Source organism: Zingiber officinale, chromosome 2B (assembly GCF_018446385.1).
Source record: "Zingiber officinale cultivar Zhangliang chromosome 2B, Zo_v1.1, whole genome shotgun sequence".
Classification (NCBI taxonomy): domain Eukaryota; kingdom Viridiplantae; phylum Streptophyta; class Magnoliopsida; order Zingiberales; family Zingiberaceae; genus Zingiber; species Zingiber officinale.
The window spans coordinates 149,645,513-149,717,270 of record NC_055989.1 but is presented as its reverse complement, the minus strand read 5'-3'; the positions used below and the strand labels follow the sequence as shown (position 1 = coordinate 149,717,270).

Here is a 71,758-nt window from a genome sequence, read left to right as displayed (position 1 = left end):
AATAATAATTACAAACTATATATATATTATAATCCAATCAAAAAATTTAATTGGTATAATTGGAGCTCAAAAATTAAAAAAATAAAAAATCTAAAGATACGCAGGTGCGCACAAGTATGCACAGTGTAGGCGCCCAGTATACATATATTGTCCACTCTTTGTATGCCTAGTATATATATATTTATAAAGTTCAGGGAGCGACAGAAATATACTAGATATACACTCTATCATGCTTATTAAATAAAAATCAATAAACTCGCAAAGAGAGTCATAAAAATTGAAAACTTGAGGAAGGCACAGTTCGATGAATTTAGAAGTTCGGGACTCATTTGTAACACGGTAATTTATAAACGCGTATTCAATTTTTTGAATTTACTAAAAGTGTTATTTTATTATTTATTTCTTAAAAGATGTACTCTTTTTTATCCTACTTTTCTCATTCTATCTTTTTGATTTTTTTTTTCATTTCTTTCTTATCTTTTCTTTCCTTATATATATATATATATATATATATATCAGGGGCCCATATAGGGAGGGGTGGGGGAGTCAAGGTCCCGGCTGAACGGGGGGAAGCCACCTGACCGACCGACAGGAGTAATTCCCGGGCCGACGTGTAGATAGCTCCACCTCGGGTCGAGCTTCCGACGCTCACAAGCTCCCTTATAGCGGAACCGTCTTGCCGAGCGGCCGATCCGCTCGGCCGAACTATAGGTCAACCAGATCGCACGCCCATCCAAGTGACCTCCTCGCCCGGCCCGATGCGCATGCGCACCCGAGCGCCCTGGAGGCCGAGCGGGCATCCCGCCCGACCCAGTAAGAGACAAAAGACTTAGAAGAGGACAAAAAGGGCAGCTAGTGATATCATTCTCGAGACACCTGCCGCCGACAATAAACATGGTCGGCGGCCGGGCTATACCGAGGATCGTACGGTGGAAGTTTTCGATGTCGTGGCAGAGATATGCTCGGACAGTTGCGGTATGACGTCAGACACGCTTTTCTTACATAACCATTCTGAGGTATGCTTTGAGGAGCGTGCACGCCTCAGGAAGTGTGCACGTGCCTCTCCGGGGTCTTATATAAAGACCTCCGGACTTCGATGGAGGTATGGTTTTCTCTCATCTACTGTAGCCACAGTCTCGTTATTTTGCCTCTGCTTCATCTCGCCGTTGCCTGACTTGAGCGTCGGAGGGTCGTCGCCGGGAACCCCTTCCCGGCCCGGCTTTGCTGCAGGTTCACCGGAGGTCCACGTCAGCGTGGAGATCACCCGAAGGCAGCAGAGAGCGCCACGTCCCCAGCTTTCATCGACTCAGCGCACGGACAGGATCAAATTGGCACCGTTTGTGGGAACGCACCTGAATCCGAGCCGAGAAGATGGAAGAAGCTGGACGCCAACTCATAGTAACACTCTCTCCCGAGAAGCTCGACGCACTCATCCAAGCGCGAGCCGCAAAGATGGTCGAGCAACAACAGAAGGCCCAAGCCGAGAGGATAGCACAGCAGGCCGCCTTGGTTTCTGGAGGCCGAGCGGTAATGGAGGACCGACCGAAACAATACTCTACCTGGGCTCACAACAAGGGGCAGACCGGCACACCAAGAGACGCGCCTCCCGCCCCTATTCCATTCCATTGGGCACTGTTCCAGACTCCGTCGGAGCTGGCCCTAGCCAACCAGGGATCATCCGATGAAGCACCCGTGCGGGACGCCAGAAAGGGGAAAGCGCCGCGTGCAGAGCCATCCCCCGAGCGGGTCAATCGTCAGTTCTCTGAGGCGATCTTGCAAGACCCTCTCCCAAAGCATTACGCTCCAATATCGATCAGAGAGTATAGTGGTGCAACCGATCCGGACGACCATCTCGGTAAGTTCGATAATGCTGCTACTCTTCATCAATACACCTACGGAGTCAAATGCAGAGTCTTCCTCACTACATTGTCCGGTTCGGCACAATGCTAGTTCCGGAGGTTGTCGGACGGATCAATTAAGAACTTCAGTGACTTCCAAACGGCATTCCTCCATCACTTTGCCAGCAGCCGACGCTATCAGAAGACTAGAGTCAGCCTCTTTTCCATGAAGCAAGGGCCAAGAGAAACTCTCCGAGCCTACATCCAGCGCTTCAACCAAGCAGCTATGGGCATCCTCGCGGTCTAGTCTGAGACAATGATGCATGCTTGTACACAAGGCTTAGTCGATGGGTACTTCTTTCTCTCGCTCATCAAGAAGCCGCCTCTCAATTACGACCACATGCTGAAAAAAGCAAGTGAGTATATTAACGTTGAGGAAGCGCAAGCGGCCCGAAAGAAGGAAGCGCCAAGCGAGCCCCCAACCCAAACTTAACGGAGAACACACACCAACCAGCAACCGCCGAGAGGACCATGTGCCGAGGGGATGAGGCCACCTCAAGATTCCAGGTCGCCCGTCGTTCAGCACATTGCGGCCGAGCGGTCTCGACAAAAAGGCAAGGTATGGACACCCATGTTTTGCAAAATCCATCAATCAACCACTCATAACACTCGGGACTGCCGAAGTCTCCCCCCGGTTAACCAACCTGAGCCAAGGAACTATCGCCGCCGATCACCTTCACTAGACAGACGAGCTCATCATCAGCACACCGAGCGACGAATAGTTAGGCGTTCACCCGAGCGGCACCACCATCAGCAGCAACATCACCAGCCAAGGGCCAACCCTCGAGTCTCCCATGAGCAGGCCAGACCGTCTGCTCGGGAGGAAAAAAATAGAAGTAATACCGCTCGGGGGGAAATCAATATCATCGCTGGTGGACCAACATGTGGTGACTCCAACCGAGCTTGCAAGTCGTACGCCTGACGATTGGAAATCCATGCTGTAGGATGCAGCCAAGAGAAGGCGAACGGACTGACGATCAGCTTTGGTCCTAGCGACCTCGAGGGAGTGGAAGTGTCGCACGATGACGCTCTCATCATCCGAGCGGTAATAGCAAACTATACTGTTCATCACATCTTTATTGACACAGGGAGTTCGGTCAACATCATCTTCAAGAAGGCGTTCGACCAGCTCCAGATCGACAGGGCGGAGCTGCTACCAATGACCACTCCCTTGTTCGAATTCACAGGTAACGAGGTTCAACCAGTCGGTCAAACGAAGTTGGCCATTTCGCTCGAGGAAGAGCCGCTCAGGAGGACACGGACTGCTAACTTCATCATTGTGGACGCTCCCTCGGCGTACAATGTCATTTTGGGTCGACCGACCCTCAACGAGTTCCGGGCTGTCGTCTCAACTTTCCATCAGAAGATCAGTTCCCCGTGGAAAACCAAGTGGGAGAAGTTAGAGGCGATCAGTTGGCAGCACGGCGTTGCTATGTGGAGATGGTGCGAGCCGAGTCGAGGTCCGCTCGGAAGGCCCCCTGTATCGAGGTAAATGCTATAATCGAAAAGCTGCCTACTTTTGTTTATGAAGAAAAGGAGGAGGTACAGATCCACCCGACCCGATCGGAGGCCACGACGTTCGTAGCCTCTGACCTGGAGGTAAGCCAGAAGGAGAAGTTGATCAGATGTCTCCAACAAAACCACGACGTCTTCGCGTGGTCAACACACGAGCTACCAGGAATCTCGCCAAGCGTCGCGCAACACGAGCTACACGTCCGGCCGGACGCTCGTCCTGTCAAGCAAAGGAAGCGGGACTATAGTGCCAAGCAGAACGTCATCATACGGCCGGAAGTCGAGAAGCTCCTGGAGACCGACCACATATGCGAGGTACAGTTCCCAAGCTGGCTCGCAAATGTGGTGCTAGTCTCCAAGCCCGGCAACAAATGGAGAGTCTGCATTGACTTCCGTGACTTGAACAAGGCGTGCCCAAAGGATTTTTACCCGCTGCCCCGAATTGACCAAATGGTGGACTCAACCGCCGGGTGTGAACTGATATGCATGCTGAATGCTTATCAGGGTTATCACCAAGTGCCGCTTGCCCAGGAAGACCAAGAGAAAGTCAGTTTTATCACGACGGACGACATCTACTGCTACAACATGATGCCATTCGGACTAAAGAATGCCGGAGCTATGTACCAACGGCTCATGAACAAGGTGTTCCGAATGCAGATCAGGCGGAACTTAGAGGTATACATAGATGGCATACTCATTAAATCACTTCGAGCGGCCGATCTGTGCGCAGATATAGAAGAAACCTTCCGGACGCTGAGAGCGTACGAAGTCAAGTTGAACCTCCAGAAGTGTATGTTCGGAGCCAAAGGTGGACGCTTCCTGGGATACATCGTTATCGAGCGTGGCATCGAGGCGAACCCTAGCAAGGTGAAGGCATTGCAAGATATGCCGCCACCCAGAAATCTTAAGGAAGTTCAGCGCCTTACCGGTCGGATAACAGCATTATCGCGATTCATCTCCCGGACGGTCGACCGAGCATTGCCCTTCTTCAAGATTTTGCGTCGAGCTACCAAGTTCTAGTGGGATGACGAATGTGACCGGGCGTTCAAAGCTTTGAAGGTTTATCTGAACTCTCTGCTTGTATTAGCCAAGCCAATTATCGGCGAGCCACTCCGCGTCTATTTATCATCAACCGAGCATGCTGTTGGCTCGGCATTGGTACGGTCGGACGGTGAAGAACAGCCGGTGTATTTTCTAAGTCACATTCTGAAGGATGTCGAATCCCGCTACACTGATCTTGAGAAGCTTGTATTCGCGTTAGTCCTTGCCGCTCGGAGGCTCCGACCTTACTTCTTGGCACATACAATAATCGTTATGACGAACAGTCCTCTAGGGAGAGTCCTCCTCAACCCAGAGGCGTCCGAACGACTTATCAAATGGACAACCGAGCTTAGTGAATTCGATATACAGTACCAGCCTCGAACGGCAATTAAGGCGCAGTCATTGGCAGACTTCGTCACGGAGGTAAAAAATCCCGAGCACGAAGCCACCTGGAAGGTGTACGTAGATGGATCGTCCACTCGGCAAGGAAGTGGGGTTGGCGTGTTGCTGGTTTCCCCCCACGGAGAACGAATGCACCTCTCCATACGGCTGAACTATCGGGCAACCAACAATGAAGCAGAGTATGAAGTGCTGATAGCAGGGTTGCAGGCCGCTCGGCATGTGGGAGCTAGCAATGTTTTGATTCATTCAGATTCACAGTTGGTTGCTCAACAACTTTCGGGAGCATTTGAGATAAGCAACGTCAGGCTCAAACTTTATGTGGAAGCCTTCGCCAAACTGAAGGTCGGTTTCCTAGAGGTGGTGATACAAAAGATCCCCCACGTGGAGAATCAGACCGCAGATGAACTGGCTAAGCTAGCCAGCTCGATATCACCGATCGTCATCGAGCAGCCAGTCGAGCAGGTGTCTCTGGTCGCCCACATCAACCGGATGGAGGGACTCACATTTCCAAATGACTGGCGGATGGCTATAACAGAGTTTCTGAAGTCAGGAGCAACGCCGTCCGATCAGTCGGAGGCGTATATGCTCAGAAGGAGAGCTGGTCGGTTCGTCCTCATCGGCGACCAACTCTACAAAAATGCGTTCTCTAGGCCTCTGCTTAAATGCGTTGGCCTGGAGGATGTGGACTATATTCTGCAAGAGGTACACCAAGGCTCATAAACCCCCCGACCCGAAGACCGTCGAGCGGCAACGTTAAATCCTAGAGTCGGACCGGCGACTATAAAAACCCCCGGCCCGAAGACCGTCAAGCGGCGACATTAAATCTCAGAATCGGACCTGCAACTATAAAAACCCCCGGCCTTAAGACCGTCGAGCGGCGACGTTAAATCCCAGAGTCGGACCGGCGACTATAAATCCCTCGGCCCGAAGACCGTCGAGCGGAGACGTTAAATCCCAGAGTCGGACTGGCGACTATAAACCCCCCGGCCCGAAGACCGTCGAGCGGCGATGTTAAATCCAGAATTGAACGGGCGGTTATTAAAAAGTTGGCTTGTCTCCGATCAGCCTCTGTAATGATTCGGCCAAGGCATCGCTTAAGCTTAACAAGACTCAAGTACTCGATTGCCGAGCGGCAGTTCGAAAATCGAAAGATGTTCCCACGAATTTGGTGAAGATCAAAGGAGCGAGTAACCCGCACAGATACACACAGCAGAAGAGCAATAAGGAAAGTTCATTAAGCCAAAAAAAGGCGAACGTACAAAACAAGATAGGTCGAACGGCCAATACATGAGCCACGACTTCACTCTAGATAATTAAAAACTTCATCCGGAATCGTGGTTAGAAGATCAGCGTGATCCCGGACGGGAATAGTGAAGTTCTCAGGAAGCCGACCCTTAGTCTTCAGGTAGTCGGCCGTGGCAGTAATGGCCAAATCAAATGCGTAGACGGGCCGATCGTAGGTTTTCTCCACAAACTTCTCTGAGCGGATATAGTTCTGCTGCATGATAGCAACCCGGCTCGGCTCAGAGTCTTGATATTCTTTAAAGGCAGCTCGGGAGGCCTCTAATGCGTCTTGAAGGGTCTTCAGATCACTCTGAAGAGTGGCCACCTCCGCCGAGCGTCCGTCCTTCTCAGTGGTCAGCAGTTCGGTCAATTCGTTGATTTTCACCTCAAGCGCCCGAGCCTCAGCATTCTTCGCCTCCAGGTCGGTGATGGCATGATTCTTCCTGTTGGTGGCCAATGTGATATTCTTGTCATATGTTTTGACTTGGGTCTCAAGTCGGTCCACCATGGTCTGCAAGCCCGAGGATCTGTGCCGCTCAGCCACCAGCAGTTTGTTGGTCTTCTCCAGATAGGCCTTCAGCTCGGCGTAGGAAGGGCCTTGAAGAGGAGTCCCCCCAAGAGACCTTGAGCTTTTAGAATTACTCCTCGAGGAAAGCTAAGCGGTGGCACACCGCTATACTCTCGACCCAATGCTGCGATTCGTTTAAAAACGTAAAATATCGAACGGGGGATAAAAAGAAAAGGCTTGTAAGAGTTACCCCAGTAGTTTGTTGCAGATAGCTGTTGCCGAGAAGCCCAGGTGGCATCATGCCCACGCGCGCTCGGGCGTCCTCCCAGACTTTTGCGAGGGGCCCTCGAATTGTTATCAAGTGCTCGGGGCTCGACGGCTGGTCAGCCTTCTGCAAATATTCCTCTGTTGGTAGGTGGAGCAAAACCTTGATCGTCCTGTGCCGGCCCGGAGTAGACTGAGTGGACGCGGATGGGGCAAAGGATTGTCCTGTCGGCTCAGAGTGAATAAGAGATTGCTTGATTATCCGACGGGCTGGAGGAAGCGAGGTAAGGGGCTGAGCTTCTATAGGGTCGGAAGGCCAGTCTCCTTGAGATAGGGTCCTGTCGGACGACAGCGCTTCCACAGACGGAGGAGCTGGAGGATCGTCCATTTGTTCGGACACGTGAACGGCAGAGGTGGCCGAGCGGGTGGGGGTGCCCGTTCGGCGGCGTTTACGCCCGACCAACGGAAGCTCATCGTCATCAGATCCGGCTTCCTCGGGCCAAGTGGCCATTTGCGCACTTGGTGGAGCGGTCTCCCCAGCTGCATCGGTGGTGACCGTCCGAGCGGCAGACGCCTCGCCCGCCGTCTGCGCCTCTTCACTCTCACCTTCGTGAGAGCCAATCGGGGTGAGGCCCAGTTTCTCCGCCTCCTGAGCGGCAGCCGCCTCTATCTCGGCGGCCTTGCGTTTCAGCTTGCTGAACACCACCGCTTTCATCATGGTCTCGGCTGCGAGAAAAAAAAAATCAGTTAGACTCAAAGAAAAGGAGAGAAGGTTGCTTCTTACCAGGGTCGCTCAGAAGTCGCGTTCGGATCGGACTTAACCCGAATAGATACATCATCCCCTTGGGCAACAGCTTATGGATGTCCAGCTTCAGCCCGGCCAATAGATTAGCCGCGTGTAGAAAGGCATGTTCGGTCCGGTACCTTTTCAGGTCGGGAGAAGTCGGCAGCGAAGTTTGCCATTGGGTTCGAAAGGGTGGCGGCTCGGGAAAACTCAAAAAGAAGAAATGATCTTTCCAATGCTTATTGGAAGTAGGCATTTTGTCGAAGAAGACCAAGCCGATCCGCGATTGAAATAGAAAGGTGCCGATCTCGGACTGCTTGGGGTAGTAAAAATAGTGAAAGATTTGAGGCTTGAGTGGGATGTCGTGCGTCCGGAAGAGCACTACTACCCCACACAGCAGCCTAAAAGAGTTGGGTACGAGCTGGCCGAGCGGAATACGAAAATAATTGTAAACTTATAAGATGAATGGGTGGATCGGAAACCTAATGCCACCTACAAATTGGTCGCGGAAGAAGGTAACAGTCCCGGCCGGCGGGTCATGTGGTCGGTCGGATGACTCGGCCAAAATGAGCTTATGGTCAGCAGGGATGTCATATGTATTAATCAGTCTAAAAGCATCCCCCGAATCAAATTGACTCTCCATAGTTTGATACCAAAGGCCGAGAGAGGGGGTAGAGGAACTGACCATTATCGCTGGAATGCGAAGCAAAGGAAAAATAGGAAGCGTTACGGAGGAGGTGAGCGGAACAGTGCCCACGAAGCACAGACACTACCGGAATGCGAAGAAAAACGCGAAGGGAACGAAAAAAGAACGAGCAGAGAGTTCCTACAAAAGAAAAGAGATGGTCGGAGAAGGGGGCAAATGGCCGGAAAGCGGAGAAATGGTTCGCCGGAGAACAGAGCAGGAGCCTTCGAAAACACGGGCGCGATAAAGTGGAAGCGGCGGAAGGAGAGGAGGCGACCTTATAAAGGTTCGGCTCGAACGGCCGGAACCGTCCGATCTAGGGCACAGGATCCAAGGAGCACATCCGACCGTTGAATTCAAAGCGCCAGGGGTCACCTCGAGCCTGACAGCTTGAGCAAGCGATGACGGCTGCCTGGCCACGTGGCGTCACCCCGTAAGGCGCATTTAATGACATCCATTACGCAGGCGCGGGCGCGGGCGCGTGCTCAGCCTTAATGGCTAGAATTTGCACAAATCCCGAGGAAATCCGAAGGACGTCAGCATCGACTGACGCTGGGTCGGCAAGACAGACGACTGTAAGACCAGTATCCGCCAAGTGTCGGCGGGTGATATGCCGAGTGACATAATTCATTGTACAATGCCCGATCGGATAAATATTTACGCCAGGGGGCAGAGCGGTCGTGATGTCACCAGGCCAGTGGTCCAGTCAGTCGGACTGGCAGCCTCCTTCGACTAGACTTAAAGGGAAGACACGTGATCCGGTGGTAAGAATCGGGGGCCCACATAGGGAGGGTTCAACGACATGGGGGAGTCAAGGTCTCGGCTGAGTGGGGGGAAGCCACCTGGCCGACCGACCGGAGTAATTCCCAAGCCGACGTGCAGATAGTTCGACCTCGGGTCGAGCTTCCAACGCTCACAAGCTCCCTTATAGCGGAACCGTCGTGCCGACCGGTCGATCCGCTCGGTCGAACTATAGGTCAACCAGATTGCACGCCCGTCTGAGTATTTGACCGAGCGGCCTCCTCGCTCGGCCCGATGTGCATGCGCACCCGAGCGCCCTGGAGGCCGAGCGGACATCCCGCCCGACCCAGTAAGAGACAAAGACTTAGAAGAGGACAAAAGGGCAGCTAGTGATATCATTCTCAAGACACCTGCCACCGACAATCAGCATGGTCGGCGGCCGGGCTGTACCGAGGATCGTACGGTGGAAGTTTCCGATGTCGTGGCAGAGATATGCTCGGACAGTTGCGGTATGGCATCAGACATGCTTTTCTGACACAATCATTCTGAGATATGCTTTGAGGAGCGTGCACACCTCAGGAAGTGTGCACGCGCCTCTCCGGGGGTCCTATATAAAGACCTCCGGACTTCGACGGAGGTATGGTTTTCTCTTATCTACTGTAGCCATAGTCTCATTATTTTGCCTCTGCTTCATCTCGTCGTTGCCTGTCTTGAGCGTCGGAAGGTCGTCGCCGGGAACCCCTTCCCGGCCCGATTTTGTTGCAGGTTCATCGGATGTCCACGTCAGCGCGGAGATCACCCGAAGACAGCAGAGAGCGCCACGTCCCCAGCTTTCATCGACTCAGTGCACGGACAGGATCAATATATATACAACGTTTCTTCTCTTTCCTTTCCTCTTTTTTCCTCTATTTTACATGTCGATTCTTCTAAAAATATTTTAACATTTTTGAGAAGCCGAAATAAACAATGGATAGCATATTTGAACTCCTTGCAACCCCAGAAATACACAGAAATTGAAATGGGTATAATTGAAACTCTCTTTGTCCATCAGTGGGGTTCTTGTGGATTTCGGGGGTTGCAAAGATTTCAAATATGCTATTCATTATTTATTTCGACTTATTAGAGGTGTTAAAATGTAATAAGAAAGAATCACCAAAATTCTCTATGTTGAACCTGATATGGAATAATATAAGACCTATGTTGGGCCTAATATGAAATCATATCAAACCAAATGTGGTGAATTTTGACGATTCTTCCTTATTACATTTATAACACATCTAAGAAGCCAAAATAAATAATAGATAGCATATTTGAACTCCTTGCAACCCTAGAAATCCACAGGAACTGAAATGGGTATAATCGAAACTCTCTAGGTCCATTAGTGGGTTTTGGTTGAAACCCACTGATAGACCTAGAGAACTTCGATTGCACCCATTTCAGTTCATGTGGATTTCTGGGGTTGCAAGGAGTTCAAATATGCTATCCATTGTTTATTTCGGCTTCTCAAAGGTGTTAAAATGTAATAAGGAAGTATAATCAAAATTCTCTACGTTGGGCCTGATATGGAATCATATCAGGCCTAATGTGTACCTGATATAGAATGATATCAGGCCCATGTTGGATCTGATCTGAAATCATATCAGGCCCAATGTGGGCTTGATATGGAATGATATCAGGCACACATTGGGCCTAATATGATTTCCTATCAGGCCCAACGTGGAAAATTTTGACGATTCTTTCTTATCACATTTTAACACCTCTGAGAAAATAAAATAAACAATAAATAACATATTTGAACTACTTGCAAGAAATCCACAGAAATTGAAATGAGTGCAATTGGAGGTCTCTAGGTCCATTAGTGTATTTCGACCAAAACCCACTGATAGACCTAGAGAGCTCCATTTGCACCCATTTCTGTTCCTGTGAATTTTTGAGGTTGAAAGGACTTCAAATATACTATCCATTGTTTAGTTCAACTTCTCAAAGGTGTTAAAATATTTTTAGAAGAATCAATATGCAAAAGAGAGGAAAAAAGAGGAGAGGAAATAAAAAAAATGTTGCATGCATAGGAGAAAGAGAAGAGAGAGAGAAATGACATAGAAAATAAAAAAAGAAAAGTAATCATAGGGTAGAATGGGACAAACATGTAAAAAGGTGCATCCTTCGGTAAATAACAAAGTAGCATACGCCTTTTGGTAAATTCGAAAACCTGGATACGTCTTTTAGTAAATTGTCGTTTGTAACAAGAAAAACAATAGGGAGTGAAATGAAAATTATTATAGGTACTTTGCTATGCTTTGTTCTGTTCTGTTCTGTTCTGTTCTGCCATGGAGAATGCATTCCGGAAGGAGGATTCTAGATTTTGGTGGCTGATCCTCCTCGCCTTCGCCATGGCCTCCACCAGAGCTCTCTCTCAATCTACCAATGCCCTCGGCTTCCTCTCCATCAACTGCGGCATCGAGTCTGATTCGTTGTACGTCAACCCCCTCACAAACATCTTCTATATTTCTGACATCGACTGCATCGACACCGACGTCAACCACAACATCTCCGGTGACGTTTTGTCCCCCAACTCCACACCCTCCATGTCTTCTCCAACGACACCCACTAATGATACATCATTCGGTCGGCGACAGTGGTAGGGGATCCAAGTTAGTGACGACTGATCCGGAGAATGATCAGTAGGCGCCATATGGAGAAGAGAAGATTGGTGAAAACTACTGAGATGGTTTCAACAGAGGAAAGTTTAGGGCCTTCCAACTCCTTAGCCTTTTGGTCTTTGACTTTCAGGCTTCCCAGCCTCTTGGACCTCTCGGCCCCTTACTCTTAGGCCTCTTGAGCCTCTTGGGCCTCTCGGCTCTTTAGCCTCCTGACCTCAGGCTCCTTAGCCTTTCGACCCTTGATTCTCAGGCCTTTCGGCCTCTCGGCCCCCATTCTCGGGCCTCTCAGCCTCTCGAGCCTCCCGACCCTGACTCTTAGGCCTCCTGGCTCCTTAGTCTCCTGACCCACAATTCTTGGCCCTCCTAGTCACAGACAGAGTTAAGTAGGAGTTTACTCGAGTTGTAACCTGAGGGGTCTGTAGTAAATTATGCTAATTTTAGCTATTAATCATATGGATTTTGAAATTTTCAATTAAAACAAAAGGGTTTTAGTCGGGGGCATTCAGGAGGTCATTTGTAGCCTGAGCAGGCTACAAATTTTGACTTTGCCCTTGCTCTTAGTTCCTTAGCCTCCCGATTCTCGAATCTTGTGTAAAATACCGGAAAAATGGTGAATAATGATAAGGGAAGTTTTGGAATTTTTGAAAAAATTTCTAGAATTTTTCGGAGTGCGTATGGACGAGTTTACGGGGATAAAAACGGGGTCCGGGAAAGCCTGTTTGGGTTTCCCCAATTAAAAGAGGAAATGTTTGATTTTCCTTTTTAATTTAGTTTTCTTTTTCTTTATTTCTTTTTCCTCCGATCCCCTACTGTGCCGTTTCCTCGCTTGAGCCTACCTCCGTGCGCCACTCTTCTTCCCCTGCCGAACCCGAGCCCTAATTGCTTCTTGCCGATTTCTTTTCTTCTTCCTGAGCCCGATCCTTTTTCCCTCCTCGCGTGCCCGAGCCGTCCTTGACGCCGGCGCTTCTTCTTCCTCTTCTCTGGCCGACGCAACGCCACTGCCTTCTTCTTCTTTACCTGGCACCGGCCGCGAGTTCCTCTGCCGACGATGACACCCGAGCCCTAGATTTTCCTCTCTCGGCGCCGATATTCTGATTCCTCTTCCTCCTCTCTTCTGCCCGACGCCGACGCCGACGCTGGCATTACCAGGAAGCTTATCACGCCGAGCCCTAGTTTCCCGACGCCGGCCTTAGGCCTTACTCCCATTCTGGTGAAGTTGTGCTTTAATTCCCGATTCCAGCCTTCACCGGTTTCACGCCTCAGAATGGTTGTTGATCATCGGAGAGGACCAAGCCGTGCCCTAGATTTCTTATTTCTGCCAGATTCAAACCAGACAGCAGTGAGGGATCAGTGATCAGCGGCTGAGGGAAAATGATTGCACCATTGTAGGTACGGCAGATTTGGTTCCGTTGATCCAGCTTTGGTGGTGAAGCCCTTGGGCTGTATCCCACCAGCGGTCACTTGGTTGTGAATTGAGGTAAGGAATTAGGTAATAAATTCTTGTTCACTTGTACCACGATGTCGAATTTGGTACTTTACTGTAAGAATGTCTGATTGATTGATTTTGGGATTATTCTCTTCTGGATAGCAGTAGACGATTGGTCCGAAGTTGTTGGATTCCAGCCACCACAGCACAGAATAACTGGTTATTTTCTTGATCACCATTTTGATTAGATCAGTGTAAGTGTTTTCGGCCAATGAATTTCGGTTATGTAGATTTGGATTTGTTAGTTGTGTTAGAAAGAGATGTTTATGTAGGTTGATTAGGATCTTGTCCTATTGGTCGTTGAGATTTTATTTAGCTATTCGTTGAGTTCTAGCTAAATAAATGTATGTATATCGGTTGACACAGGGCTTTGACGCGAGATGAGCATCTTGACATCGGATTGGACCGAATACGATCATCTTATCGAAGGCGGGTACCTCTTGACTTATCTTTTATGATATTGTCATTTGGATATGCATAGTATTTTATAACATCAAGCAATGAACATGTTTACCTTTGGTATGTCACTGTTTGATATCCATAGCATGTTAGGTTTGTCGCCTGTGATGTATCCGTGCTTATATCTCGTGATTTGTTGCCATGAGTATCTTATTGCCATGAGTATCTTAGTTTCTAGAGTGACATACCATGCTTTACTGAGGTTAGGATTAGACTCTGGATTTTTGTTTCTAGCATGTGTATCCAAATTATCTGATACTTAGGTTTTTATGTCATGCCTGGATTGTGTATTTCTATTAGTATATCATATATGATTCGTGTACCTAGACCTTGTGGCTTTGATTTGTGCATATTGTTGGTACATATGCTATGGAAGGGGAATAGATTTAGGATCTAGGTTGTTATACCATAGATGACCTGTATACCCTAAATCCGTGGATTTGACCTACTGATACTGTGGTACCCATATTATATATATATGGATTTTTCTATGCTGATCAGGATATACCATACTTGTTATGTTCAGGACATATGTTTTGATATTCTATCAGACCTGTGTACTCTAGATTTTGGTATGTGACCATCGCTTTTACAGTACCCATTTTGTATATATGGATATGGTTATGTTGATCAGTTTTTGCTATGCATAGTGACATGCATCATGATTGCATGCTGTGCGATTGATTGTCGCCCCACTATGGTTGAGCCCATCGCCATTTACATACCGCACACACCCCACTCATGGTTTAGTGGTATATCGTGCGTGTGTTGCGGTTTTGCTCCGTTGGTCATATGACTCAGTGTGGTAGCCTTCTGTCAATGCTTGATGTCATTGTGTAGCATGGTAGCCGTGAGATGGTGGACTCGTTGGCTCCGTTGGTCGGGTGACTCAGCGTGGTAGCCAGCAGATATCCTCCCGTCATCGTACTGGGAGATGAGAGCATTGAGCTCCCCATTTATGATTTGGGGTCAGAGGACAGCATTCCGTCCACTCGGTCACTGTTCAGGAGCAGTGATGTTAGAGTGCACGGTCATCACATGCATTGATTGTATTTATTTGCTTGTGTTTGCTGCACTTATATGATGCATTTTGGTGGATGCATTTGTTTGACATGCATACAGGAGACATACTGCGTATCGGTTTGATGACCCTTTAGTTCAGGATAGGAGTTCCTGGTGAGTACAGCTTCCTTGGTTACCTTTCAGTTTTGTATATTTCCTATATATTATTCGGAAGTTGTATTCCATGTTTATTGCTGTTAGATATATCTTACTAGGCATGTCTATTGGTATTCGCTGAGTTGTTGAACTCACCCCCGTGGACACTATATTTTTAGGTACTAGGTTATTTATGGAGACACTTGGAGTATCCTGGCTGTCGGTCCCCACGTCACATCAGAAGACCTGTCCCTACCTTTGTTTATTGTTATTTTTGGTATATGTATTTGTGTACTTAGCATTGTGTTCCGGTTTTGTGTTCAGAGTGTTGTTTTGGTTGTGTGGTGTAAGTCTAGCCGGCTAGCAGTGTTTTATTTGGTTTTGTATGAGCTTGTATTTTATGTTTATCCGCTGTATTGGTTTTGTTTCAGCCGTGTAGGCTAATGATATATATATATCTGCGTGGTTGTGTGTATATTCCAGCCGCCTGTGGCTGATGTATATTATGCCTGTAGAAATGCTTCAGATTGTCACCCGTACAGGGGAGGTTCTGCCGAAATTTCTTCGGACAGGGACTCCTCTGGGGCGTGACATCTTGGGTCACTATCCCTTGGTTTCTCGACCTCTTGGTGACGCGGGATGGAGGACTATTTTAGGAAAAGAATAAATCATCACACGAATCTTGGATAATTTCAGGAAAAGAATAAATCTTCGCATGACTCTCGGATTATTTCAAGAAAAGGATAATCATCACACAAATCTCAAATTATTTCAAGAAAAAATAATAGTGTGAACAAATCTTACATTATTTAAAGAATTAAATAATAGCAACATGGAAAAAGGGAGAGAATGAAAGAGGATGTGATCTCCTTATAAAAGTAATTCTTTCTAGTATCCAAGTACATTAGCACACCTATGTATATCCAAACACTAATACTCAACTTTTTCATCCTTTATCTTGAGCGTTGGAGTGGATGCGCCAAGAACCCCCTAGCTATCATTATTGTAGGTCCAGGTGAGACCGGCTAAAGGAGAGGGGGTGGGGTGAATAGATATATAGTTAATTTAAATAATTAAAAATAACAACATAAAAGAGTAAGAGACACCAGAGATTACTTGGTTACAACTTAGGTGATTATTAATTTAAGACAAATGAAACGCTACTAAAAACTCCTTCATTGAAGGTGGAGAAGTCTCTTAAAACTTGAAAGCTTGAAGAAAGAGTAAAGAAATGAAGTACAAGTTGTTGTGCTTAACTGCTAGCTGTAGTATGCTATTTATAGCATTATGGCCAGATGTTACCGTTGGTTTCGGTGGGTTGGAGGCACCTCAAATGACATCTAGGGTAGCTCTGGTGGATAAAGTTTTATCCATGCTCACAAAGGTCAGCTAATGGTAATTGATAGCTTAAGGTAGGGATGTAAATGAACCAAACGGTTCGCAAGCTATTCGGAGCTCGATTCGGTTAAAAGCTCGTTTGAGTTCGTTCGTTTAGCTTATCAAGCTGAGCTCGAGCTCGATTTCAAGCCCGACAGTTTTATCGAGCTGAGCTCGAGCTTAAGGATATTCGGCTCGTGAGCTCACAAACATGTTCATTTATAGGCTCGCAAGCTCGGGTTCGAGCTCGACTCGTTTAAAGGGCTCAAGAACATGTTCGTTTATAGGTTCGTGAACTCGAGCTTGAGCTTGGCTCATTTAAAGGGCTCGAGAACATATTCGTTTAGATACTCGTAAACTCGGGCTTGAGCTTGGCTCATTTAAAGGGCTCGAGAACATATTCGTTTAGATACTCGTAAACTCGGGCTTGAGCTCGGCTTGATTAAAGGGCTCGCGAACATATTCAATAGTGTGTTGAGTTTGGAAGTTTAGTGTAGTAGTTTGAGATGTTCAATAATGTGTTGAGTTTATATCATTTTAGTTGTTAGGTTTGTTGAATATTTACTCAAATGAGTTTTCAAGCTCGTTTAACAAGCCTATAAAACGAGCCCAAAAATGAGCTCTAAAATGAGTCCGAAATCGAGCTCGAGCTCGCTTAACGAGTTAGGCTCGTTAACTATGATAATCGAGCTAATAACGAGCCGAGCTTGAACTATTCGTGAGCTTAGTAATTCCAAAATGAGTTGAGCTCGAGCTTGTGATAAAAGTTCAATTCAAGCTCGAGCCGAACTCGAGCCCGAATATAACTTAAACGAGTCGAGCTCGAGCTTAATACTGTTTTGCTCGGTTCGGCTCATTTACATCCCTAGCTCAAGATGCCTCCACTGGAGGCATGAGGGCACCCTCCATGGAAGCACAAGGGCACCCTCCATAGAGGCCAGGGTGCCCTCCATGGAGGCGTGAGGGCACCCTCCATGGAGGCACAAGGGCGCCCTCCATGGAGGCGTGAGGGCACCCTCCATGGAGGCACAAGGGCGCCCTCCATGGAGGCGTGAGGGCACCCTCCATGGAGGCAGCAAGCTTTCAACTTGCTTGGGTGATCTTCGACCCTCTAGAATTGAGCTCACTCAAATCCAACTCCGACTTTCTTCTCGAGCAAACTTTCTCCCCAGCTTCTGATCCCTCAAACGCTCCGCGGATGTCCTTTTCGTCCACCGGTGTACTCTTCCTTAACTTCTTGTCCTTCGGATGCATCGAACCCGTTGACTTGCTTCTCATGTCATCCTTCTTGTCTGCTATGTCTTCCGCTCGACTTCTTGTATTCCTAAACTCCTGCACACCTAGACACAAGGTATCAAAACAACACAGGACCTAACTTAATTCTGTTGTTCAAATCAAAATCAATCTAGGGTACTTACAATCTCCTCCTTTTTGATGTGCATCAACATGAGTTAAGATTAGGATTAAACAAACAAGTAATAACTTAAATATGACAATTATAATTGCAACTAAATAAATATGTCATATAATTGCAAGTGATAAATGCAATAAAACATCCCCTAAACTTAACCTTTAGTTATTCTCTTCCTTTGATTACATCAAAAAATAATAAGAAAAAAATCTAAATTTTTTTATAGGGGTCGGATACAAACATTCCAAAGTTATGTATTTTTACCGAAATTAATTCACATAGAAATTAGTTTTTAAGAATTAAGTCTCAAATTTATCAAAATTAATTTAAAAATTACTTTAAATGTTCAAAAAATATTGAAAATTTTTGTCGATATCAAAGATATTTTTGAATCAGTATAAAAATTTTGATGAATAAATTATTTTTTCTATTCTCAAAATGAATATTTAGAAATGCATAGTTTTAAAATTTTAATGTTAAAAATAGTTTTAGATTTTTAAAAATTATGCTAAATTTTCTGAAAATTTTAAGTATAATGTCTATCCATAAAAAAATTAAAATTTTTAAAAATGAATTTTTAAGAAGTTTAATGTGTAAAACATTGCTGCCGATAAAAAGTTCATAAAATTAACATAACAGTAAAAATTGTTGGCGTAGCGGCGGGGTCGACCAGAGGGCGCAGCGTCTGTTAAGAAAAAATAAAACAAAAACCCTTTCCTTGTTCCAACTAAGATTAGTAGCACTATCATAATAATTATAATCTCAAATGAACAACTAATGAAAAGAAGAGGCAAACAGATTTGACTTAGTTACAACCTGGGTGGTTATTAATTCAAGACGGTTGCAAAGCTCTAATAGAAAAATCTCCTTCTCTGTAGGCGGAGAAGTCTCTTACACTCTTTTGAAAAAGATCAGAAAAGACTAGGAAATGATTACAGTAGTTATTCTAAAGTTGTTGTACTATTTCCTAACTCCAGGGGTCTTTTTATAGCTCATAGAAATTCTATCCGTACCTTGAGGGTGCCTCTATGGTCGATGGAGGGTGCCTCCAGCAAGGCAGCAACAGATAAAACTTTATCCGCTGCAATCGACCACTTTGGCCAAGTCGAAGGCGCCCTCCATTGGCATGGAGGGCACCTCCCTTGCTTATGGAGGGTGTCCGCCGCCTGAACATGGCGGAGGCGCATGGGACGTCTCGGAGGCACCTTCAACCGTTGTTGAGGGCACCTCTTGCCAGGGGCGGATCTAGGCGAGGGCTAGAGGGGGCTGAAGCCCTCGCCAAGATTTGTCAGAGAAAGAGCTAAAGTGGAGTCCGGGATGAGAAGTTCGGTGTCCGACGTGACTGTAAGAAGCTCGGCGTTGGACAAAAACGAAGCAGCGAACTTCTAGATTTTTTTAAAAAAATTTAAAATAAAATTAAATCTCGGCGTCGGTCGTCAAGATTTGTCGTCCAGTGACTATGAGAAGCTCGGCGTCGCCACTGGACAAAAACGAAGCAGCAATCCAGCAAAGCTCGGCGTCGCCCACTGGACAAAAACGAAGCAGAAAAGCTCGACGTCGCCCACTGGACAAAAACGAAACAGTAATCCAGCAAAGCTCGGCATCGCCCACTGGACAAAAATGAAGCAGCAAAGCTCGGCGTCACCCATTGGACAAAAACAAAGTAGCAAGGTTTTCAATTTTTTTTAAAATATTTTAAAATAAAATTTAAAGGCCTTTGCAGCCCAAGCCCAATGCCCAATAGGCAATAGGTCATCCGTATACTTTTTTTTTCTTCGTCAATTGCGCTTTCTCCCTCGCGATCGCGAATCGCGACTCCGCCTCAGCAGTCGGCGCTTAGTTTTGCAGTTCGCCGTTTGTGTTCTATCATCCGCTGTCCGCCGGTCCACCGCCCACCAGTCCGATGCCCGCCGATTCGACACCCGCCGCTCGTGTTCTATACTTTTTTTTTTTTGGTGTTGATTCCACTGTCTGCCGGTCTGCCACCCACCAGTCCGCCGCCGACCAGTCCTGAGTTCGTCGGTCCGTCGCTCGCCGATTGCAGCAACCACCCACTAGGTCTGCTGCCTCCCTCTCTGTTTTTTCTCTAGTGTTGTTTTTTTTTCTTGTGTTGATTTCGCTGTCTGCCAATTCGTCGCTGACCAATCTGTTGCTCGCCGGATGCCGATCCATCGCCCGCCGACTGCAACAACCGCCCACTAGGTCCGTTGTCTCCCTCTCTTATGTTTTTCTCTACTTTTTTTTTCTTGGGTTGATTCATTGATTGGATTGTGTGTGACTTTGTTTTCAAAATCTTTTCTATTTTAAATTGTTCTATTAACTACCATTACCAAATATGAAAATTAATATTATTTAGTGGCACAGTGCTATTTGAGGTAAATAGTAAACTCATTGTGCTATTTTCTCGCTTGTTTTGCAGAGTCATTGTCTTAGTGGAAAGCCCCTAGCCACTAGGCCACCACGGCTCAAGTCATTCACATAATTCAAGGTTAATTTTTTTTACCATTCTTATTTCTTTTTTTTTTACTTTTTTATTTCAATTTAAATTAGAGGGTTTAGGGTTTAAATTAATTGTGATTTGTGAATATTAATTTAATTACATCATATACATGACTTTATTTTTAATTATTTATTTATGTAGATTATGGAGAGGTTTTTTAAACCTAAACATTTTCGTGAGGGTTCTTCCAATGATCCTAATACTAGTGAAGTTGTGGAAATTCAATCTCATGTGGAATTAGATTTAAATGATATTGTTAGTGATCCTAGATTACGAAAATCAATTGAAGAGTTTGATATTTCTATTCGAGATCAAGTCCGAAGAGAGTACTTGACTAGGGGGCCTTGCCAACCAATTGGGCATATGTATCCAAAAAGATCTTTTGATAATCAAGAAAGTAGTTTCCAAGAAAGTTGGTATAAAATATATCCATGGCTAGAATATAACATATCAAAAGATGCGGTGTTTTACTTATGGTGTTATCTTTTTAAACCATCAAATAAAGGAGGTCGATATAAAGAAGATGCCTTTGTAAAAACGGGATTCATTAATTGGGAAAATGCTTTAGAAATATTTAATTTGCATAATGGTGTCGTAGATAGTTGTCACAATCATGCTAGAGTACAGTTTGAATCTTTTCAAGATCAAAGACATAGTTCAAATATATTATGAGCACATGAGCGAGATATAGAGGTTTCTTATCGCACCCGTTTAACAGCAATGTTGGATATTACGCGATTTCTTTTGAAGCAGGGACTGTCTTTCTGTGGACATGATGAGTCAAGTAATTCTTTAAATAGAGGAAACTTTCTTGAATTGCTTCAATGGTACAGTCAACGAAATGATGAAGTTTCAAAGGTTGTTAATCAAAATGCTCCCGGAAACAATCAAATGATTTCTACAGCAATTCAAAAAGACCTTACGCGTGCTTGTGCCTCTGAGCTAACACTTTCCATAATCGAAGATATTGGAAACAATGTTTTCTCCTTAATGGTTGATGAATCTCGAGACATTCCAGTGAAGGAGCAAATGAGAGTTGTTTTGAGATATGTGAACAAAAGAGGATAGGTGATTGAATGATTCCTTGCAATTGTACATGTATCTGACACTAGCTCTCGTTCTTTGAAGGATGTTATCGATGCTTTATTTGTGAAACATGGATTATCATTATCTAGACTGAGAGGTCAAGGATATGATGGAGCTTCAAATATGCGGGGTGAATTCAATGAGTTGAAATCTCTCATTTTGCAAGAAAATCCATATGCAATGTATATTCATTGTTTTTCTCACCAATTGCAGTTAGTTATTATTGTTGTTGCCAATGGTAATCTCAATGCAAGTGATTTTTTTAACTATGTTACTATAATTGTCAATACGACGGGAGCATCATGTAAAAGGAGAGATCAACTTAGGCAAATTGAACATAATAGGATTGTTGCAATGTTGGAGGGTGGAGACATTAGTACGGGCAGTAGCAAAAATCAAGAAACTAATTTAGTAAGGCCAAGAGACACTCGTTGGGGATCACACTACTTGACATTGGGTCGTCTATTATCTTTGTGGCCTTCAGTGTACAAGTGTTGGAGAATATTTGTAATAATTCTAGTTCTTTTGATAGTAGAGGGGTTGCCAAAAGTTTGATTCAGAAAATGGAGAATTATGAGTTTGTTTTCATATTGCACTTGATGAAGATGATATTGGGAATGACACATGAGTTGTCACTTGTGTTACAACAAAAGGATCAAAATATTGTCCAAGCCATAAGTTTGATTGAGAGTGTGAAAGATCAATTTCAAATATTTAGGGAAAATGGATGACATACAATTACAGATAAAGTCAACCCATTTTGTGAGTTGAATGAGATCCCAATGCCGGATATGAAAGATAAGTGTTTGATTGGTGGTCGTAGTAGATGTAGAAGGCAAGTCATCACCAATTTGCATTATTATCGTGTAGAGATTTTCTATCCGGTATTATTTCTAAAAAGGAAAATTTATTATTATTATATTCATCAATAAGATTTTTTTTACTTATTAATTATTATTCTTGCAAATTACAATGTTGGGTTGTTGATTCAGTTATACAAGAGATGAATACTCCTTTTTCAGAAGTTGGCACAGAATTGCTTAGTTGTATAGCATGCCTTCATCCAAAAAATTCTTTTTCTGAATTCAATGTTCAGAAACTTATTCGACTTTGTGATTGTATAGTTATTGAACAACAACTTCAGAATTTCATTCATAATATACGACATGATCCAAATTTTTCTAAAATTGAAGATTTGGGGAGTTTTGCTCAGAAAATTGTTGAAACTCTAAAAAATCAAGTTTATCCATTGGTTTATCGTCTGATTGAGATGACATTAGTTTTACCAGTTGTGCTCGCTTCTGTTGAAAGAGTATTTTCTGCGATGAAGACGATAAAGACTGATTTACGTATAACAGAATGGGAGACGAGTGAATGAATGACAATCTAGTTGTATACATCGAGAAAGATATCTTTTCAATAATTGAAAATGAACAAATATTGCAGCATTTTCAAAAGATGAAAAGCCACAGAATGCAATTGCCTCCTCTTTCTTATCCAACGACCACTTGATATGTCACCAAGTGTTAACCAATACTTCAATAAGCAATAGCTTAATTATAATTTATTAATTTAATATTTTATCTTTTTTATGATGTCAAATTTAACTTTTTGTTATTAAATATATTTATTATGTTACAAAAGATATTCGGTTAGCCCTCATTAAAATTTATTTCTGATCCGCCCCTGTGAGTAAGTACAACGATGATGAATACATGTGGCAAAAGGCGATTCGTTCGCCCCCAGTGCTCCTGTCAACCCGTCCCTAGGCCAATACGAAGGAGATAAATCACGGATGACTATTAATCATTAGTGTAAATGGCTAAGACATGGGGGAACGATGATGAATACATGACCACCTACCAACTGCTCATCTGAGATCGATCATATCTTATCTAATCAGCTAATAAAGTCAACTTGAGTTTTAAACGACTCTTGATGAAGAAGTCTTGGGCAGTTTGATCAATTCCCTACAAATCTGCATGTGCGCGTACGTCTGCAGGGATCCGAAAGCGATCTCGCATGCTGACTCCACGCCCAGACCTGGACCTGGTCCTCGAGCAGATTTGCATTTTGCAGTCTGCTGCAGGACAGCGTGCACAGCTGGAAAGTCAGCCTACTGGCCGAGCACGCGCCTGGCGTGCGTCGGTGCTTGTTCGAAATAGGAAATGACATCAAAGGGAATATTTTCAATTCGCCCCCTGTAAATTTTTCATATCTTGAACAAAGCAAACAGTGGGTATCCAAGTGGACCAAGTCAACCGTGACCATGGTTGGGTGAGGGGAAATGAAAATTTGATCTTGCCACCTTTATTTTTATTTTTTATTTTTCACAGCCTTCTCCATACTTTCGATTACTTTTTGAAGTAAAATTTAGCTTCACCACTTGTAAGGATGTAAACTAGGCAAGTCGAATCAAATCTAAACTCGCAGAGAAGTCATAAAAATTGAAAACTTGGGGAAGGCACAGTTCAATGAATTTAGAAGTTCAGGATTCATTTGTAATAAGAGAAACAATGGGTATCGAAATGAAAATTGTCCTAGATACTATAAAAATATGAGTAGCTCTGTTCTGTTCTGCCATGGCGATTGCACACCGGAAGAAGATGGATTCCAGAGTTTGGTGGCCGTTCCTACTCATATTTGTCACGGCCTCCGCCGGAGCTCGAGCTCAGTCCACCGACTCCCTCAGCTTTCTCTCCATCGACTGCGGCCTCGAGCCCGGTTCATCCTACGTCGATCCCCTCAACATCTCCTACGTCTCTGACTCCGGCTTCATCGACACTGGTGTCAACCGCAACATCTCTGACGCCTACTTATCCGACGTCAGGTCCCAGAAGCTCCGCACCCTCCGAGCCTTCCCCAACGGCACCCGCAACTGCTACACCATCGGGTCACCGGCGGTGGCGCAGGGGTCCAAGTACCTCCTCCGGGCGTGGTTCTTCTACGGCAACTACGACGGACTCAGCAGCCAGCTACAGTCCTTCGAACTCCACCTCGGCGTCAACTACTGGGACAGGGTGAATGTTACTACCGCGGAGTCATTATACTGGACAGAGACCATCACGGTGGCCACCGCCGGGTATAGTTCAGTAGGCAGGACTAAGAAATTATTGAATGAGCAATCATCAAATGCGATCTCTTTCTCTTAGGTACTTGTCGGTGTGCCTGGTGAACCTTGGCACCGGGACGCCGTTTATCTCCGGGATCGACTTGCGGCAGTTGAAGGACAATCTCTACCCGGCGGTGAATGAGTCACAGAGTTTGGTGCTGTTCAACCGGTGGAACTTGGGAGAGGAGTTTGACTACGTCAGGTGGTTATTATCATAAAGAAATCTTTAATGTTTTGATTTAATATTACGAAATATATATATTTTTTTTTTGGGGACTAAACTGGTAAAATGTGCTTCGCTCTTCATTGTCTAGGTATCCGTACGACCCGATCGATCGGGTGTGGGACCTATGGAACTCCTCGGAGTGGAACTGGAACGACGTCTCCACCAACTCCACCGTCCGTAACCTTCCCGAGGACTCTTCCAAGTTCCCTCCGTCGTCATGCAGACCGCCGTCACCCCCATCAACTCCTCCCGCATCGTCCTCGCATGGGATCCCATCCCCGGCTACGTCAACCAGTTCTTCCCCATCCTCCACATATCCGAGATTTTTGACCTCTCCGGTACGAATCAATCGCGGCAGTTCAACATCTACGTGAATGGATTCCTGGTGTATATAATGACCCCCCCTTACCTCTACTCGGACGCCGTCTACAGCCTCGGGCCCCTCCCTTCGTTCCCCACCTATAACATCTCCCTCGAGGCCCTCAGCAACTCCACTCTCCCGCCCATCCTCAATGCCTTCGAGCTCTACATGACCATGAGCAACACCTCCGTGCCCTCGGATGCTGGAGATGGTATGTAGCCGCTTTCGGTGAAACAGGGAGAAGAAATCTCTTGCCTATCAATTGCTCGATTGAATGTTCCTGAAAGCGCCAAGGCAGAGTGGACCAGGACAAAAAACTATCGTATCTTTTTCCGTTTTATAATTGTGTAGCTTTTTACATGTTATTTATTATGTGTGAAGGAAAATAGTATTTGGTGAAGGGTAGATGATACTGTTATTTTCTACGGAAAAAACTATTGTGTGTTCTTCCGTTTCATCTTGGAACAATTGCATCTTGTATTTTGACAATGTCATTCTTATTTTCTCTGTTACAGAAAAAAAAATTCCCCTATTTTCTTGCTCCTTGTGTTAAGATACAAGTTCCTCGATCCTTGACAATATTGTTCAGTGTACTCGATCCTAATGACTGAGCTAGGATTTGTAATCCACCCGGGCTACAAATGTCCTCCAAATGGGTACCCGGGCTAGAGACCCCCTTGCTCCATTTGAGAATGGAAAAAACAATGCAATCGAAGGATAAAATTAACACAACTTTAACTAGATCTCCCGGGCTATAACCCGGGTAGCCTAAAGCCTAGCTCCACTGTTGCCCGATCCTCATCAATACTTTTATTTTAGCATATTAAATATCCTTGATCATTCAAATTCTGAAATTGAGTCTTGTGAAAGCTAGTGTTTTCAAACATAAACTCCAGGTTTGAATTGGGCGTCCTTCTGGTCTTTTTTATCTAAAAAACAGAATATCTTGGAGTGTGCTGATTTTTTTAATTTTTAATTTTTTATTATCAACTCTATGTATTTTCAAGGATTAAATTATACATTGTATTCGATATCAAATGAAAATCGGTTCTTAGTTCAAGAGGGATTCATTTTTGGATAAGAAATGTAAATGCCACTTTGTTAATTTTTTGTAGGGTTGTAAATAAGTTAAGTCAAATCAAATTTTGTAGTGTTCAAATTTATTTGATAAGGTAATCGAGTCAAGTCAAATCGAGCGTAAAATAAATCAAGTTGTTAAAATGATTGTTCAAACTTGACTTGTTTTTTTTTTGAGCTTATTATTAGATATTATCGAACTCTCAACAACTTAATTGTTTGAAACTTTTGCATTTAAAATTTGTTTAGTTAGTTATTAAACTAGTTTGTTTATCTTGAAAGTTTCTTTACTTTATTGATAAAAGTTTTATTGATGAACATAATTCTTGAATATTGTTCTCAAACATTATTAATAAATTTTATTTACAAACATTAACGAGTTAAACATATGCATTTGAGCTAGATATTATCGAACTCTCAAGCTTAATTGTTTGAAACTTTTATATTTTAAGTTTGTTTAGTTAGTTATTAAACTAGTTTGTTTATTTTGAAAGTATCTTTACTTATTTAATATATTGATAAAAGTTTTACTGATGAGCATAATTCTTGAATATTGTTCACGAAAAATATTAATAAACTTTATTCACAAAGATTAACGAGCTAAACATATGCGTTTGAGTTTATATAATTTAGTTTAATGAGTTATTCACACTTATTCATTTAATTGATTTTCTGTGTATTGAATAAACAAAAATAAGTTTTTACCAAGCTAAATATCAAATTTGTTCACAAATATTTGGTTCATTTATAATCATAATTTTTGACAATATTATTTCATTTTATCTCAAACTATGTCTATGAGTCTCTTATATCGACTTTGGCTTAAATACAAACATCTCGAGGAAATATGTTAACAACTTCGTGGAGCAGCAAGCGAGATGTTTCCTTGACTTATGAACCTTTTCTAACAACAATCACAACTACTACGACATCATCGTATTATTGCCCTTTGAAACAAAATGATTAAGATAACATCGGACATCGAAAATCAAAATTATTGAAAAAAAAATTCTTTACCTGAGAATGTTGGCTATCATAATGGACCTCTATGTACATTTTTCCGATTTATTCTAATGATCGATAGAAAACTTCCATAAAAATAAATTGGTTATCTCATATTCAAAGTTACCCTTTGAAGTATATACGGTCATCACCTCAATCCTTGATTATATTCATTGATGGTATGATTCCCAAAGATTGTTAAACTTAAAATCTAGAGTTTATTTCAAAGTTTTTCTTTTCTATACGATGTAACAATTACTCCCTTCTAAATAAATAAATCAGGAATTGTTTATATTATTTTTTGAAGAGGAACCAACTGTAAATTGTTATCATATAATTTGGTAGTTACAAGTTTCAGTCATTAAAATAATTTTTTATAATATAGAATAAGACTACAACTCTTCTTTAAGATACCATATATACAGAACTTCATGCAATTCACTCATCTCATTGATCATATCTTATCGGCTAAAAAGTTAACTTAGAGTTGTAAATAAATTATTAAAAGAGAATTTTGACGTAACTATAAAATTATTATAGGTTACTTAGAGGTTAAGTACCTGATCGATTATATCTTGCCGGCCTTGTAGGCAAAAAAAAATGTCAACTTGGAGTTTTAAATGATTCTTGATGAAGAAATTCTAGGCAGTTGGATCATTCAAAGGTCGCGGAGGTGACGAGGAGAAGGGCTCCGCTTATACGTACGGCGACGACTTGACTTATTGGTGTTAGTCTAACGGTGGGCCGTGGGCGTCATGAATTTCAAAGTCAACTCCGTGCAATTCCCGTACGTTCGCTAGGATTAACACCTCATTCCGATTTGGTCTTTGAGGATATTTGCCGTCTGCGGCAGGACAGCGTGCACATAAGGAAAGCCAGCCGACTGGCCGAGCAGGCGCCTGGCGTGCGTTAGTGCGTGGTAAACATTGTATTTTGTTCCGAGTAGGAAATTAGATCAATGGGAAAATTTGAAATTCGCCCCTGTAGTTTTTTCATATTTTGATCAACGCGCACGGTGGGAACAGAAGTCAACCGCGTATCTATCATTTTTTATTTTTTAGCTTAATTTTATTTTAATAATTCAAATATCTAACTATTCTGATAAATTAATTCACCGATCACACAATAATAAATTTATCATGGTACCAAAACTCTCATTCAATATAATTAATAAAGTAAAAAATTATAAAAACTTATAATTATTATCTTACCATTTTTCTTTTTTAATTAAGCTCAAATTCTGAAATTTATTTGCATAATTTTTTTTTAACCTGAGACAAAAAGAGATTGTGCACTGTTTTTACTTATTAATGCCTTCAGTTCATCTGGAGAAGCAGAAGATGAATATGATTCTTGTAAACTCCAAAAATTGTGAGGAGTACATGTAAAAAATGCACATAATATTTCTTCTTGTCAACGACTTGAAAACTTGAAAACATAAGGCAGCTTCATGATATTTCTTCTAATCAACATTTAGCGATATCAAAGATGGTAAATTGTATCAACTTTCCCTACGTTTTTCAAATACAACTGATTCATAAGCTGAATAGATACAACTGTAAAATAGTTACAAGCAGAAAAAAGGATAGACATAGATGTAAACATATACACACACAACCAATTAACTAAATTGGCATCAAACAATTCCTATCTCGAATTAGCAGTAATTTGATAGAATAAAATCATAACTTGTATCAAAATAATCTGAATGGCTTGATTAAATAAAAATAAAAGCAGTTGGCAAAAAAAAAAGTTATTATAAAGATTTGTTAGTTCAAAGCTGTCTTCAACTTAAAAAAAAAAAAAACAAAAAAACAAAAAAAAAACTGTTGTTTAGCGATGAATATTTACGACTAAAAATTTTCGTTACTAATTTACGATAAAATTTGCAACAAAAATAAAAATTCTCACAATTTAGCAATCAATTTTACGACAAGAATATTTTCATTGTAAATTAACAACAAAATATTATTCGTTACAAAAGTCATTGGAAATTAGCAACGAACTTCAATACTCGTCGCAAATTTTACAACAAATCTTAAATTCGTCGCAAATTCAGTGACGAATAATGGATTCATTGCAAAATTTGTAACGAATATTGATGTTCGTCATTGAATCTGTAATGAATCCAAGATTCGTCGTAGAATTCAAATATATATATATAAATTTAGACTTTCCGAACTTGATTGAGGTACTTAACTAACTCAGAATAATATAAAATCAGTTCCTATAAGTTTATATAAATCTCCTAATTGTATAAATAACCTCAAATATTAATTTTACCTAATAGTTTTAGATGGTTGATTTTGTGAACATGATTAAGATTTTTCGGACACATTAGTATTCAAAAAATCATCGATTAGGTAAAATTTATATTTGAGAATATTTATATAATCGGGAGATTTGAGGACAGATCCTCTGGTCCAGAATTTTCTGGACAGAAGAAGTCCTATTCATTCATTGGGTGGGTGAACTGAACCTCACTTGTTAAACAGGTGGGATCCAGCTCATCCAACCAATGAATGAGCAAGGGACCATGACTGGTCCAGGGATTCAGGACCAGAAGATCCCTGCCTCAGATCCTCTGGTCGAGAATTTTTTGGACCAAAGGAGGTCCTGTCCATTCATTGGTTGGATTAACTGGATCCCACCTGTTAAATAGGTGGGGTCTAGTTCATCCAACCAATGAATGGATAGGGGACCAGGATTGGTCCAGGGATCCTGGACCAGAGGATCCCTGCTCGGGAGATTTATAGAAACTCAAAGAAATTATTTCATGTTATTCCGAGTTTTCTAGGTACCTCAACCGACTTCGGAAAGTTTAAATTTATATGTAATAATATTAGGTAATTTTGCGATGAATTTAGAATTCGTCGCAGATTCTACTTTATCATGTATTTAACTTTCATCTCCATACTCATCGGAAGATCGGATATCTATACCGTACCTATCATCCTATTACTACCTACAATGCTCTTATTTTTAAAAAGATGAGATACGTGTTGGTGATCAGTAAAGTGGCAAACTAAATCTTTTTTTCGGAGGCCAAAAGCGGGCTAATTTTCTTTCTTTTTATATATATATCGGGTATGGTATATGTACGATTTTATCATATCCGCCTTCCTACTCGAATTCGAAAATATTCATACCTAAATACCTAATTATTTAATTGGATTTAAAATTCCTTCCATACCCTCCTTTATTCGAATCAGATATTTACCCATTGAATTCGGAGAAAATTGTCAACCTGGTTGATTAACCACTAGGTGGGTGAGCCAGGGATACACGATTTAGGATTTAGCTAGAGCTCACTCTCACTGAATCCACTGACCCCCTCGACTTCCTCTCTATTGACTGTGCCGATTCATCCTCCGTCTACCCCCTCACCAACATCTCCGACGCCGGCTTCATTGACACTACTGCACCATCTCCGTTGATTACATGGGCGAGACTTCAGATCCCATTAGCTCCACTCCTTTCGCGCCTTCCCCAACAACACTCGCAATCAAGGGCAGAGCTACACGGGCTGTAGCTTGAGGCCCCACCAGATGTCATTTTAATTTGTTAATTAGTTACTTTATTATCCTTAGATTCACGATATGAAATCTCACCATCTTCGAGATTCCGCACTGCCATACGCTGGGTTAAATCTGGAACTTATCTCCGTAAATCCTCAATCGTCATTATGTCCTGAACGCTACGACCACGGTGCTCAGCTTCCTTCGCCCGAAGTCTGCATGTTGTTGCAACTGCGACTATGACCACGACGACTCGCCATTGGATCTGTTGATGATCGTCACACACTCTGATACCAACTAACGCCGCGCAGGATAACGATTATCCTGCGTGCTGACATGAAAAGGAAAATTGAGGAGAAAATAAGAAGAGAAACTTCCAAGAAAGAAATTTTTTATTCAAACTTGAGGGGTTAATCACTCAACATCTAAATATGATTCTTATATAGACTACAACCTAACACTCAAATAAGGAAAGAAATTATAATAATTACAATTAATATATTAATATATGTTAATTCTAATATTGTAAAGAAAGAAAATATATTTTTATCTAAAAAGAAAAATAATTAACTTAAAATCTTAACTCAAATCAAGACGCAAATCAAGACAAATTCTCTCTAAAAAATACCAGAAATATAAAAATTATCATAAATATTTTAAAAAATTATAAAAAAAATAGCAAAAAGACTCTACAAAGGGTTTAAATGTCGAAATTTGGGGTTGAAAATTGACAGTTACAATTTATGTAGGTTTTCGAATTTTATACACGTGACGACAGACAGAACCTATATATAGGAATGTCATGGAAGGAATTATTAGCTAATAATTGTTCTTTAATCACCTTTTTTTCAGGGTCATGTCTTACAACAATTTAATAGAGACTTAAGCTCTCTTAAACTACTGTAAACATAGTTCAATCCTTTAATTTTTTTCACTTTATTGAGAAAGTGGATAATGGTTTAACTTTTGATCAGTTCCTTCGAACCTCCTTGAAATGTCACGAAATGGATTACTTACTGTACGGTTTATGTTACATTTAACTTAGCTCCTTCCATTTTTCTTTAGCAAATTGCTCCCCCTATATTGCCTTTCAAATGACGTTTATACCCCTCTTTCTTTTAATTACTTATATTTTTTTTATTTAGTTTTATTTTTTAATCAATTTTGTTTATTATTTTTTCATCAATTTTTATTATTTTTATTATTTTATATAATTTTTAGTATACGTTAGAATTTCTCCCTTCTTCTTATTTAGACACTTCACTTTTGTTATATATATTTTTGTGTATTTTTTTCAGTTTTATTTAATTTTATTTTTATTAGTTTTGTCTTTTTAATAAGTTTTATTTGTTCTTTTTTCCATCAATTTTTTTTGTTTTATTGATTTTTTTTGACACATATCAAACTCCTCCCGTTCTAAACCAAGTGCGTCGAGAAATAACTATTGCTCATGTTGACAATCACTTCATGCAAGTTTTCTTATACCCTCATTACCTTGTATCACTCATTCCAACGTGGTGGTGGTAATATTTATCATACGAAGCTAAAGGATGAGTCACTTGTTATAGGACACGTGTTCATTTGTGGTACAAAATAATATGTACACCAGCAAACACGTCAAAAGTAGAATTTGGAGACAATATTGATTAAAATTTCTATTTTATATATTTCCATATTTTTTTTATGTATTAGTACATATACTCTTCATTTGAACAAAAATATTTATTCGTAAACTATAAATGTGATTACTATTAATTGTTAGTAATTTTATTAATTATATATATATAATTTTTATTTTAATCCATATTTTTATGTTTTTTTAAAATTTTTACAAATAATAACTCCTAAAACCTACAACTAATAAATAAACAAAAGATTTCAAACATATAATAAAAAAATATTCAAAAAGAATAAAACTGATAAAATAAAATAAAATAAAATTGAAAAAAAAAACTGGTTCAAAAAGACAAAACCAATAAAAAAAAAGAAACAAAACTAAAAAAAAAAACGTAAAAGGGTATAAGCATAAAACAGGGGAGGAGAGTGTCTTAGGGGTTGCAAAAAGTACCTCTTTTTTCTTTAAGATTCATAATATGAAAGGGCTTGCCTGATCATTGAAGAGATCTCTAGGCATGAACCAAGAAATATTAGGAATTTAGATGTTTAAATTTAGGGTAATAATTTGATATTAAAGTTTGTTCAATTTGTTCTTGAATTTAATTGTTTCTTTCCTTTTTTAGTTTGAGAATTCTGCATAACTTCATACATATCTTCAACCACTAGTCAAATTATAATTAATATTAATAATAGATAATTGAATTGATTTCAATCAATCACGATTTATCAAATTTGACATCAAGATTGACATGAATCGCTGGTAAAAAATATTATTTTTAAATTTATTATATCCATTGCTATAATTATAATTAATATGATTGTATATCATATTTAATATTCATTATTATTATTTAAATAATTTATATAAATAAGTCTTTTACCATCCGCAATAGGATCATCCAAAATTATTATCATCTCTCCTCTCTCTCTTTCTTTCATGATATTAGACTTTTCTTCATCTTTCATCAACAGCGGCTCTCTCCTCCTCCCTGGGCAGGAACTTCGGCACCTTCTCCCTATCCACAGCAGCTCTTAGTAACCTACGGTAGCAGACATTCATTACAGCAACTCAGAGTTGTCTTCTAATTTAGATTTGTTATTTCTTCATTTTTTTTTGCAAAAAAAAAAAATATATAGAGAGAGAAAAATATCTTCTTCAAATTCCACTAAAATCCCTCCACCATCACAAAATATCTCTTTCCTTATTCATACAGTTCCTTCTTTTTTTTTTTTTGTTAAATTTGACAAGGGTAATTATTTACTTAAAAATTATAATTTCTTCTTTGCTTTGTCTTCATAATTTACTTTGTCATATGGTACTTAATCCTCACCTCAAAAAGATGATTCATCTTATGTTATTTGATTTAAGAAGGACCAATTAATCTTATCTTGATTAATCTCATAAATTTCTGAGTCTATACTTCTTATGCTCGTTGGGCTCAACATACCTCATCAAGTTTGGGAAGCTCTTGATCTCTCTTTGCATTCCACTCTCAAGCACGGGTTTTAATGTCAAATCGTAATTGTACGGTTGTATCGTCAAGTAATAAAATATTGATCCACAAGGATTGTTGATTAAGCACTAATTAAGTTTGCAAAGAAAGTTATCTAGACGATTAAAGTTGTGTGAAGACTTGTAAGCGAGAGAGAGAGAGAGAGTCGAGGAAGAGCGAGCAATCAATGAGAGATGTTGGTTTGAGAGAATGATTCTAGGATTTTAATTTTACTATGATACTAGTTGATGTTCTATGTATTGTTCACCTCCTTATCATCCAAGTTTACATATTTATAGGGATTCTAACCAAATTCTCGATACAAACATGTGAAGATTATATTGGAGTGTTTACCCCAATTTCAATGCTACTAAGTAAATAGGTAACACTAGAAAGTCTATTTAAAGGAATACCCCTATCATATGAGACCTCACAGTTATACAATGTAGATTACATAATCTACTCCCTAACATCAAATTGGGGGAAATCCATTAATCCCTAATTAGCTAATCTATTACAAAGAATTGCCCCTCTTTTAAGGTGATAACTCTAGAAAGTTCACATAAAAGGTCACCCTCTGTCACGTTAGACCCCATAGTCATACAATCTAGAGCATCTCCCCTACATAGTGATCAATCCTCCACATCCAATTGCACATACAACACACACAATCTATCAATCAAATAAGAACAAGATGCAAACATATCATAAGGAAATAACCAAATACATAGTTGTATATCAACATCAGATTATAGTTACTCTCTACTCCTAAAATCTAGAGAACTATACCATAGAAAAGGAAATACAACCAAAAAACATAAAAATTAATACTCTACACAATTCAAATGAAATCTAAAAGTAGGAAGAAGAAAGAGCTTAGCAGATGGTGCCAATGTCTCTGAGAGGATCTTCATTCTCCGAGGGTGGACGGATCATTGACGACTCTTAGAATGGTTGCCTTAGGGTTTTTCCTAGAAAAGGAAAACCCTCTCCCTAGGAAGGAGCGGAAATCCCTGGTCCAAGATGAACTAAGTAAGGATTTGCTTGACCCTTTTATATCATCCCAAAACTTTTCAGATATACCCCATTTGTTGGGCTTTGCCAAAACTGATTTATTAACCCTTAGATCTGATTTTATCAGGTTTCACTCTGATCCAAACTTATAGATCCTACTACTTGTTGGGCACCATTTTCTCCGCTCGCTCCCCCCTTTGACTGAGTATCTCCTCGAGCTTGGCTTAGGTCGAACTATAATTGTGTGGCTCCATGCACCTTTGGGTATGTTGACTTGATCCGAGTTCGATCTTAATTTGAGCTGGCTTGATTCGAGCTCAGTCTTAAGTCGAGTCTATTTGACCCGATCGCTTGTCGACATTACTTGATCTCGTATTGACTAGATCTTGGGCCCGACACATGCCCCAGCCATCTCTGCCACATCATTATATTTTCAGAGACCGTGTTCATGACGTGATGAGTAAGTACAACGATGATGCATGACCACCTACCATCTGCTCATCAGAGCGACCTCTATCTAATAGACTAAAATGTCAACTTGGAGTTTTACATGATTGTCGATGAACAAATTTTGGGTAGCTTGATCGATTCAAAGATTACGGAGGTGACGAGGAGAAGGGCTCCACTTATATAACGTATACGGCGACGACATGACTTAATGGCTTCCAAAGTCAATGGATGAGCGTCATGAAGTACAAAGTCAACTCCGTGCAAATCTGCATGGGCGCGCGTACGTCCGCTGGGATCCAAAGCGGATCTCGCTTGCTGACTCCCCGCCCAGACCGGGTCTTGAGAAGATATGCAGTCTGTTGCAGGACAGCGTGAACAGTTAAAAAGTCAGATTACTGGCCAAACGTGCGCCTGGCGTTCATCGGTGCGTGGTAAACGTTGTATCTGGTTCGGAATATGAAACGAGATCAAAGGAAAAATTTGCAATTCGCCCCCTGTAAACTTTTGAGCAAAGCGCACAGTGGATATCGAAGTCAACCGTGTTTCTATCATGACTCATGGTTGGGCGAATGGAAATAAAAAAATTGATTTTTTTTTCACCTTTATTTTATTTGTTATTTTTCAAAGCCCTCTCAATACTTTGGATTATTTTTCAAAATAAAATTTAGCTTCACCATTTGTAAGGGGAAAACTAGATAAGCTGTGCTAAATTTTATTTTATTCAAACTTATTTAATAAAAAAATTAAGTCTAAAACTAATCAAAATTTAGCTTGGTTTTCTTTCCCAAGTTCTATTAAGTTTATTTTATTATTTGAAACTTTAACAAATTTTAAATTTTGATTGGTTAGTGAGTTTATATTACAATTTTATTTGTTATTTATTTATTTATTAAAAATTTCTTATTTTTTATAAGTTTGATAAATATTTTATTAATAAATATAGTTTAGAAACTTTATTCGTGTAAATTATTTATAAATATTATCTATGAATAATTTATAATCTTTATCTATAAATATTAATGGTTATATATATAAAAGTTTATTCATTTAATTGATTTTACAGATATTAAATAAAAAAATAAACTCTTATTAAATTAAACAGCAAACTTACTCACAAATGTAATGAATTTACAAGTCGGGAATAATTTGTTACAAGAGAAACAATGGGGAGTAAAATGAAAATTGTTCTAGATACTATAAAATTAGGACAAGCTCTGCTCTGCTCTGTTCTGTTCTGCCATGGTGATTGCATTCCGGAAAAAGAAGATGGATTCCAGATTTTGGTGGCAGATCTTCCTTGCCTTTGCCATGGCCTCCGCCGGAGCTCGCTCTCAGTCCACTGACGCCATCGGATTCCTCTCCATCGACTGCGGCCTCGAGCCCGGCTCGTCCTACGTCGACCACCGCACCAACATCTCCTACGTCTCCGACGTCGGCTTCATTGACACCGGCGTCAACCGCAACATCTCCGTCGCCTACATGGCCGACGTCAGGGTCCGGCGGTACCTCACCCTCCGCGCCTTCCCCAACGGCACCCGCAACTGCTACACCATCCGGTCGTCGACGGTGGCGCGGGGTTCCAAGTACCTCCTCCGAGCGTGGTTCTTCTATGGCAACTACGACGGGCTCAGCGGCCAACCTCAGTCCTTCCACCTCCATCTCGGTGTCAACTACTGGGACAGGGTGAACGTGACCACCGCGGAGTCATCCTACAGGACGGAGATCATCGCGGTGGCCACCGCCGGGTACAGTGTATAACAGCTAAAATTAGGGAATTATTGGATGAACAATCATCAAATGTGATGTCTTTCTTTTAGGTACTTGTCGGTTTGCCTGGTGAACACAGGCACGGGGACGCCGTTCATCTCTGGGATCGACTTGCGGCCGCTGAGGGACATTCTCTACCCGGCAGCGAACGAGCGACGGAGTTTGGTACTTTTCAGCCGGTGGAACTTGGGAGAGGAGGCTGAGTATGTCAGGTAATTATTATTATTATTATTATAAGTTTTGAAAATAAAAATCTTGAAAAACACTTTGCACTTTTAAATGATCATAAGATTTTATCCCTAAAAAAATGATCATAGAAGGACCAAAACTGACACAGAGTTAAATCCTACCAAAAAATTTTAATGATTAAAGTTGATATCATTACTTAATGTTTAGGTTCAATATTATAAAAATATTAGCTAATTTGAATTTCATCCTCTTATATAGCATAACTATTATACGACAAGGGTAGCACAGTTAATTTATATAAGGATGTTACTATTAATTGACCTGGAATTGATTTTTAACGGATGTGAAATGTCCCTTAGTTGCCTTAACTCCTCTTTGTTGAATGAGGCCTTTCGTGATTTACTTTCCTTCCAAGGGTCACCCTAGAGGAGCAGCCAAGGTGACAATTTTATTTTATTTTTTAATGCTAACTAGTATACACAATCAATCAATCAAATCTTAACTCATTAGATGAGGTCATGCATATAAATCCTTTTACGTTATTAGACTCTATATGCTACTATATCATTATTTATATTTAAATATATTTTATCTAATTTTATTATTGTTAATCAAGTTTTTTTAATCTTTTTCTTCCTCATTTAATTTACACATTTGTTATACTTTTACATCATCTAATTGAAATATTTATTGGTCATCTATGTACATATCCATATCATTTTAAGTGTATCTTCTAGAGTTTTTCCTTCAATAGGTGCAATCACGACTTTCTCTCTAATTTTTTTTATTACTTTATCTTGTCCATTTTTTTATGTCCACGTATTCATCTTAACATTCTTTCTTATCTATGCAACTTTCATCTTATGCTTATATGCTCAAGTCATAGTTTAACATTCAACTCCATATAACATAGCAAATTAGTCGTTGTTTTATAAAAATTTTATTTTAAATCTTAGAGGTACTTTATAACATAAAAAAATCATTTTATAAAATTTTACTTTAAATATTAGAGGTACTTTACGACACAAAAAACACTTGACGCTCTCTCCTCTATTTCAATGTATTCTATATAAGACATTTTTTTTTTAATTTCTCTATATTTTGCAAAAAAATAATTCTAAATACTTAAAACTCTTAGTTACAAATAACGCATCATCTTCCATCTTAACAATTATCTCATTACGTCTAATATTACTAAATTTAAATTTATATTATACTCTATCCTCTATTCCATTTGTACTCTACTAAACCTAGAACCTTTCACTTCTCATGTTTTTCGTTGAGCTAGATTCAAGTTTAGCATTACCTTTTTCAATATCTCATGTACTAAAATAATATTATTGGCAAACAACATGCACCATGATACCATATCTTGGATATATCCAATGAGTTTGCGATTAACATAAAAGATAAGAACTTAGGGTTAATCTTTAATATAATCCTATCCTTATGAAAAAAACTTCAGTTAATCATCTTGGAATCTCCACTTTTATTATTATATCCTCGTACATATTCTTAATTAATTCAATATATGTTATGCTAATAATTTTTTTTCTAGAATTCTACATATAATTTTACTTATGACTCAATCATAAGTTTTTTCTAAGTCGATGAATATCATGTATAAATATAAATTGAATAACTTCTACTGTCAACCTTCAAGTATAAATTCAAATGTTTTTCAATTATCATGATTTTTCTTTATTTTTTTTTACTATTATTTTTTCCTAAAATTTCATAATATATGACTCACTAATTTAATATTATTATAATTTATATAATTTTATGTTTTTTTTATTTATATATAAAAAACTAGAGTACTTATCATCCACCATATTTTTTTAATATTAGATTAAATTACTTTACAAACTATTCAATACTTTATTTTTATTTTTTGACTTTTCGTACCTCTATCAAAATATGATATGGTTTAGATTGGAAGTATCCACAGAAACAAATTATTAAATGACTTGCAAAAGTAATTGAATGGCAACTAGTATAAGTTTTAAAAAATTATATAATATATTTTTGAAACTTTGTTAACCTTTAATAAAAAATTAATTAAATATTAAAATATCACTTTAGTATATTTTTATTTTATCATTATTGTAATAATAATTGCTACGTGTAAAATAAATAAACTCAATTTAATTAAAATTATTATATATAAATTAATATTTATTAAAATATATTTTTATCGAATTTATTTAAATTGTGTAAATTTATCTTCATCTTAATTAAAATCAATCAAAATTATTATAGGAATTAGGATCCTATAATATTTTCAAAGGAATTTTAACCAAACTAAAGTTATTTTAGTCAAGGTTATATAATTTTAATCAAGTTAATAAATAACATTTATTGTAATAGTAATTTTAAATCAATTAAAATAATTCTATTCTATATTATAAAAAATAGATCGTCAATTTCTGAGAATCGATCCCTAGCTATTAGGTCATAGATATCATGCACTCACTATCTGTGCTATACCCTAGGGCATACCAGCTACCTACAAACTTCTATTCGATCGTGATAAAATAATATTCATTTGAAATGTAGTGGGTATCATGATAATCTCTTAGTCTATTTTACTCATTGAAATATTATTTTAATCAGATTATCACTCTTCGATAAACAAAATCAACATAAGATATTTATATTATTGTAGAAGTTAAACTAGACATATTATAATACCTACTTGTTAGTTAAATTTTGATTATGATTAAATGAATTCCATTTGAAATGTAATATATATATATATATGTTATAAAGTGTTTTTAGTTTAATTTGTTTATTGAGATATCGTTTTAATCTAATATCTAAAATCGATATAAGATAATGATATTTTTGTAAAATCTAGCGATTAGTTGTTATACATTGGGCTATCTATTTGTTAACTTATACATACAGTCTATTATGATAAAATAATATTTATTTAAAATATAATGATTGTCATATAATTTTCTTAGTTTGATTTACTTATTAAAATATTATTTTAATACAATTATAATTTTCTAATAAATAAAATCAACATAAAATAATCATACCAATCGTTATAAATTTTAAAATCTGGTTTAGGAGTATTTCGGATAATTTACATTAATTGATTGTCATTTAACGTTAATTGAAAAAAGGTCATCCTTTTTTGTTTTTGCCCTTATAAAATCTCTAAATAATTTCTTTATTATTTTTGGACTAAACTGGTAAAATGTGCTCCGCGCCTCCTCGTAGGTATCCGGCCGACCCGGTTGATCGGGTGTGGATGCCATGGAGCTTCTCCTCGCAGCGGAACTGGAACGACGTCTCCACCAACTCTACCGTCGAAAACGTCCCCGGGGACTTCTTCGGCGTTCCCTCCGCCGTCATGCAGACCGCCGTCACCCCCATCAACTCCTCCAGCCTCGTCCTCGCATGGGATCCCGTCCCCGGCGACGTCAACCAGTTCTTCCCCATCCTCCACATATCCGAGATTTTTAACCTTTCCGGAACCAATCAATCGCGGCAGTTTAGCTACTACGTGAATGGATTGCGCACGCTGGGGAGTATAGTGACCCCCCCTTACCTCTACGCGGACGCCGTCTACGGCGAGGTGCCCCTCCCTTCGTTCCCTACCTATAACATCTCCCTCGAGGCTCTCAGCAACTCCACTCTCCCGCCCATCCTCAATGCCTTCGAGCTATACGTCACCATGAGCAACACCTCCGTGCCCTCGGACGCTGGAGATGGTATGTAGCCCCTTTCGGTGGAACAGGGAGAAGAAATATCTTGCCTATCAATTGCTCGATTGAATGTTACTGAAAGCCCTAAGGCAGAGTGGACACGGAAAAAGAAGTTTCCACCTTCACAACAGTGCACATTAAGTTGTTCAAATTTTCCTAAATTTGATTTGTTTGCCAGGAAAAAAACTTAATTATGATAATTGGTGTTGGAAAAGGATCAAAACAAATCAGTATAAAGAGAAAAAACATTAGCTCGAAAACCATAGATTGAAACAGGTGTTGGGATTGGAAGGTACATATGATATTAAGCAGATCAATCTTTATTCAATGGACTCTACTGATATGGTATTGTTGGGAATTTTCATGCTGATTATTTGCTTAATATTTGATTTGGGGTGTGCGACTGCTAGCTAAGATACTTAGACGGGTCGCATGCTAGTAGTGTTTGTTTTCTATTTTTTATTCTGAGCAATGTCATTAGTTTATATTGTTGATTATTTTTCTCTTTTTTACAGTTGATGCCATGACAGTGATCAAGGAGTGGTATCAGATCCAAAGGAATTGGATGGGAGATCCATGTTCCCCAATTGCTTTTGTATGGGATGGACTAAATTGTACTTATAGCTTCTCAAATTCTCCAAGAGTCACTGCTTTGTGAGTTCTACAAGAACATCTAACTCAAACCGTTTGGAAATTCTGTAATATTCTTATTAGCCATTATTGTTCTACAGGAACCTGTCATCAAGTGGGCTGATTGGGGAAATAACCAAATCTGTTGCTAGTCTTAGTGCACTTCAATACTTGTAAGGCTACTCACGTTGCTTGCTATTTGTTTTCCTTTTTACTTTTGCTATTCATTGAATATGGCAAACAGTCATTCATGCAACATTTTAGAGCCTTGTACAGAGGAATGCCATGGGAGGAATTATCAGCTAACAATTGTCCTATAATCACTTTTTTCAGAGACTTGTCTTACAACAATTTAACAGGGTCAATACCTGATGATCTAGCAAACTTAAATTCTCTCAAACTACTGTAAGCATATTTCTTAATCCTTCTTGCATTATATGGAAAAGGTAGAAAAGGGCTTAACATTTCATGATTGCTTGCAGTGATTTGACAGGAAACCAGTTAAATGGATCAGTTCCTTCGAACCTCCTTGAAATGGCACAAAATGGGTTACTTACCTTAAGGTCTGTGTTAATTTTAAGTTTAGGTCCTTCCCTTTTTCTTTAAGTATTCATAATATGAAAGGGCTTGCTTAATCATTAAAGAGATCTAGGCAAGGAGTCATGAAATAATAGGAGTTTAGCTTAGCTGTTTAAACTTTGAGTAATAATTTGGCATTAAAGTTTGATAATTTGTTCTCGAACTCGGCTGCTTCTTTCCTTTTTTGGTTGGAGAGTTTTCATAATTTCAAACATATCTTTAACCATTAAGCAAGTTATAATCTCATGCAGACTAGATGGGAATCCACATCTTTGTAACAATGGTACATCATGCAATGTGACGCCTGCACCAAAAAAGAAGAAAATATCAACACCGGTGGTCGTGATTCTTTGTATATTTCCGGTGTTAATACTTCTTGCGCTGATAGCCATAGTTTGGAGAGTGAGGAAAACACAAGGTGATATTTCTGCAATTGTTTTGTAATAGTAGACCATCATCTATTTTCTGACATGCATTTAACAATCTTATTCTTTTTTTGAAACTTGAAAGGTTTGAGAAGAGGTGGCTTAGTGAATCCATCGAATGGTTTCCTAAAGCAAACAGATAATGCATTGCAGCTTGAAAATCGCCAATTCACATTCATGGAATTAAATAACATCACTAATAACTTTCAAAAGATCCTAGGAAAAGGAGGATTTGGGTCTGTTTTCCATGGACATTTGGAAGACGGTACTCAAGTTGCAGTCAAATTGCTATCACAATCATCATCACAAGGAACTAAAGAGTTTCTTGCTGAGGTAAATAAATCTTATACATATGTGGATGGTTCAATTTAATTAGTTGGAGATGGTTGTTGAATGTGATTCCATTGGGAGATTTTGCATAACCAAAGACGGGGAGAGGGAATGAATGTATAAACTCGTATATTTTACACAAAAAAAATCAGGAGCTGATGAAATTTTATTATTCTTTCAAACATGTATTAATAGTATCTTGAACAATTATGTCCTATCTATGACGAGTCAGATCCTACAGAATATTAACTGTCTCATTCATTTCTGTTTCTTTGATTTAGTTTGGATCTTGATGTTTCTAGTTCCTACACATCACTGATTATGTTTTTCAGGCCCAACACTTGACTAGGGTTCATCATCGGAATTTAGTTTCTTTGGTTGGCTATTGCAATGAAGTAAATCATTTGGCCCTTGTCTATGAGTTTATGTCTCAAGGAACACTACAAGATCATCTGCGAGGTTTGGAACTACATTTGATATCATTATCTAATAGTTGGTTCCTTTCATGATATCATTTGCTTTATAGCATGCATGACAATCAGGTGACTAGAATTAGATTCAGCTTACAATCTAACTATTTAAAGATATATTCTCCTGTCAAATACATAGTTAATGAATCTTTTCAAGGACTTACAAGTGTATTCTTATTTGATTGTTGCTCTATACAAGTAAAATTTTAATTATAAAATTAATTTATAATTTTCTTTCAAGTTGAATGCAACTGAGAGTACCAAAGGGATAATGATGCTGTCTAAAAATTCATTATTTATCTTACAATGTTTTGCCAGACACTATTGACCAACATAGTAACAATGCTATTACTTATACAAAGCAATCTTTACTTCATTGAACTTATTGTTTTCCCCTACTGAATGCTGATGGGTTGTTAATTTGCCATGATGCAGGCAGGGCAAACAGTGCTAGGGCTTTAAGTTGGAGGCAACGTCTTCAGATGGCAATTGACTCTGCACGAGGTTTCGAATAATGTGAACTGTCAATTATTAATATTGCTTGCCTGATTTCCAGGCCGTTCATCTGAGACAATCTTATTTCATGTATTGGGTTGCATTGCAGGGCTAGAGTATTTGCACAAAGGATGCCAACCACCATTAGTCCATAGAGATGTGAAGTCAGGAAATATCCTTTTGAGTGAAACTTTGGAAGCTAAGATAGCAGATTTTGGGCTTTCGAAAGCTTGTCTAAGTGAGACGAACAATCAGATATCCACTGTAGTGATGGGAACTCCTGGATACCTTGATCCTGAGTATGTTATTGTTTTTCATTCATTTAGTTGTTTCAAGCAAGCATCTCTACCTAGTAGAAAATAGTAACCAAGCTATCAAAACAAACAAACTTACAAACAAAAAAGTTCCATTATCATGGAACATCTCATTTTGAGATCCATGTTTAATATAACTATCCATCTCCTTGCGTGCTTCAACTATTTACCTTTTTTTTTAAATGAAGGAAAGAAGGTTTGGTTCATGATATATATGCTTTTCATATCTAGGAATGAAATGCAACCATTGAAAACATCAGTAGTTGTGGCAATAAGCAGGCAAACCAATTTGAAGAAATAGATTAATAGAAAATACATAAAGTCAGACTAAGAGGGATCATGAGTTCTAAGTTTATAGGGTAGTAGCAGTGGTATTTAGATTATCACTCAAAAGTTTAAATCATCTATCTTGCATATTTTAGATTGTAGATTCATTTTGTCGAATAACAGTAAGCATATGCACATTGTGAAAATCCCAGACCATATCCAGCCATGTCTCCACAACTAATCTACTTGACTAGTGATTATCTCTTTGTATAATGACTATAATGAAGCAATCAACTTCAACTAAAGTGTAGTTAAATTTTCATACTATGTTTATTTTTGTACAAAATTTATGATTGGAAATCTGTTGTATTGCTCGTCAGGTATTACAATGCATCCCAGCTTAGCGAGAAAAGTGACGTGTATAGCTTCGGAGTGGTTCTTTTGGAACTTATCACCGGGCTACCTCCAATAGTTCCAGGTGCAGAAAATGTACTCCTAGTTCAATGGGTGCTCCAAAGGCTTGCCAAAGGAAACATTGAGGATATTGTAGATCCCAGACTGGAAGGAGAGTATGACATAAACTATGCCTGGAAGTGTGCTAATATTGCGTTGAAATGCACTGCAGAAAGGTCCCAACAACGACCAAACATGACAGAAGTTGTGATGCAACTAAAAGAGAGTTTAGAACTAGAAAACTCTCATGATAGCACTGTGAACACATTCACACGCAATGAGAATCCATACTCAGAAGTAAGCAATGTAAGCCTGAACAGTGCTCCTGAGATTGGAGTATCTAGAATGATTGAGATTTCCGGACCAACGATAAGATAAACAAGGGTATGCTCGACTCTTCCCTCTTAAAATTGTCATAATGGTTGTTGAGGTTCAAAATGTCTTTTGCTTCAAATTTATTATTGTGTAATTTTTTACATGTTATTACTTGTGTGAAGGAAAATAGTATTTGGTGGAGTGTAGATGATCCTTTAATTTTCTATGGCAAAAACTATTGTATGTTCTTCCACTTCATCTTGAAACAAGCATCTTCTGTTTTTGACAATGTCATCTCTTTGTTATAGAAAAAATTCCTTAAGTTTTTCTTGATCCGTGTGTTAAGATACAAGTTCTTGGCAATAATGTTTCGTGTAGTCTATCCTCATCAATACTTTGTTTTAACATATTTGATATCTAAGATCATTCCAATTCAGAAATTGAGACTGGTGGGAGCTAGTGTTTTCTCGGGTCTGAATTGGTCGACCTCCGTGTCCTGGTTTATGCGGTCAAGCTGATTAGAAAAAATTATTGATGCAATCGTTCTCTTATCAATGTTGATTTGGCTGATCAAGTTTGAGTTTGTTCGAGCTAAGTTTCGATGTGTTATCAATATGTTAATTGGATTGAGTGATACGTCAAATTGATCAAAGTTGATAGAATATTTGGTAGTGGAAAAGTTCAAGTGGATCAATGTTTGATTGAATATTTGGCGGTTGAAAGTCCAATAGGAAGTTGGAAAGCAGAAAGTTTTAGTAGGTCAAAGTCGATTGGATATTGAAAATCCTTACAAGCTAAGGTGACCGGATGCTATGCAAGAGGGAAGTTCTAACATACCATAATTGATTGGATGTTAAGCATGAGATAAGAACTTCAAATATGCCAAAGGATTAGCAATGATGAATTTATGACATATCAAGGTTGACCTGATGTGGGGCAATCAATTAAAAAATTTGATTAGTGTTAAAAAAAATCACTGCTATCAATATAGTATGTTAAATTAATGTTTGAGAGCGTGAATGTAATTAGGAGAATAAGATAAATTAACATATAAGACCTAGTTTCATATCCTTTTGAACTCTCTAGGTTCATCAACTGATTTTGATCAATTTTTTGCTAAATTGAATATTACATTTGCTCATGTATATTTAATATATTATTGAATATGTAGTTCTTCTCGATTTATCCAAGTGGCCGGTGGAAAACTTTTGTGAGGTCAAGTCGGTAATCCTCAGGATTAATCGCCATAAGTTGGATATATATATATATATATATATATATATAGTCACCTTTACCGTCACTCTACAGAACGGTACATGAAGTTTTCATCTCATACGGCTCCTCGTTCAATTCTTTCGAAATAATTAGATCATTTTCTTCGTTCGAGAATCTCCTCCCTTATTCCACCCTGTATCGAAAAGTAACTAAGATCAATTCAGTCATATTTTCATGTTTCAATCGCACACTTTTCATTTACAGGGAAGACTATTTATATATATATATATATTTCTTAATCTCAATGATACTCGTCTCGAGAGTAGTACTATGCGTCTATGCGAGGAACCTTTGGGAGAATGCACATCAAGTTAAATAAAGAGGAATCATGAGTTTTAAGATTTATAGGGCTGTAGCATGTGATATTTGGATCATCACTTTTAAATCATATATCTTGCATGTTCCATTTTGTCCAATAATGGCAAGTACATGCACATTGTGAAAATCCCAATCCATATCCAGCCATTAGCCTTATCTCCCCAGCTAATATTCTGGATTAGTGATTCTCTCTCTATAATGACTAACAATTAGGCATCAACTTCAATTAAAGTGTCATTAAACTTTCATACTCTGTTTTTTTTATAAAATTTATGATTGAAAATTTATCGTATCATCTGTCCGATATTACAATACCTTCCAGCTCAGTGAGAAAAGTATTGATGTGTATAACTTCAGAGTCGTTCTTTTGGAACTGATCACTGAGCTACCTCTAATAGTTCTAGGTATGAAAAATGTACACCTAACCCAATGGATGCTCCAAAGGATTGACAAAGGAAACATTGAGGATATTGTAGATCCTAGACTGGAAAGACAGCATGACATAAACTATGTCTGCAAGTGTGCTGATATCATGTTGAAATGCACGACACAAAGGTCCCAACAATGGCCAAACATGTTAGAAGTTGTGATGTAGCTGAAAGAGAGATTAGAACTAGGGAACTCTCATTATAACACTACAAACACAATCAACTTGAAAAGTGCTTCTGAGATAGGAGTGCTTAGAATGACTTGGATTTCTGGACTAAGATCAAGATAAATAAGGATATGCTCGACTCTTCCCTTTTAAAACTATGTCATAATGTTTGTTAAGGTTCAAAAATATCATTTGCTTCAAATTCATTCGTGTAACTTTTTTACATGTTATTGCTATTGTGAAGAAAAATAGTATTTGATCGAGTGTAGATGATACTGTTATTTTATATGGTAAAAAACTATTGTAGGTTCTTCTATTTCATCTTGAAACAAGCCTCTTGTATTGTATTTTGACAATGTCACTTCTTTGTTACATGAAAAAATTCTCAATTTTTCTTGTTCCTTGTGTTAAGATTCAAGTTCCTCAATCCTTGGCAATAATGTTAGGTGTAGCCAATCGTCATCAATACTTTATTTTAGCATATTTGATATCTAAGATCATTCAAATTGAGAAATTGAGACTTGCAGAAGCTAGTGTTTTCAAATAAAAATCTCGGGTTTGAATGGGTCGACCTCTATATCTTGGTTTATGTGGTCAAGATGCTTAGAAAAAATTATTGGTACAATCGATCTCTTGTCAAGGTTCATTAGATTGATTAAGTTCGAATTTATTTAAGCTGAGTTTCAATATTTTATCAATATGCTAGTTGGATTGAGTGAGACGTCAAGTAGATAAAGTTGATCGAATATTTAATAGTAAAAAAGTCCAAATAAGTTAATGGTTAATTGGACATTTGATGGTCGAATGTCCAATAGAGAATTAGTAAGCAGAAAGTTTTAGTAGGTCTATATCGACTAGATGTTGGAAGTCCTTGCAAGTTGATGTATGACCAACATAAGAGAATTAACTTCAAATGATCATAATTTTTGAGTCGGATATCGAATCAAGGCTCTGTCTATGTTCACGCGTAGTTTTTTTTACATATCTACATTTATTACTAGGTATAACATGTAACTGCCAACTTTAGGATAAAAAAACACCATTTATTAGTTTTTTAGAGTTGCTGAACATCTTTGTTTTTACTATGTTTAGTAATTCCTTTTTTAGGGTATTTTGGATTTTCAAGTATATATGGTTTAGATTTACCTATATAAGCGTTATATTTAGCTCTTTGAGAGATTATCCCCCATATTGAATAAAGTTTTTTTTTTTATAAAACTCAAAGAACGACGGATTTCTTTTTTATTTTTGGCATTTCTCATCTTGTCTTTTCCTTTAATCCCTTTTCTTGTCAGCTTGTAGGATAATTACTATCTTATCTTACGTTACAAGTTAAGGTGACTGAATATCACGCAAAAGGAAATTCCTAACATACCATGATTGATACGTACCATGATTGATTGGATGTTAGACATAAGATAAGAAATTTAAATAGGTCAAAGGATTGACAATGATAACTTCAAGACAAGTCAAAGTTGATATGATGTAAGTCAACGAAAAATCTATGATGAATTCCTGACACGTCAGCTTAATCTAACGTTGGACAACAGAAAGTCTTGGCATATTAAATTTGATTGGATATTGAGCAAAGATAAGACCAGTATTCATTATTGGAAAAACTGAAACAAAGTTATCAATCAATTAGGATGTATTAATCGACCAATGAACTTTACAAAATTGGGATTTGAGATGGTTTTCAGTTTGACACCAAATCGCAAAGATAAAAAAATATTTCAGTTTGATACAAAATTATGTTAGGAAAATAATGTCAAACTAATATTTAACTTAAAAAATATTCATTAAAAATCATATATTTCCAGGCAACACTTGGCTGTTCACGACGTGATGAGCATGACATGGCCACCTCCCAACTGCCATTAAACGATCATATCCAATTGGCTAAAGAGTTAACTTGGAGTTTTAAATGATTCTTGGTGAATAATTTTTGATCAATCCAAAGGTCTCGGAGGTGGTCAAAGTGGGAGGGAGGAGAAGCGCTCCACTTATTATAACTTATACAGCGACGACTTCAAAGTCAAAGCGAAGGATGGGCGTGATGCTGTGCAAAGTCAACTCCGTGCAAATCTGCTTGTGCGCGTACGTCCGCCAGGATCCTGAAGCGATCTCGGCCTCGTTGACTACCCTTCCTGTCCTGGTCCTTTAGGAGATTTGCAGTCTGCGGCAGGACAGCGTGCACAGCTCAAAAGTCAGCCGACAGGCCTCCCACGCACCTGGCGTGCGTTGGTGCGTGGTGAACGTTGTATCTTGATCGGAGTAGAAATTTAGATCAAAGGGAACATTTTCAATTTGCCCCTGTAAAATTTTCATATTCCAATAAAGTGCACAGTTAATGTCAGTCAACCGCATATGTCTGGTTGGAGGCATATCCTCTAGTCCATATATGATGGGAATCATTATGGGTATGAATTTGATAGTAAAATGAAATGAGAATAGAAATGGAAATGAAACCCATCAAGTTATATAAGTTTGGTTGATTCCCATAAATCTAATAATCATTCCCAAAATATAATTCTCAAATTCATAATTCAAATACTATCTTTTATTATCATTCAATTCCCTCATTCTCAAACTCATCAACCAAACACCCTTAGTTACTCGGTTCTATAAAATGGCCTGTTTTTTTATTTTTCAAAGCCCTTTCATTACTTTTGATTATTTTTCAATTTAAATTTTAGCTTCACCTTTGTAAGGCTAACATTAGGCAAGGCGAACTAAATTAATGTAAGGAAAAAGGGTCATAAAAAAATTAAAAAACTTGGCGGTGGCGCACTTTTGATGAGCTTAGAGGCTCGGGACTCATTTGTAACAAGAGAAACAACGGGGAGCGAAGTGAAAGTTTTCAAGACACCAAAATGGTGCATAAAACGCGCATCAATGTGAAGAAGCTCTGCTTCGCCATGGCGATTGCAAACCGGAAGAAGAAAATGGATTCCAGATTTCTGTGGTCGTTCCTCCTCGCCTTCGCCATGGCCTCCGCCGGAGCTCGCTCTCGATCCACCGACGCCCTCGGCTTCCTCTCCATCGACTGCGGCATCGAGTCTGGTTCTTCCTACGTCGACCCCCTCGCCAACATCTCCTACGTCTCCGACGCCGGTTTCATCGACACAGGTGTCAACCGCAACATCTCCGTCGCCTACGTGGGTTTGTACCCGCGTTTCCACACCCTCCGCGCCTTCCCCAACGGCACCCGCAACTGCTACACCATCCGGTCCCCGACGGTGGCCCGGGGGTCCAAGTACCTCCTCCGGGCGTGGTTCGTCTACGGCAATTACGACGGGCTCAGCGGCCAGCCGCAGTCCTTCGAACTCCACCTCGGCGTCAACTATTGGGACAGGGTGAACGTGACCACTGCGGAATCATCCTACTGGACGGAGACCATCACGGTGGCCACCGCCGGGTATAGTTCAGTAGGTAAAACCAGAAAATTAATTATTGAATGAACAATCATCAAATGCGATCTCTTTTCTTATAGGTACTTGTCGGTGTGCCTGGTGAACACCGGCAAGGGGACGCCGTTCATCTCCGGAATCGACTTGCGTCCGCTGAAGGACGATCGCTATCCGGCGGCGAACGAGTGGAGGAGTTTGGTGTTGTCCGCCCGGTTGAACTTTGGAGCAGAATCTGCCTACATCAGGTTTTTATAATTTTAAATATATATATAGAGAGAGTATCTTATTATGAAATTTTTAATGATTAAAATTAATATCATTAAAGTTAATGTTTGGTTTAAATATTATAAAAATATTAGCTAATTTCACTAAAAATATAGATCGCTATATTAATGGTCTCTAGTGCCAAGCTAATTTCACTAAATATAAAATAAGTTGATGGATTAAATATAGATCAGTGATATTAACGGTCTCTATATTAGCTAATGTTTGGTTGATTTATTTTTTTTATCAAAATTGATTTTAGGTAAAATCAGTTGATGGACCAAATGATCTCGAATTGAAATGAAAGTAATTTCTATGTATTCGTCTATCTCTCTTGATTATATTCATACCCTCAAACATCAATTTGACTCAATATATTGAGAGCAATGATTTTTTGAACATGAATATATTTAAAAATTCTAATTCATATTTAAAAATTACCGTTTTCAATATATTGGGTCAAAATGGTATTTGAGAGCATAGAAATAATTAGGAGAAGTAGACGAACACATATGAACTAGTTTCATATCAATCTGAGGTCATTTGGTCAATTAGTCAATTTTGTTCAAAATTGACTGATGGACCAAATGACCTCGATTGATATGAAACTAATTTTTATGTGTTCGTCTATCTCTTCTAATTATATGCATGTCCTCAAATGTTAATTTTATTTAATATATTGAGAGTAATGATTCTTTGAACATAAATGTGCTTGAAAAAATTAATTCGTAAATCGGCTGATAGACCAAACAATCTCAAATTGATATTAAACTAGTTTTTATGTGTTCATTTATCTCACTTAATTATATCTATGCTCTTAAATTTTAAATATCAATTTTATTTAATATATTGAGAGCAATAGTTTTTTGAACATGAATATATTTAAAAAATTTAATTTATGTTCAAAAAATTATTGCTCTCAATATATTGAGTCAAATTGATATTTGAGGGCATGGATATAATCAGGAGGGGTAGACGAATACATAGAAATTAGTTTTATGTTAATCTGATGTCATTTGGTCTATCAACTAATTTTGACAAAAATCAGTCTGTTTTGGATAAAAATCGATTGATGGACCAAATGACCTTGAATTGACCTAAAACTAGTTTCTATATGTTCGTCTATCTCTCCTGATTATATTTATACTCCTATATGTTCGTCTACGTCTCTTGATTATATTCATACTTTCAAATATCAATTTGATCAAATATATTGAAAGTAATGATTTTTTGAACATGAATTAAAATTTTCGTGTTAAAAAAAATCATTGTTTTCAATATATTCAGTCAAAGTGACATTTAAGGACATTAATATAATCAAGAGATGTAGATAAACATATAAGTACTAGTTTCATATCAATCCAATGTCATTTGGTTCATTGGTTTATTTTGCCCAAAACCGATTGATTTTGCCAAAGCTGATTTTGAGTAAAATCGGTTGATAGACTAAATGACCTCGGATTGATATGAAACTTATTCCTATGTGTTTGTCTAACTATCTTGATTATATCCATGCCCTCAAATAATAATTTGACCTAATGTATTGAGAGTAATGATTTTTTAAACATGAATTAAAATTTTCAAATATATTTATGTTTAAAAAATTATTGCTTTCAATATATTGAGTCAAATTGACATTTGAAGGTATAGATATAATCAACCGAGGTTGTTTGGTCTATCAACTGATTTTGTCTAAAACCAACTTTGATAAAAAAAAAAAGTAAATCAGTCAATTGATTAAAAAAAAATCAATCGACTGATTTGATAAAAAATTCAATGTTTTGCTAAAAATAAAATCGATTCGACTGATACAAAAATCAATTGACCGATAAGGATAAAATAGGAAATAGACATAAGGGTGTCAATTCGGATGGGTCGGGTCGGGTTGGGTCGGGTTAAATTTTTTTTTTTTTTTTATAACCCAACCCGAACCCGACCCGAACCCGAATTCAACCCGAAACTCCTAAACCCGAACCTGAACCCGACCAACCCGCCCAACCCGAACCCAACCCGTGTAACCCGAAAATTCGATTCAAAATGACTTTTTGGAGCTATTTTCCCTATAATTCTTCACTTTTATCTCAATATTTCATCATTATCATACTAACTTGATATTAATATACATAAAACATCTTAATTTTCAAAATAAAATTTGATTTAACCCTAAAAAAAACCCCACTAAACCCTATATTTGGGTCAACCCGGGTCAACCCGAACCCGACCCGACCCAACCCGAAAATCTTCAACCCGAATGCCCTCCAACCCGAACCCGACCCGAACCCGAAAATGTCCAACCCGAACCTGATTTTTTTCGGGTCGATTCGGGTTGGGTCGTCGGGTCGGGTTCATTTTTGACACCCCTAAATAGACATATGATTTGATAATTTCAAACTAACCTATATGATTTGATAATTTTAAAAACTTACCTATATGATTCGGTAAAAAATTGTAATTATTAGGGATGATAATTTTTGACTGGACACGAAAATATGACCTGAACTGAACACGAAAAATTGATAATTTGAAACTCAATTGAGGGTTTCACTGTTTCTATAGATCCGCACAGGAATTTGCCATTTGAATTTCTCTACTTTACCTTTCTACCAGTAATATTGGGGGTGCTTGGAAGACCGCTAATGAGGCAGGATTTCTTGGACCATTTTTTGTGGTCCAAGGGATGTGTCACTCGCATTTGCGGCCGGATCGCGGTCGCGATCCGGTCGCAAATGATTGCGATCCTTTTCTGGGTTCATCATCCCCACCAGGTTATATTTTTTGTTCGGAGAGGGCGGCCGGAGGCCGCTCGGAGGACACCCTCGCTCGACGCCTAATAATCTGGCCACTTATCCACCACCGGAGGCCTTCGGGCGGCCTCCGACCGCCCGCTCCGAACAAAAACTATAACCTGATGGGGACGATGAACCTAAGAAGGGATCACAACTATTTGCGATAGGATCGCGACCATGATCCGACCGTAAATACGAATGACACATCTCTTGAACCATAAAAAATGGTCCAGAAGATCTGTGCTCGACCGCTAATATGATGATTTTTTTTACCAATAATTTCTATAAATATTTAGTTTTACAAATATATATGTATGATTTTATATTTATAAAATATCTTTAATTTTTTTTTATTATTTTTGGACTAAAATGTGCTTCGCGCTATCTTGTCTAGGTATCAGACGACCCGATCGATCGGGTGTGGACGCCATGGAACTCATCGGAGTGGAACTGGAACGAGGTCTCCACCGACTCCACCGTCGAAAACTTGTCCGAGGACTTGTTCGAAGTTCCATCCGTCGTCATGCAGACCGCCGTCACCCCCATCAACTCCTCCAGCCTCGTCCTCGCATGGGATCCCTCCCCCGGCCACTTCAACCAGTTCTTCCCCATCCTCCACATATCCGAGATTTTTGATCTCACCGGCACCAATCAATCTCGGCAGTTCAACATCTACGTGAATGGATTCCTGGCGTATATAATGACCCCCCCTTACCTCTACTCGGACGCCGTCTACAGCCTCGTGCCCCTCCCTTCGTTCCCCACCTATAACATCTCCCTCGAGGCTCTCAGCAACTCCACTCTCCCGCCGATCCTCAATGCCTTCGAGCTATACATGACCATGAGCAACACCTCCGTGCCCTCGGATGTTGGAGATGGTATGTAGCCGCTTTCGTTCCTTCGCCCCTTTTTTTTTCCTCACTTCTCTCTGTTGCCCATGATTTTTTTCCAACTCAAATTCTTAGCTCAAAACTTTATATTGAGTTGTTGAAATTTTCCTAAATTTGATATGTCTGCCAGAAAACAAACTAAATTATGATACTAAGCATAATGTGAAAAAAGGATCAAAACAAATCAGCATAATGTGAAAAAACCACAGATTGAAACAGGTGTTGGGATTGGAAGTTACATGTGATATTGAGCAGATTGATCTCTATTGATATGATATTGTTGGGAATTTTGGTGCCGATTATTTGCTTAATATTCTAATTATCTTCTAAGCAATGACATTAGCTGACATTTTTTTTCTATTTTTTTTTCTCTTTTTTTACAGTTGATGCCATGACAGTGATCAAGGAGCGATATCGGATCCAGAGGAATTGGATGGGAGATCCATGTTCCCCTAGTGCTCTTGTTTGGGATGGACTAAATTGTACTTATAGCTTGTCAAATTCTTCAAGAGTCACTGCTTTGTGAGTTCTACAAGTTCATCTAACTCAAACTATTGATCATGAAATACCTGGACCAACCGTTTGGAAATTCTGTAAGATTCTTATTAGTCACTATTGTTTTGCAGGAACTTGTCATCAAGTGGGCTGATTGGGGAAATAACCAAATATGTTGCTAATCTTAGTGCCCTTCAATACTTGTAAGGCTACTCATTGCTTGCTATTTGTTTTTTTTTTCCTTTCAATATTCATTGAATATGGCATACAGTCATTAGCAGTCTTGGATTGTTGGGGTCAATGCCAGGCCATGCAAGAATTTGTAATGAAACCATGCAACATTTTAGAGCCGTGTACAAAGGAATGTCATGGAAGGAATTATCAGCTAACAATTGTTCTTTAATCACTTTTTTTTAGGGACTTGTCTTACAACAATTTAACTGGGCCAATACCTGGTGTTCTAGCAAACTTAAGCTCTCTCAAACTACTGTAAGCATAGTTCTTAATCCTTTTTTCACTTTATTTTTAATTTTTTTAATTGGCACAAAGTATCCGGCTTACGCGGATAATGGTTCACTTTATTGAAAAGGTAGATAATGGTTTAACATTTCATGATTTGCGTGCAGTGATTTGACAGGTAACCAGTTAAATGGATCAGTTCCTAAAAGCCTCCTTGAAATGGCACAAAATGGATTACTTACCTTAAGGTTTGTGTTCCATTTAAGTTTAGGTCTTTCCATTTTTCTTTAATGATTCATAATACGAAAGGGCTCGCTTGATCATTAAAGAGATCTAGGAATGGAGTCAAGAAAAATTAGGAGTTTAGCTATTTAAACTTAGGGTAATAATTTGGCATTAAAATTTATTCAATTTGTTCTTGAACTTAGCTGCTTCTTTTCTTTTTTGGTTGGAGAATTCTTCACAACTTCATACATATCTTTAACCATCAAGCAAGTTATAATCTTATGCAGACTAGATGGGAATCCACATCTTTGTAACAATGGTACATTGTGCAATGTGATGCCTGCACCAAAAAGGAAGAAAACATCAACATCAACAATCGTGATTCTTTGTATAGTTCCCGTGTTAATACTTCTTCTGCTGATAGCAATAGTTTGGAGAGTGAGGAAAACACAAGGTGAGATTTCTTTGATAAACTCTTGAAATTCTTTAAGTAATAGTAGACCGTCATAGATTTTTTGACATTCATTTAACAATCTCATTCTTTATTTGAAACTTGAAAGGATTGAGAAGAGGCAACTCAGTGGATCCACATAATGGTTTCCCAAAGCAAACAGATAATGCATTACAGTTTGAAAATCGCCAATTCACATACACAGAATTACAGAACATCACTCATAACTTTCAAAAGATTCTAGGCAAAGGAGGATTTGGATCTGTTTTCCATGGACATTTGGAAGACGGTACTCAAGTTGCGGTCAAAATGCTATCGCATTCATCATCACAAGGAACTAAAGAGTTTCTTGCTGAGGTAAATAATCTCATACATATGTGAATATGTGAATTTATTTGTTTGGATATGGTTGTTGAATGTGAACCCATAGGGAGATTTTGTGTAACCAAAGACGGAGAGGGGTAACGAATATATAAAATTGGATATTTTACAAAACATTTTCAATAAGGAGCTGATGAAATTTTATTATTTTTCAGAATTGTAATAATAGTTTTCTTGAACAATTCTCCTATCCCTGACTAGTCAAACCCTACACAACATTAACTGCCCCATCACATTTGTTTCTTTGATTTAGTTTGATATTGATGTTTCTAGTTTGTAAACATCACTGGTTGCATTTTTCCAGGCCCAACACTTGACTAGGGTTCACCATCGGAATTTAGTTTCTCTGGTCGGCTACTGCAATGAAGTAAATCATTTGGGGCTTGTCTATGAGTTTATGTCTCAAGGAACACTACAAGATCATCTGCGAGGTTTGAAACTACATTTAATATCATTATCTAATAATCGGTTCCTTTCATAATATCACTTTCTTTATAACTTGCATGGTAGTCAATTGCTACTGTGTACAAGTAAATTTTTAATTATAAAATTGAATTATAGTTTTATACAAGTTGAATACAACTGAGAATACAAAGAGAGAATGATGTCTAAAAATGCTTTTATTTATCTTACAATGTTTTGCCAGGCACTACTGACCAACAGAGTAATAGTGCTATTACTTATACAAAGCAATCTTTACTTCATGTAACTTATTGTTTTTCCCTATTTAATGCCGATGACTTGTTAATTTGACATGATTCAGGTAGGGCAAACAATGCTAGGGCTTTAAGCTGGAGACAACGTCTTCATATGGCAATTGACGCTGCACTAGGTTTGGAATAATGTGAACTGTCAAGTATCAATATCCCCATGCATAAATTCAAGACCATTCATCCGAGACCATCTTGTTTCATCTAATGAATTTCATTGCAGGGCTAGAGTATTTGCAAAAAGGATGCAAACCACCATTGGTTCATAGAGATGTGAAGTCAGGAAATATCCTTTTGAGTGAAACTCTGGAAGCTAAGATAGCTGATTTTGGGCTTTCGAAAGCTTTTCTAAGTGAGGCGAGCAGTCATACATCCACTGTAGTGGTGGGAACTCCTGGATTCCTTGATCCTGAGTATGTCATTGTTTTTCATTTATTTAATTGTTTGAATCAAGCATCTCTAGAGAAAGATAGTAACCAAGGAATCCAAAAAATTGAAAATTCGTCATGGAACTCTTCGTTTTCAAATTCATAGTGTAATATAACTATCCATCTCTCTATATACTTGAAGGATTTACTTTTGCATTTTTTTTAAATATAGGAAAGAAGCCTTGGTTCATAATATATATGCTTTTTCTATCCATGAATGAAATGCAACCATCGAAAACATTAGTAGTTGTAGCAATAAGTAGGCAAACAAATTTGAAGAATCATGAGTTATTTTAAGATTTATAGGGAATTAGCACGTGGTATTTGGATCATCACATTTAAATCATATATCTTGCATGTTTTAGACCGTAGATCCATTTTGTCCAATAATAGCAAGCATATGCACAATTGTGAAAATCCATGGCCATATCAAGCCATCTCTCCATGACTAATCTTCTGAATTAGTGATTATCTCTATGTATAATGACTAACAAGGAAGGAATCAATTTCAACTTAAAGTGTCGTTAAGCTTTCATTATTTTTGTGCAAAATTTATGATTGGATATCTATTGTATCACTTGTCAGGTATTACAATACCTTCCAACTCAACGAGAAAAGTGATGTGTACAGCTATGGAGTAGTTCTTTTGGAACTTATCACTGGGCTACCACCAATACTTCCAGGTACTGAAAATGTACACCTAGTTCAATGGATGCTCCAAGGACTTGACAGAGGAAACATTGAGGATGTTGTAGATCCCAGACTGGAAGGGGAGTATGACATAAATAGTGTCTGGAAGTGCATTGATATTGCACTGAAATGCACAGCACATAGGTCCCAACAACGACCAAATATGACAGAAGTTGTGATGCAGCTGAAAGAGAGTTTAGAACTAGAGAACTCTCATTATAACACTGCGAACACAGTCACACGCAGAGAGAATCCATACTCAGAAGTAAGCGATGTGAGCTTGAACAGTGCTTCTGAGATAGGAGTGTTTAGAATGACTGAGATTTCTGGACCAACGGCAAGATAAACAAGGGTTTGCTTGACTTTTCCCCATGGTTGTTAATTAGTTCAAAAATGTCATTTACTTCAAATTCATTCTTATGTAGCAGTTTATATGTTATTACTTGTGTGAAGGAAAATAGTATTTTCTGGAGTCTAGATGTTACTTTTATTTTCTATGGCAAAACTATTGTATGTTGTTCCATTTCATCTTGGAACAAGCATCTTGTATTTGACAATGTCATATCTTTGCTAAAAAAAATTCTGTATTTTCTTCCTCGTTAAGATATAAGTTCCTTAATCCAGCGAACGAGACTAAGAATTTTCATTCCTGTCTACGCACCTCTACGAGACTAAGAAGGTGAGTATCATTTGGTTTCAGATCCATTGTATATGCAAGATGCTCAGATCAGTGCCCCCACGGGCTGGATCAGCTGGTTAGGTGCCTGTAGCTTGTCAATGAAGTCGTGGGGTTGAAGGTCGCTAGTTGCATTCGGGGATAAAACCTTGGTCTGTTGCGTCAAAAATTCCTTCGACCTCCAGTCACCTATCCTGTCTAGAATTAATCGTGATTTATTCTCTCTGAAATCTTATGGGACCGGGACCAGGGGGCCGTTTGGGTGACAGTTTCACCTTTTGTCAAGATGCTCAGATCAGTGTTTTGAGGATGATGTAATGGCTAACGCATGAAATGTTAGTCATAGTAAGAACTGAAGTTTAAATCTCTTCCTGAACATTATATGACTTTGAGCCTGATTCCCAAGCACTACATGAATTACTCCGAACCTATTGCCCGATCATTGTACAATTATGAACCTGATTTCACCTCTTCCTGGATTCTGTTTCCAAGTTCAATTTCTGCCAAAATTCATACACCGAGTCAATTCTTCCTCTTCCGTACGGGTCCGACCGGGACGATAAATGTACTTTTAATTTTTTAGCAACCGTACAAGCTGTGAATAGATTTTTAAAAATAATTTTTTACCGAATTAAATAGATAAGTTTATGAAATATTTAAATTATGAACCATAATTTTAAAATTATCAAATTATGATATTTATTTTCTGTTTATCCTCTCCCTCAAATTAATTTAACTGTAAAAAAAAAAAATCAATTTTTGCTAGTTGAATCAATTCCTTTTTATCTAAAAAATTAATCAGTCAATTTCAATTAAAATATAATGATATGAAATCAATTCTTATATGTTCATCTAATTTTCTTGACGATAAAATGTTAGGTTTCAATTAAAGTCCCACATTGAAAGATTTGATAAAAGATCACGGGGTTAAAAGGATGCATGATATCTCCATTGGCATGAGACCTTTTGAGAAGAGCCCAAGAGTAAAATCGTGAGGGCTTAGGCCCAAAGTGGATAATATCATGTCATTGTGGAGATATGTGGACATTCTTTGGACACAACAAATGGTATCAGAGTCATGATACGAACCAGATGCCATGTGGGGCGACCTTGAACGAAGTTGAGGGCCCGGAGTAGGTCAGGGTGGCCGGATGCTCGCAGGTAGGCCCAGAGTAGGTCAAGGTGACCGAGCGCGGATGCCGACGGGGAGGCCCGGAGCAGGTCAAGGTGACCAAATACTTGTAGGGGGCAAGTAAATCAGGGTGACCGGATGCTCACGGGGAGGCCCGAGGCAGGTCAGGATGACCGAGTACTTGCGGGGGGGGGGGGCCTGGAGCAGGTCAGGGTGACCAGGTACTTTCGGTGAGGCGAGTAGGTCAAGGTGGCCGGATACTCGCAGGTAGGCCCGAAGTAGGTCAAGGTGACCGGACGCGGATGCTTGCGGGGAGGCCGAGAGCAGGTCAGGATGATCGGATGCTCGCGGGGAGGCTCGGACTATGAGAGTAATTGTGGTCCTTCGTTTGAGGGGAGGATTGTTGGGTTTCAATCAAAGTCCCACATTGAAAGATTTGGTAAAAGATTATGGGGTTAAAAGGATGCATGATATCTCCATTGGCATGAGGCCTGATCCGGTGGTAAGGACGGGGGACCCTCATGGGCGGAGGGTCAAAGACACGTGGAGGTCAACCCCAAGTTCGCGCCGAACGGAAGCATGCCGGGCCGAACGGAAGGCAACCCGACCATGGGCGGGTTTCCGACGCTCATAGTGAAAAGGGTCACCGGGCCGAGCGGATAGCCCGCTCGGTCGAAGCATAAAGCATCGTTGCTGTGGAACACTCTCAGCTGAGCACCCGGTCAGACCGATACTTACGCCCGGTCGGACCTATGCCTGCCGAGCGGATGAATGCTTGGCATCAGGAAAAAGGAGACAAAGGCAAGGGGACATCATTTTCTGACAGCAGGCATGTTCGACGACCAGGCCATATATAAAATCGTACGACGGAAGGACCTGCTGTCCCATCAAAGAGGTGATCAGACTGTATAGTATGGTGTCAGACATGTTCCTTTGACAAGCCCATGCTAAGGTATGGTACCAGGACACGTGTACGCTTCGGTAGGTGTGCCCGAGCCTCCCCACAGCTCTATATACGAGCCTTCATACTTCGCCGGAGGTATGCATTCTTAGATATTCGAAGCCACCTTTTTGTTGCCCACTTGCCTGACTTGAGCGTCGGAGGGTCGTCGCCGGGAACCCCTTCCCGGCCCGACTTCTTTGCAGGTTCGCCGGAGCGCCGTCCGACCGGCCGAAGATCTACGTCAGCGACAAGGAGAGCGCCACGTGCCCAGCGTCCATTGATTCAGCGATTCGGACAGGATCAAGGCCTTTTGAGGAGAGCCCAAGAGCAAAATCATGAGGGCTTAGGCCCAAAGTGGACAATATCATGTCATTGTGGAGATATGTGGACATCCTTTGACACAACATAAAAATACTATTAAACATCAATTTCATCAAATATACTGAGAACAATGATTTTTTTAATACAAATTAATTTATCAGATACATTCGTGTTTAAAAATCATTGTTTTCAACATCTTGGGTCAAATAGATATTTGATAGTATTTTTACAATGAAGAGAACTAGACGAATATATAAGAATTAATTCATGCCATTTCGAGATCTCTAGGTACATCAGTAAGTTTTAGCCAAAATCGGCTAATAGACTTAGAGACCTCGGAATGACATGAAACCAGCTCCTATGTGTTCGTATAGTTTTTTTTATTGTAAAAATACTATCAAATATGAATTTAACATACAATATTGAGAGCGGTGATTTTTTTAAAAAACTATGGTCGATTGAACCTAAATAAAATCAATTTTATAAGTTCATTCGGCTAAAATCAGTTGATGGATCTAGAGAGCTCGGAATGAAGTGAAACTAGATCTTATGATTTCTTATAGTTCTTATGATTATATTCATACCCTCAAATATCAATTTAATTCAATATATTGAGAGCAATGATTTTTAAATACGAATGTATCTAAAAAATTAATTTGTATTCAAAAAATCACTGTTCTCAATATATTGGGTCAAATTGATAGTTGATAGCATTTTTATAATCAGGAGAACTAGATGAACACATAGGAACTGATTTCATATCATTTCAAAAAAAAAAGGGTCGATCCGCTACCTTAGCGACTCCTAGTGTCGACCTCACGGATATGGAGGGATGTACATGCAGGTACACAGGCCATAGACACATGGTGGAGTAAATCCCAGGTCGTCAGTTCCTGAGAATCTGTTGGTGCGGGAAGCATTAAACGATCGAACCCAAGTTTTGATAATGGCAAAGGGTTCAAAGTTAAGTCGTCTTGTGATCTAACAAGTTCATGGCGCTTGCAGGAAAGTCCTAAGTGGTATTTAGGCAAAAGTCCTAGCTGCGGTTAGACAGGTGGAAAAACCCTAGGGGGTGGTAACCCTATGTTATAGGGGGTGGTAACCCTATGCGGAAAGTCTTGGCGGGTCGAGAGCTTCAGGCAAAAGTCCTAGGGGGGGTAACCCTAGGTGGAAAGTCCTGGTGTCGCGAACCAAGTGGAAGATTGGACGGGCCGGGAAGCGGAAGTCCAGCAGAAAGTCCGGAAGCTTCGAACGCTAAGCAAAAGTCCAGTCGATCTGGAGGATCACACTGGCAATAGGTAAATCTCCTCAGTGGAGTAGGTGAGGATGCGTTCCCCGTAGAGGGAACAGTAGGCGTCGGGTCGACCTAGGGTTTCCGGTTGGAAATCCGAATTCAGACCCGGACAGTCCGATGACTGTCGATTATATCACTTATAATATGTTTGTGCTAACTTTGTTTTGCAGGATTTTGTGTTTGGGACTAACACATTTTGCAGGAACAAAAAAGCACATTTGACCTCGGATGAACAGTGTCGGAGGCGCCTCCATGGGGCTTGGAGGCGCCTCGGGTGCAAGCCGAAGCCAGCTGTCCAGAGGAGCTGGAGGCGCCTCGGAGGAAGCTGAAGGCGCCTTGGACCAGGCGTTGGAGGCGCCTTGGACCAGCCTTGAGGCGCCTTCAATGGGATAAGGCGCAACTATATCAGAGCTGATCCACGCGTGCGACTCGGCAGCCTAGAGGCGTCTCGGACAGGCTTGGAGGCACTTCCAGCACTGTTTAAAAGGGGGGTCGAGGCAGAGGCTCACAACAGAAATATCTAATCAATCTTTCATCGACCTACTGCCTACGTGACGACATTGAAGTGCTATTTCAAGTTCCCGACGACCTGGAGCTCCGATATTGTTTGATTCTGTCGTCGGTATAAGTTTTCTTTAATTACTGCACTTATTGTAACTTACATTTGTATAAACTCTTTGCGCGATATAGTTATTGCCCACAGTAAGCGATCAACGATCGCGGGCATTGGAGTAGGAGTCGCCAATGGCTCCGAACCAAGTAAACGACCTGTGTCTTCTGTGTTTATGTGATTTTTTCTATTTATTCCGCTGCTTTATTACTCGAACAATTTACGATTCCGAAACGTGAAATAGCCACGAGCGTTATTCACCCCACCTCTAACGCTTCTCGATCCAACAATTGGTATCAGAGCGGGGTCGCTTTGAATCGGTGCAACCACCGTTCAAGCAATTTTTCGTGGTGTTTTCAATTTTTACGGAGTCAATTAGAATCTAGCTTAATAGCTACATTCTAATTATTTTTTCGAATCGGTTTTTGCTCGAAGTTGGTGCAACACTACTCGAGCTCGTGATATTAATTTTATTTCCCGCACTGCTAATCCAAGACCTAGTCTTGGGACATTTCTGTTTTGTCTTTGTTTTTTCATATTATCAATGGCCCAACAAGAAGGATTCAGCACCGTTCGTCCCCCGCTCTTCACCGGAGAAGATTTCGGGTACTGGAAGGGGCGAATGGAAACCTTCCTCAAGATACAGTTCGACACGTGGATGATCATCAAGACGGAATTACAACTTCCAACCGACGAAGATGACAAGCCCACACCATGCGAAAAATGGGAACCATCCCTAATCAAGAAAGTGGAAGCCGATGCCAGAGCTACCTGCACCCTCCAGTGCGGACTGACCAAGGAAGAGCTCAACAGAGTTGGACCGTTCTCCAGCGCAAAAGAGTTATGGGAGAAACTGATCGAACTCCACGAGGGCACCTCCGACACCAAGGTGAGTAAAAGAGACCTTTTGTTCAATAAATTATATAATCTGAAAATGCAGGACGGAGAGACAACAAGTCAACTCCACGCTCGTATACAAGACATTCTCAACTCCCTCCATGCGATCGGGCAAAGAGTCGAGAATCGGGATATCATAAGGTACGCACTCAACGCTTTTCCGAGGAGTATATTGTGGGCATCAATGGTAGATGCCTACAAAGTCTCCAAGGACTTATCTTCCATTAGATTAGATGAATTATTTTCGGAATTCGAATTGCTTGAACAGACTAATACACAACCAACTGAGAAGGGTATTGCTTTGGTTGCAGGTACCAGTAAAACACGCGAACCAAGATCACGATGAAGAACTGAACCGGAGTCGGAAGACGAACTCGACTCAGACAATGAAGACGACGAATTGACCTCCGAGCTCGTGAATCTTGTGAAGAAGCTCTACAAGAAGAAGAAGGGCTTCAACAAGAAGGACCTAAAGAAAACAGTCCAATCCAAGGAGAATCAACCAAAAGTCAAGTTCGAGGTAACTTGCTACGGGTGCAACCAGAAAGGGCACATCAAGGCCAACTGCCCAAATCAGAAGGATGCAAAGAAGCAGAAGAAAAAGAAGGTGCTAAAGGCGACATGGGACGAATCCTTAAAAGAAGATACCGACGACGAACTCGATCAAATGAGTCTACTTGCACTGATGGCCCGGGACCAGATCAACCTGTCTGAGAACAAGAGCGAGTCGGAAGCCGAGTCTGAGCGAAGCCACGGATCTGTATCCGTTTCCGAAGGGCCTAACACCGCTGTAAGTATTCCTCGGTTAAACAATTTAGTTAATTACTTATTACGCAAATTAGCTAAATCAAACCTTAAGGTCAAGTCACTTCTAAAGGAAGTAGCAGTCCTTAAAGAAGTGACCAACTCTAAAACCTTGCCTGACCCTGTTCAGACTGGAAATTCAACTCAAGTTCAAAAACTTGAGGAAGAAAATTCCAGTCTGAAAACTCAGTTCAAGGATTTGAAAAATACTTTAGAACGGTTCTCTTTGTGCTCCAAGAAGCTTGACCTGATTTTTGGGACACAAAGAGCCGTTTACAACAAAACTGAACTAGGTTATAAAACTAAAAGAAAATATAGGTCTTATTTGCCCTTAGTAAATAGACAAAATAATAAATCAGTCCAAGCATGGGTACCCAAGTCCAACCTGGTCAATCAAGTTGGACTTGGTCAATATTGGGTCCCTAAGGATCAAATATATTACCTCGAAAGACCATACCGAGGTTATGATCTAGGGGGAGCTAGAAGAAAAACAATAAACATAAAATTAAATTAAAACTCAAATTAAATAAAATTAAATTAAAATCAAAATTAAATAAAATTAAATTAAAATTCAAATTAGAACTCAATTTGAAATTCAAATTAAATAAAATTAAAATTAAATTCAAAAATTAAATTCTTACAAAATCTTAAAAATCCAAGGGAAGGCTCCAGAATAGCTGACACCTCCAAACTTAATCCACCCGACAAGGGTAACCAAGAGTAGACTATCCGATAGGGTAATTAAGGTTAGATTAAAATGAGCTAGGTTTAACTTGACTCACGGTACTGGTGAAGTATTGGATGATAGTACGTTGGGGAAGCTTAGTCATCGCATGTCTAGGAAGATATGACTTCGATCTGGTGCATTTGGCTAAGTGAAACTGACCGAAGCTACCCTTTATGGATCCTAACCAGTTAGACAAAGGTTTGGTACTAAGTTCAATGAGTAGGACTATTTGGAAAACCTCGAAGGCATGGTTACTTTAATGATGTCCTTGTGACTCACCATAGTCCAGAAGTTTATCCAAATAACGCCTACTTGTTGAACCCAAAGTTAAACCTGAATCTAACACAAAGTCAAGCCAAATCCTAAAATTGAACCATAATTCATCTCACAAAAATTATAGGATTTCCTGATTGAAAATTTAGATCGGATGAGATGACTAAGGAATAAAAATAAAAAATTCGAATTAAAATTCGTAGTTAAAATTAAATTGTTCAAATTAATTAACTTAAATATTTTTCAAAATTTAATTAACTTAAATATTTTTTAAAATTACTTAACTTAAATATTTTTCAAAATCACTTAACTTAAATATTTTTCAAAATCACTTAACTTAAATATTTTTCAAAACTATTAACTTAACTATTTTTCAAAATTTAATTAACTTAAAATATTTTTCAAAAATTTAACTAACTTAAAATTAATTAACTTAAAATATTTTTCAAAAATTTAACTAACTTAAAATTTAATTAACTTAAAATATTTTTCAAAAATTTAATTAACTTAAAATATTCTTTCAAAATTTAATTAACTTAAATATTTCTCAAAACTAATTAACTTAAATTTGTCAAATTAAATTAACTTAAATATTTTTCAAAATTAAATTAACGTAAATATTTTTCAAATTAAATTAACTTAAATATTTTTTAAAAATTTAAATTAACTTAAAATATTTTTCAAAAATTTAATTAACTTAAAATATTTTTCAAAAATTTAATTAACTTAAAATATTTTTCAAAAATTTAAATTAGTTTAAAATATTCTTTCAAAATTTAATTAACTTAAATATTTTTCAAAAATTTAATTAACTTAAAATATTTTTCAAAAATTTAAATTAACTTAAAATATTCTTTCAAAATTTAATTAACTTAAATATTTTTCAAAAATTTAATTAACTTAAAATATTTTTCAAAAATTTAACTAACTTAAAATTTAATTAACTTAAAATATTTTTAAAAAATATAATTAACTTAAAATATTTTTTAAAATTTAATTAAATTTAAATATTTTTCAAAAAATTAAATTAACTTAAAATATTTTTCAAAAATTTTATTAACTTAAAATATTTTTCAAAAATTTAATTAACTTAAAATATTTTTCATATTCTTCAAAATTTTAATCAACCTAATATTTTTCAAAACTTAATTAACTTAATTTTTTTAATTAACCTAACCTTTAAAACAAATTAACTTAATACTTAAAAAAAATTATTTATAACACGTGGCGCATTTCAGAGGTGCCTCCCACACAAGGGAGGCGCCCTAAAAAGAGGCGGGAAAATTCCCGTCGACCTAACCCAAGGCGCCTCGGATCATCTCCGAGGAACCTCCAACAGACCTAATAAGGCGCCTTAAACATGATTTAAGGTGCCTTCAACCCAGAATATCGCCACGAACAGAAGACTTTTTGTTCGTTTTCTGTCGAAGCCGAGCATGAGATTCTCGTGCGATTTCTTCCCAACCAAGGCGCCTTCAACCCACCTCTTCCTGCTCTACTCCTAACAATGCCTCCTAGGTATACTCTAACCCTCCCTTAATCATCTACTACATGAATTTCATACTAGTTTTTTGCTATTTTGCTTGTATACTATCAAAAATAGGGAACATCGCATTGTTGATCCTACACCGGCTAGGGCCCCTTCTACGGATCCCAGATTCCCCTCGGAACAGCATAGGGTAGATTTTGCTAGGTTTACCTTTGAGTCCATTAAACCTAGGTATGTAGGTAGGACATTTTTCTCCCAGTTCTGTCACCCTGCTGTCCAGATGATAAATTACTATCACCTAGGGAAACTGGTTTACTGCAACAACACAGTAAACCAGGATTTGCGTGCCCAGTTCTATCACAACCTTGAAAAAGTTGATGATACTACATATTCCACCAGAGTGGGTGGAACTGACATACAGTTTACCCCCTCCCTAATTCGTACGAGTCTAGAGCTCAGCGAGTCCACATGTACCTTCCTGTACTACCCGGGTAGGGATCTACCATTCGGTGATCCCTATTCCCATATCACCTTAGATGACATCTTTATGTATTTTTTTGGGGAGGAGAGACCCTTTGGCCTGACTGAGTTTAGGTCGACTCTTCTTAGAGTTCAGGACTACATCATGTACAGAGTCCTGACAGCATGCATCTTGCCCATCACATCTCGAGACGTCTCGAAGATGCGACCATCCCACTCATTCTTTCTGTATGCTCTTAGTCAGTGCTTAGATATAGACATTGCTTTGCATATGTTCTATAACATCATTCATGCATCTAGTACAGTCACGTTTGGAGTGGTCCATATGCCCTACTGTCATATCCTGACCCAGATTTTCTCCACCTCTAGGATAGACACGACCATAGGGACACTCATCCCACTTACCATATACGATGAGTTAGGGCAGCGGAGTCTTCGATTAGCCGGTATAGAGGTCACCGCCGAGGGGATTTTGGCCTAGAAGGGCCGGCCGTCGCCAGTCGCTGCTCCTATCGCTCCAGAGGCTGAGGATGCACCAGGCGAGGGAGAGGAGTGGCCCGACTTCTTAGCAGAGGAGTTTTTCGCAGATCCTTCCACCTCTGCCGGGCCCTCCACATCAGCCGGGCCTTCGACTTCGACATCACTCTCCGTCGAGGACAGACTCGCCCGTCTTGAGGTTCAGCCCATTGAGACTCGACGCGCTGTTCGAGAGAGCCATCGCTTCCTCCGATCTCTACGATCTGAGATAGCTGCAGGGTTCGCCTCTCTCCGAGGTGAGATACTTCACCAGGGACAACCTCAGCCTGCACCCGAGCAGCCCCTTGCACCACCTCCAGCTGCTGACCCTCCAGCTGATGATCCTACTTTCGATGATCCTGCTTTATGACACTACCATTTGATGTATCTTGGATAGACACCTATATTGTCTAGTTTGACAGTACTGGTGCTTAGTTGAACTCTACTTATTTATGCTTACTAGTTTTTGGTTAAATTCTACTCTTAGAAGACAAATAGGAATGTGTTGGGTAGAATATGTATTGATTTTCAAATAAGTTTCCTATCTTTACTCTTAAATGTTTTACTTGTTTTCAAAATCTGCTTAAGTTTAAAATTATATTTCTAAATTCTAGGCAATTTTTTTAAAAAAATCCCAATTTTACTAGTTTTTCAAATTTGGACATAGCCTAGGCTCTACCTTAGAAATCATGCTCCCCTAGAATTCAACCAGAGCATCTGACAAACACCTAGGCTTACCTTGATTGTGCTTGAAAAACTTAGAATGGTGTGAGATGCATAGGGTACAGCCTGGACTCAAGAATGCTTATATCTGTGCATCAATATGAGTCTGGGCGTTAAATACCTAATATACAGTAATCAAGTCAAGTCATCCAGCCCTAGTCAAATCTAACTGGAACTATTGACTTAACTTGACTAACCAAGTGAAAGCTGTTGTCCTCTAGACAATCAACTAGTAGCTAGATGGTTAGACATGTGGCCAAGAAATTAAGTATTTAATTTCTTTTGGGTTACTCAACTTGCACATTAGGGCTCTGATACCTTACTAAAAGAACCTAATTAATTTGCAATTAATTTAACTCACCTCATGCTTGGACATTAGGTTTATTGCACCTCCTTGGCCGTTAAGTATTTTGGAATTCATTTTTCATCATTTTTTTCAAACCTTCTTAATATTTTTTTCAAAATCCTTTGAAAAATTTAGTGAAGTTTATTTTGTACTTTTCAAGCTATTATTTCAAAAACTTGTTCAAAATTAAAAGAATATTTACCAATAAAACTTTGAAAATATATCTAATAGAGTTTGAAAATTTATTTTCCCCAAAGATTTTAGTTGAAAGATAATTATCTCTTTAAACATTTAGCTAAGAGTTTTACATTGAATATTAACTATAAAGCTAAGTGTTTGAAAAGTTCTTTAAATATCTTTTCTTTAAAAGCTAAGTGTTTGAAAAGTTCTTTAAATATGTTTTCTTTAAAAGCTAAGTGTTTTCTTTAAAAGTTTTTCCAAACTTAATTCAGAAAATCCCTTTTTTTAGAGACTTTTAAGTTTAATGAAAAGAAATCTTTAAATAAAGTCTTTAAAAGCTTAAGTTTTTAAAATTTTAGCTAAACAGAATTATTCTGCACTTAAACTATTTTTACTTACCAAAATTTTCCTAAGCTTTTCCTATAAAATTTTCCTACAATGGCTAAGGTTGAATGTTACCTTTGAACTTCAACATTTTTTTACTAAGTTTTTCCTACAAAGTTTTTGATATATGGCAAAGGAAGAGAGTAGGACAAAAATTCAAAATTCAAATTAAGGATAAGAGTTAAAAATTCAAATTAAGGAAAAGAGTTCTCTTATTAAGGGGGAGCCTTAACTTTGAGAATTTTTAATTTACCTTAACTTTATAAAGTTTCTTTAGCTTGTACTTAACATGTTACTTAAGTATACTTATGTTTGTGCTTAACTCCCTATTTAAAAGCATGCTTATGTTTATTTATGCCTTTTATTTTACTTAACTTTGAATTTGAGTTGTCATAATCAAAAAGGGAGAGATTGTTGGTGCGGGAAGCATCAAACGATCGAACCCATGTTTTGATAATGGCAAAGGGTTTAAAGTTAAGTCGTCTTGTGATCTAACAAGTTCATGGAGCTTGCAAGAAAGTCATAAGTGGTAATTAGGCAAAAGTCCTAACTGCGGTTAGGCAGGTGGAAAAACCCTAGGGGGTGGTAACCCTATGTCATAGGGGGTGGTAACCCTATGCGGAAAGTCTTGGCGGGTCGAGAGCTTCAGGCAAAAGTCCTAGGGGGGGTAACCCTAGGTGGAAAGTCCTGGTGTCGCGAACCAAGTGGAAGATTGGACGGGTCGGGAAGCAGAAGTCCAGCAGAAAGTCCGGAAGCTTCGAACGCTGAGCAAAAGTCCAGTCGATCTGGAGGATCACACTGACAACAGGTAAATCTCCTCAGTGGAGTAGGTGAGGATGCGTTCCCCGTAGAGGGAACAGTAGGCGTCGGGTCAACCTAGGGTTTCCGGTTAGAAATCCGAATTCAGACCCGGACAGTCCGATGACTGTCGATTATATCACTTATAATATGTCTGTGCTAATTTTGTTTTGCAGGGTTTTGTGTTTGAGACTAACACATTTTGCAGGAACAAAGAAGCACATTTGACCTCGGATGAATAGTGTCCGAGGCGCCTCCATGGGGCTTAGAGGCGCCTCGGGTGCAAGCCGAAGCCAGCTGTCCAGAGGAGCTGGAGGCGCCTCGGAGGAAGCTGAAGGCGCCTTGGACCAGGCGTTGGAGGCGCCTTGGACCAGCCTTGAGGCGCCTTCAATGGGATAAGGCGCGACTAGATCAGAGTTGATCCACGCGTGCGACTCGGCGGCCTAGAGGCGCCTCGGACAGGCTTGGAGGCGCCTCCAGCACTGTTTAAAAGGGGGCTCGAGGCAGAGGCTCACAACAGAAATTCCTAATCAATCTTTCATCGACCTACTGCCTACGTGACGACATTGAAGTGCTATTTCAAGTTCTCGACGACCCGGAGCTCCGATATTGTTTGATTCTGTCGTCGGTATAAGTTTTCTTTAATTATTGCACTTATTGTAACTTACATTTGTACAAACTCTTTGTGAGATATAGTTGTTGCCCACAG

General features: G+C 39.2%; 3 protein-coding genes across 5 annotated transcripts; all 3 read left to right on the top strand.

Moving 5' to 3' along the window:
• Window positions 1-1,452: 1,452 nt before the first annotated feature.
• On the top strand, window positions 1,453-5,573 carry LOC122048857. The gene is made up of 5 exons (XM_042610373.1): window positions 1,453-1,855; window positions 2,843-2,943; window positions 3,942-4,338; window positions 4,498-5,039; window positions 5,112-5,573. The coding sequence occupies exons 1-5, from the start codon at window positions 1,453-1,455 to the stop codon at window positions 5,571-5,573; spliced, it is 1,905 nt and encodes a 634-aa protein (XP_042466307.1).
• An 18,273-nt stretch (window positions 5,574-23,846) lies between these two features.
• Window positions 23,847-25,407, top strand: LOC122047794 (probable LRR receptor-like serine/threonine-protein kinase At4g29180). The gene is made up of 3 exons (XM_042609272.1): window positions 23,847-24,338; window positions 24,409-24,570; window positions 24,683-25,407. Exons 1-3 carry the CDS (start codon window positions 23,863-23,865, stop codon window positions 24,966-24,968), a joined length of 924 nt encoding a protein of 307 aa, XP_042465206.1. The 5' UTR covers window positions 23,847-23,862; the 3' UTR covers window positions 24,969-25,407.
• Window positions 25,408-36,368: 10,961 nt separating this feature from the next.
• Window positions 36,369-59,031, top strand: LOC122047791 (probable LRR receptor-like serine/threonine-protein kinase At1g05700). 3 transcript variants are annotated; one of them, XM_042609269.1, is made up of 13 exons: window positions 36,369-36,871; window positions 36,944-37,105; window positions 40,314-40,807; window positions 55,001-55,139; window positions 55,244-55,315; window positions 55,530-55,601; window positions 55,739-55,819; window positions 56,084-56,250; window positions 56,357-56,604; window positions 56,933-57,059; window positions 57,392-57,460; window positions 57,562-57,751; window positions 58,352-59,031. In XM_042609269.1, the coding sequence occupies exons 1-13, from the start codon at window positions 36,393-36,395 to the stop codon at window positions 58,800-58,802; spliced, it is 2,751 nt and encodes a 916-aa protein (XP_042465203.1). In that variant the 5' UTR covers window positions 36,369-36,392; the 3' UTR covers window positions 58,803-59,031. The 3 variants fall into 3 exon arrangements, with proteins under 3 accessions (XP_042465203.1, XP_042465202.1, XP_042465201.1); XM_042609268.1 differs by lacking the exons at window positions 55,001-55,139; window positions 55,244-55,315; window positions 55,530-55,601; window positions 55,739-55,819; window positions 56,084-56,250 and adding exons at window positions 41,317-41,455; window positions 41,533-41,604; window positions 41,765-41,836; window positions 41,914-41,994; window positions 42,262-42,428 and having other exon boundaries at window positions 58,352-59,026; XM_042609267.1 differs by lacking the exons at window positions 55,001-55,139; window positions 55,244-55,315; window positions 55,530-55,601; ... (5 more) ...; window positions 57,562-57,751; window positions 58,352-59,031 and adding exons at window positions 41,317-41,455; window positions 41,533-41,604; window positions 41,765-41,836; ... (5 more) ...; window positions 43,840-44,029; window positions 44,692-45,360.
• The last annotated feature ends 12,727 nt before the right edge of the window (window positions 59,032-71,758 follow it).

What these genes read in the sequence shown, in the direction of transcription:
- LOC122047791 (XM_042609269.1), top strand. Translation starts at nt 36,393, where the DNA reads ATGGATTCCAGATTTTGGTGGCAGATCTTCCTTGCCTTTGCCATGGCC. An exon ending in CTAAAGAGTTTCTTGCTGAG is followed by an intron (nt 56,605 to 56,932) that starts GTAAATAATCTC and finishes GCATTTTTCCAG; the next exon opens with GCCCAACACTTGACTAGGGT. An exon ending in ACTACAAGATCATCTGCGAG is followed by an intron (nt 57,060 to 57,391) that starts GTTTGAAACTAC and finishes GACATGATTCAG; the next exon opens with GTAGGGCAAACAATGCTAGG.
- LOC122047794 (XM_042609272.1), top strand. Translation starts at nt 23,863, where the DNA reads ATGGATTCCAGAGTTTGGTGGCCGTTCCTACTCATATTTGTCACGGCC. An exon ending in ATCACGGTGGCCACCGCCGG is followed by an intron (nt 24,339 to 24,408) that starts GTATAGTTCAGT and finishes TCTTTCTCTTAG; the next exon opens with GTACTTGTCGGTGTGCCTGG. An exon ending in GAGGAGTTTGACTACGTCAG is followed by an intron (nt 24,571 to 24,682) that starts GTGGTTATTATC and finishes TTCATTGTCTAG; the next exon opens with GTATCCGTACGACCCGATCG.
- LOC122048857 (XM_042610373.1), top strand. Translation starts at nt 1,453, where the DNA reads ATGGTCGAGCAACAACAGAAGGCCCAAGCCGAGAGGATAGCACAGCAG. An exon ending in CGATCCGGACGACCATCTCG is followed by an intron (nt 1,856 to 2,842) that starts GTAAGTTCGATA and finishes TCCATGCTGTAG; the next exon opens with GATGCAGCCAAGAGAAGGCG. An exon ending in ACGCTCTCATCATCCGAGCG is followed by an intron (nt 2,944 to 3,941) that starts GTAATAGCAAAC and finishes CCGCTTGCCCAG; the next exon opens with GAAGACCAAGAGAAAGTCAG.